At 44.9% G+C, this 72,089-nt stretch overlaps 2 protein-coding genes across 2 annotated transcripts; both read right to left on the bottom strand.

Moving 5' to 3' along the window:
- Positions 1–17,141: 17,141 nt before the first annotated feature.
- NDUFS6 (NADH:ubiquinone oxidoreductase subunit S6) lies at positions 17,142–64,837 on the bottom strand. The gene is made up of 4 exons (XM_069730506.1): positions 64,647–64,837; positions 62,628–62,681; positions 28,306–28,428; positions 17,142–17,283 (listed from the first exon to the last, which is right to left on the bottom strand). The coding sequence occupies exons 1-4, from the start codon at positions 64,779–64,781 to the stop codon at positions 17,215–17,217; spliced, it is 381 nt and encodes a 126-aa protein (XP_069586607.1). The 5' UTR covers positions 64,782–64,837; the 3' UTR covers positions 17,142–17,214.
- Positions 54,013–56,044, bottom strand: LOC138641356 (uncharacterized). The gene is made up of 2 exons (XM_069728910.1): positions 55,721–56,044; positions 54,013–55,519 (listed from the first exon to the last, which is right to left on the bottom strand). Exons 1-2 carry the CDS (start codon positions 55,862–55,864, stop codon positions 54,326–54,328), a joined length of 1,338 nt encoding a protein of 445 aa, XP_069585011.1. The 5' UTR covers positions 55,865–56,044; the 3' UTR covers positions 54,013–54,325.
- Positions 64,838–72,089: the final 7,252 nt, after the last annotated feature.

Raw genomic sequence — 72,089 nt, 5'->3', positions numbered from 1 at the left:
ATGTGTATCAACAGGAGCTGGAAAGTAGTAATTAGGGAACAGAGTGAATTGGATTGTGGCGTTTCTTGTGTCGGAGAAGGATCTCAGCATGTGAAGTGTCTCCTACTTATCAGAGGAGTGTTTTACATGATGTCCTGCATTACAAGACAGTGCTACAAAGATACAGTAAAAGTAAAACAGCAATATCTGGTCCTCGATTGGCATCTAGGTTTAGAGTATCAGAAGATATGCAGTTAAGGAGAAAAGATTTAATGAAATGTAAATAATCCTATACATTGAATGACTGTCATTCCTAATACTCGTGAAAACAAATATTTCACAAGTGACCTGCTGCCAGGGCATATTACAATTATTTTGTGATCACCTTTGTTAAGAAATCTCTCGATAAAAGAATAGAGCATTATGGATAAGCCATTAAGTCACGTCAACAAAGGGTCCGCGAGGAATATACGGCTTAAGTGTACTACATTTAAGCAATGCTCTACCTGCTGCTATGAATGATACATGAAACACTTTACTTGGTATCATGGGGTTTGTATTGATGAGCTGCCAGTATGACTTTCATTGGCTGTGCATGCACACCATCAAGTCACTGTGCACAGCCACTTCTTATCTCAAGACACATTTCCAGAAGTTCTCAGGAGCTTTTTTTTTTTTTTTTTTTTGGGGGGGGGGGGCAGTTGTAAAAACGAAACTTCAATAGACTGTATATTATTGAAGAGGGTGTATGAAGCATTTCATTGTTTCATATATACGAGGGGCGATCCAAATTTAATGATAATCGGTTATTTCTAATGCACACAGAAATTAAAATAAAATGTTTTCTTCTCTCTTAGGTACCCACTAGTCCAGTTAAAAAAAAAAAACACTTAAATAGACCCGGGAGCTACATTCATTTGAATATGAACTGCCGAGGAGTGAACATCAAAAAGGAAAAAAACCAAGCTCAGAGCTGTCATCAAATACCTCTGCTTGAAAAAAATGACTACCAAAGACATACACAGCGACTTGGTGGAAACATTGGGGGACTCTTCTCCATATTCCACAGTTGCACGCTGGGCCAAGGAATTTAAGCTGGGAAGAACATCGACGGAAGATGAACATCGTGAAGGACACCCATCCACGTCCCTCAATGAAGAAAACATGAAAAAAGTTGAAGAAGTTGTATTGGCAGATCGAAGAGTGACTATCAGGCATGTAGCTGAGGTCCCAGGGATCTCATATGGCAGTATTCAAAGAATCCTTGCAAAATAATTGCATATGAGAAAGGTCTCCGTGCGTTGGGTGCCAAAAATGTTAACTGATGAGTAAAAGAAGAAACGAGTTGACATTTTAATAGCAAATCTCGAAAAGTTCCAAGTAGACAAGGAAAATTTTTTGTCACGTTTTTTGACCATGGACGAGACCTGGATCCACCACTTTGATCCCAAAACTAAACAACAATCGATGACATGGAAACGAGCCGATGAACCGACGCCAAAGAAATTCAAAGTGTCAAGCAGGGAAGGTTATGGCGTCCGTTTTTTGGGACGCTGAAGGAATTATTATGGTGGACTATTTGGAGATGGGAGCCACTATTACGGGCTCCTACTACGCAGAACAAATATGAAGATTGTGGGAGGCTATCAAGGAGAAAAGGCGTGGCAAACTGCGGGCTGAAGTGCTGTTTCACCAAGATAACGCGCCGGCTCACAAAGCTGCAGTTGCCATGGCTACCATTCAAGAAGCGGGCTTTGAACTGGTGGAACACCCCCCCTATTCGCCAGATCTAGCCCCCAGTGACTTCTTTCTCTTTCCTCGACTCAAGGAACACCTCCGGGGCAAGAAATTTGACAATAGCGATGTGATAACCGCTGTTGGGAATTTTTTTGAGGGTCAAGATCAAGAATTTTTTTCAAAGGGAATTCTAAGTTTAGAAAAGAGATGGACTAAATGTATAGACTTGTTAGGAGACTATGTAGAAAAATAATTTTTTTTGACTATATTCATTGTGTTTAGTATCATTACTTTTGGATCGTCCCTCGTATACACAGTGAGGCAAAAAAGTATTTAGTCAGTCAGCAATAGTGCAAGTTCCACCACTTAAAAAGATGAGAGGCGTCTGTAATTTACATCATAGGTAGACCTCAACTATGGGAGACAAACTGAGAAAAAAAAAATCCAGAAAATCACATTGTCTGTTTTTTTAACATTTTATTTGCATATTATGGTGGAAAATAAGTATTTGGTCAGAAACAAAATTTCATCTCAATACTTTGTAATATATCCTTTGTTGGCAATGACAGAGGTCAAACGTTTTCTGTAAGTCTTCACAAGGTTGCCACACACTGTTGTTGGTATGTTGGCCCATTCCTCCATGCAGATCTCCTCTAGAGCAGTGATGTTTTTGGCTTTTCGCTTGGCAACATGGACTTTCAACTCCCTCCAAAGGTTGTCTATAGGGTTGAGATCTGGAGACTGGCTAGGCCACTCCAGGACCTTGAAATGCTTCTTACGAAGCCACTCCTTCGTTGCCCTGGCGGTGTGCTTTGGATCATTGTCATGTTGAAAGACCCAGCCACGTTTCATCTTCAATGCCCTTGCTGATGGAAGGAGGTTTGCACTCAAAATCTCACGATACATGGCCCCATTCATTCTTTCATGTACCCGGATCAGTCGTCCTGGTCCCTTTGCAGAGAAACAGCCCCAAAGCATGATGTTTCCACCACCATGCTTTACAGTAGGTATGGTGTTTGATGGATGCAACTCAGTATTCTTTTTCCTCCAAACACGACAAGTTGTGTTTCTACCAAACAGTTCCAGTTTGGTTTCATCAGACCATAGGACATTCTCCCAAAACTCCTCTGGATCATCCAAATGCTCTCTAGCAAACTTCAGACAGGCCCGGACATGTACTGGCTTAAGCAGTGGGACACGTCTGGCACTGCAGGATCTGAGTCCATGGTGGCGTAGTGTGTTACTTATGGTAGGCCTTGTTACATTGGTCCCAGCTCTCTGCAGTTCATTCACTAGGTCCCCCCGCGTGGTTCCGGGATTTTTGCTCACCGTTCTTGTGATCATTCTCACCCCATGGGGTGGGATTTTTGTGTGGAGCCCCAGATCGAGGGAGATTATCAGTGGTCTTGTATGTCTTCCATTTTCTAATTATTGCTCCCACTGTTGATTTCTTCACTCCAAGCTGGTTGGCTATTGCAGATTCAGTCTTCCCAGCCTGGTGCAGGGCTACAATTTTGTTTCTGGTGTCCTTTGACAGCTCTTTGGTCTTCACCATAGTGGAGTTTGGAATCAGACTGTTTGAGGGTGTGCACAGGTGTCTTTTTATACTGATAACAAGTTTAAACAGGTGCCATTACTACAGGTAATGAGTGGAGGAAAGAGGAGACTCTTAAAGGGAACCTGTCACCCCGTTTTTTCAGATTGAGCTATAAGTACTGTTAAATAGGGCCTGCGCTGTGCGTTACTATAGTGTATGTAGTGTACCCTGATTCCCCATGTATGCTGAGAAATACATTACCAAAGTCGCCATTTTCGCCTGTCAATCAGGCTGGTCTGGTCAGGTGGGCGTGTTCACAGCGCTCTTTTCTTCTTCAGCGCAGGCCCTATTTAACAGTATTTATAGCTCAATCTGAAAAAACGGGGTGACAGGTTCCCTTTAAAGAAGAAGTTACAGGTCTGTGAGAGCCAGAAATCTTGATTGTTTGTTTCTGACCAAATACTTATTTTCCACCATAATATGCAAAAAAAATGATAAAAAAACAGACAATGTGATTTTCTGGATTTTTTTTTCTCAGTTTGTCTCCCATAGTTGAGGTCTACCTATGATGTAAATTACAGACGCCTCTCATCTTTTTAAGTGGTGGAACTTGCACTATTGCTGACTGACTAAATACTTTTTTGCCCCACTGTATAAGTAACATATCACTCATGCACCTGCAGGTGAAAAAGGAAGCTAATTTCAGCAATGAAAAACAGCCATCCCACTACTGACATGTGATATCATTGAAACATTAACGTTATCCTATGAGTCATTAGCATTACAGAATATTTTTTTTTAGATTTTGCAAAAAGAAAAAAAATGGAATTTTTTACCAATCTCACAAGCTCCATTGTTGTTTTTTTTTGCCTGTTGCCAATGCTCTATATGAGCTTAGTTTCTTAGGACTAAGGGTATGGCACACGATGCGGATTTGCTGCGGAGCCGCAGCGGATTTTTCCGCGCAGAAACGCTGCAGATCCGCACTGTGGTGTACAGTACAATGTTATTAAATGGGGAAAAAAAACGCAGAAAATTCTGCCAGGAGCTGCGGATTTTGTGCAGAAAATTCTGCACCTCTTTTCTTACGTGTGCACATAGCCTAATAGTGTTTTTGGGGATCTCAGGGGTAACATTTCTTCTTGTGGAGATTGTAATGCCTGTCATGCCAATGTGATGAGGCTTATAGGACTTGCAATGCTCCTCTGTGAAATAAAATATGCAAATTGCCTCTTTAGAGAGGAAGATTACTTAAACTCTAGTGTCATCTATTGGAAGAAGCAATCCTAAAAGTCACCATCGACCCTTTATCGAGCCTTGTCATATTACCGTATATACTCGAGTATAAGCCGAGATTTTCAGCCCAGTTTTTGGGGCTGAAAGTAACCCTCTCGGCTTATACTCGAGTCATACCCAGGGGTCAGCAGGGGAGGGGGAGAGGAGCTGTGCAATAATACTCACCTGCTCCTGGCGCGGTCCGTGTACGTCTTTTCCCTGGCGCCGGCAGCTTCTTCCTGTAGTGAGCAGTCACATGGTACCGCTCATTACGGTAATGAATATGGACCTGACTCCCATAGTGGTGGAGCCACATATTCATTGCTGTAATGAGCGGTACCATGTGACCGCTCACTACAGGAAGAAGCTGCCGGCGCCAGGGAACAGACGTGCAGGGACTGCGCCAGGAGCAGGTGAGTATAACGGGGGCATATTCACCTGCTCCCCGCTCCACCGTCGGCACCGCTGTGTCTTCCGCATCCTTTGCAGTGACGCTCAGATCAGAAGGCGCGATGACGCGATTAGTGCAAGACTCGAGTATATACGGTACTTACAATAAAAGCCAAACCAGAATCTCAATTTGCAGACACTGTTTCGGCATATTGCGTATCATCAATGCAAAGTATGAGTTCTGATTTGGCTAGGTGAGAGGCTTCATAGTGGGAAGGAGAAACGATAACTCTTAGATTCCACTAAGAAGCCAAATCAGATCTCATACTTTGCACTGACGAGGGACAAAAAGCCAAAGCAGCGTGTCTACAAATTGAGATGCTGGTTTGGCTTTTTATGCCAAGACGTATGGCAAGGCTTGTTAAAGGGTCGAGATTGACTTTTAGAATTGCTACTTTCAATAGGTGGCTTTAGAGTTCAAGTCCTCTTCCTCTCTGAAGAGGCAATTTGGATATTACTTTTTTGCATCTTTTTAGGAGGGTCAATGAACAAACAGCCTTTGTTTTGGCTTTGACTGTGCGGAATAAATGTAATGAGCATTTTATTACACGGGTTGTTATGAGTGCAGACATACCAATTAAGTATTTTTCTTCTATTTTCTACAATAAGAGATTTTTTTTTTCCTCCTACAATGTTTGTATTTTTGGTTTTCCATTTTAATTCCTTAAGGACTCACCGGTTAACGGTGTTTCTCGGAGTCCATGACAGCAATACGGAGAGAGGGGATCCGCCCTTCAGGAACAGGAAAACCTACCGATACATAAGGGCGGCACCTCTCCCACGCATCAGTTGGTTTACAGAGCACAAGAGGACCACCAAGGTTAATAGCATACATAATAAACAATAATACAATAACTAACTATTCACTACCCGTGAATTGTATAAACAAAGGAAGAGGTGTACACCCAGAACTTAAGAAGATGGGAGGGTATGTGCAGGTGCTGTCATGGACTCCGAGAAACACCGTTAACCGGTGAGTAACTAAGACTTTATCGGTCGTCTATGACAGCACTACGGAGAGAATTACAGAGAGTAACTAACTAGGGAGGGACTACAGCTTGCAGCACCCTTACACCAAAAGAGAGGTCAGAAGAGGCACCCAGGTTCAATCTATAGTGGTTATAGAATGTGTTTGGGGAAGACCAAGTAGCAGCCTTACAAATCTGGTCGATCAATACCTCCAATCTTTCCGCCCACGAAGCCGCCATAGCTCTAGTGGAATGTGCTTTAAGACCTTCATGCGCCGGCTTGCCCTTTGAGATGTATGCCAGCGAGATAGCCTCCCCGATCCATCTAGCTAAAGTAGATTTCGAAGCTCTATGCCCTTTCCTACTACCCTGATAGGATACGAATAGGGCGTTATCTATCTTCCAGGGATCAGTTACTGCTAGATACTCCAGGATACATCTTTTTACATCTAAAGTGTGTAGCTTCCTTTCCTTATCGTTAGTAGGATTGGGTAGAAAAGATGGAAGAACTATTTCCTGTGTTCTGTGGAATCTGGACACTACTTTAGGAAGATATGCTGGATCAGGGGACAGTATTACTCTATCATCCCTAAGCTGCATGTAAGGGGGAACTCTGGATAATGCTTGGATGTCGCCTATCCTACGTGCCGATGTTAGGGCCACCAGGAAGGCTACTTTAAGGGATAGATCTTTAATGGAGGCTGAAGTAATCGGCTCAAATGGGGCCTCTGTCATGGCTGAGAGGACTAGGTTCAGGTCCCATGGCATGACCCTATTTTTTACCATTGGCCTAGACCGTTTTGTCGCCCTGATGAATCTGCTGACCCAGTGATTCTCAGCAATGTTGCAGCCAAAAAGGGCCCCTAAGGCTGATACCTGCACTTTAAGAGTATTTGGGGATAACCCCATATCTAACCCCTTCTGTAAGAATTCCAATATCTGGTTTATCGGTATTGACTGACTAGCTATTACCCCCGAGTTTTGAAGAAATCTCTTCCAGATCCTGACAAATTTTTGTGGTGATTATTTTTCTGCTCTTCAGCAGTATTAATGAGGGCCGGAGAAACCCCCTATCTTTTAACAGCGCCCGCTCAAAATCCACACCATCAGATGAAGGCCAACCGCCCGAGGATGGTAGACTGGGCCCTGGGATAGGAGATCCGGGATGTCTGGTAAGACCCATGGGTCAGATATCGACATAGCTCTTAGGCATGGAAATCACGTCCTTCTGGGCCAGAAGGGGGCAATTAATATCACTGTGGCTTTGTCCTTCCTGATTTTCCTCACCACCAGAGGAATTAGAGACAGGGGAGGAAAGGCGTAGGCTAGTCTGAAGTTCCAGTATATGAGGAGGGCGTCTACTGACAGAGGATTTTCTCTCGGGTTCAGAGAGCAGAATTGTGTCACTTTTCTGTTTTCTTTTGTGGCGAACAGGTCTACCTCCGGTTGACCCCACCTTTCCACGATGAGGTTGAAGATGGAGCCGTTCAGTGGTGACCCTGTAGATAGACAAGGAGTGATTTAACAGCCTGTTCCACTGCCGTTAACTCCTTCAGGTTTCAGGACATTTCCATCTGACACTGATCCCAACGCCCCTGTACCAATATATCCCCCATGTGAGCCCCCCACCCAGAAGGGCTAGCGTCTGAGGTGAATATACGGGTTACATTATATTTCCAGGGGACCCCTGTGGACAGGTTCTCTCGGTCTAGCCACCATTCGAGGGATACAATGGCGTCTTGGGATAGGGTCAGCAGGCTCTCCAGACATCCCCCCAACCTTTTTTGTTGTGACAGCACCTCGCCCTGAAGTATCCTCGTATGATACTGGGCCCATCGGACCGCTGGAATACAGGACGAGAGAGAGCCTAACAGAGACATGGCTCTTCTAAGGGACATGGTGGGGTTTTTAGAGGCATTCAGCACCTGAAGGTGCAGGCGATCAATTTTCTCGAGAGGCAGACGGCATTCCTGAACCTGAGAATCCAGGGTCCGGCCTAAAAATCGCTGCACCGTCATGGGCTGTAACCGAGATTTTTTAACATTTAGCATCCACCCCAGACGCTCCAGAGCAGACATTACTTTATGTAATTGTTCCCGACAGTGATCCGCCGTTTTACCCACAATAAGGAGATCGTCCAGGTAGGGGATTATTAGAATGTCAGACTCATGTAGGTGTGCCATAACCTCAGCCATTACCTTGGTAAACAACCGAGGGGCGACTGATATACCAAAAGGGAGGGCCCTATACTGGAAATGTCTGACTACCCCCTCCAACCGCACCGCCACCCTCAGGAATCGTTGGTGTCCTGCATAAATGGGGATATGGTAATAGGCGTCCTTTAAATCCAATACTACCACAAAGCAGTTTTTAAACAGTAGCTTTATTGCGGTGTTAATAGTCTCCATTTTAAATGATTGTACGGTCAGGAAATTGTTAAGAGCCCTAAGGTTAATAATTGTTCTGAAGGAGCCATCAGGTTTACGTATCAGGAATAGAGGAGAGTAGAACCCTCTACCCTGTTCTCCTTCCGGAACCTCTGATAGGACATTCTTAACGAGCAGGTCGCTAACTTCCATTTCCAGGGCCGCCTGTTCTGCTGGAGAGGACCTGAGTGGCGTAATTCTGAAGCAATTCTGAGGGATAGAGAACTCTAGCCGCAGACCCGTAGCTACTATTCCCAAAATCTAATAGCTACTGGAGATTTTGGACCAGGCCGAGTAGAAGGCAGAAAGTCTACCTCCCACCGGGGCGACTAGTCATTGGGGTGGTTTTTTGACTTCCCGGGATGGTTCCTGACGTCCCCCACCTCCAAACATAAATCCAGTACCTTTCTTCCCTTTATCGTCCCATCTGCTCTGGTCTCTAGCTGGTCTCCTTCGGAATAACCTATTCCCTGCGAAGGGACGCTAGTAAGAAGTGGTCGGTAGACTGGGAAATTTTTTCTCCTCGTCTCCGGCTTTCTCCAGCAGTTCGTCCAGGACTGGACCGAACAGGTATTCCCCTTCGCATGGGATAGAGCACAGATCTGGACTGAAGGTCACCCGGCCAACATTTCAGCCACAGGGCCCTGCGTGCCGCATTTGATAATCCAGCCGCTCTGGCTGCCATCCTTGCCGAATCTGCAGATGCGTCCGCGAGAAAGGCAGCGGCGTTCTGAATTGTTGGCAGGAATTTTAACATAGAATCCTTGGAGACTCCCTCTTCCAATTTGGACCCTAGCTGATTCAGCCAGACCATCATTGATCTGGCTGCACATGTCGCCGCTACTGCAGGTCTTAGGGCACCCGCCGACATCTCCCATGTCCCTTTAAGAAATGAGTCAGCCTTCTTATCGAGGGGATCCCTTAGGGAAGCCATGTTGTCAAAGGGGATAGATGATCTTTTAGACGCCTTACCCACTGCTGCGTCCAATTTTGGTGCTTTATCCCACGTATTCACCAGGGGGTCCTCAAAGGGATATCTGCGTTTAAAGGCCGGTGGAAAGGAGCCTTTTTTCTCTGGCTTTTTCCATTCCCTTTTGATAAGGTTCTGAACCTTGTCATTAAGCGGAAAAGACCTACGCTTTTTCGGGTCTAGACCGCCAAACATTAGATCCTGCGCTGAAAGTTCTGACCTTTCGTCAGCCACCCCCATGGTGGAGCTAACTGATTTGATCAGCTTGTCCATCTGGTCCAGCGGGAAACAGAAACGATTAGAATCCTCTTCTGAAGAGGACGCTGAGGAAACAGAGTGTCTGAATCATTCTCCTTTCTAGGGCCAGCGGACGAATCCGAATCTGAATTTTACCCCGGTGCTACCGCTAAACCGTGTTCCCATCAATTTATTTCCTACCGTCTGCCGCACACACGACTGACAAAGTCTTTTAGGGTAGGCGTCTGGCAAAGGGCAAGCGCATAGTGCGCACTCCTTGTTTTTTACTTTACCAGGGCATCTTTTCCCCTAAGGAAATAAACATAGGAAAAGACTGCATCAGGGTACGTTCACAAAGATCTTACCCAGGCAGTAGCGGTAGGTACCGGATCACTGGGGGGGGGGGGGGGTGTCGGTCCAGATCCTGTTGTCTAGATCTGCGACTGGGCTGATTACTGCGTCCGCGGGTCTTCGGCTGGGGGTTCGCATGGGACTTCTCCGAGGATCTGTTCTGCTCCTGCTCCAGCAGACCGACGGCAGCTTCCGGCTCATCCAAAGCTGCAGAAGGGCACACAAGCAGCCCTGCAGCGTTCTGTTTGGCTATAAATAGCCCTTCCCCCGGATCCGGAACATGTGCAGCTGTGTGGCCGAATCAAAGCCCCCACGTGCAGGACACTCCTCCACCCCCCCCACCCATGCAGGACAGCGAAGCTGTAAGCAAAAAAAACCGGCCAGCGTTTGACTTCCGGTCCCGGCCCCGCCCCCTGCGCGTCACTTCCGGTTTCGGGCAGTGCACTCAGGGATGCTCCCGGAAGCCGGGGACGGCTCCGCCGGACCCCCCAGCCGCCCGTCGCTACACTACTGCCGCAGCACAGCGGCAATCGCGGCAGAAGCCAGCGCCCGACCCCCGGCTCCGGTCCCGCCCCCAAACCGAAAGGAGAGCACAGGGCGCTCCCGAAAAGCATGCACCGCACTGCACTGATGGGGGACCAGAGGTGGGGAAGACCGAGGCCCAGGAGGGTGAACGGACCCTGGGGGGGACATACTCACCTCGCTGCCACTGGGGATGGACCTCCTCCGGACGTCGCTCCAGCCTGCACCGCTCACTGTCGTGGAGTCCTACCCGGACCCACCGTGGCGCTTCCAGGGACCCGCACTGCCTGAGGTAGGAGACCCCTTCGCTACCTGGGTCGGACAGCCGGCCTGGGTGTTGATAGGTGAACGAAGTCGAAGTATCTAAAGGGAATCCTGTCCTCCAGGAACAGGAAACCAACTCATGCGTGGGAGAGGTGCCGCCCTTATGTATCTGTAGGTTTTCCTGTTCCTGAAGGGCGGATCCCCTCTCTCCGTAGTGCTGTCATGGATGACCGATAAAAATAACATTTCCCACATTTCTTGTTTACATAAACACAATTTTTGATATATATTTTTTGTTAGGAAGTTAAGGGTTAAAAGTTGTTCAGCGATTTCTCATTATTCCAGCAAAAACACTTTCTTTTTTTTAGGGACCACATCACATTTCAAGTGACTTTGGGGGGCCTAAGTGACAAATACCCAAAAGTGACACCATTCTAAAAACTTTAACCCTCAAGGTGCTCAAAACCATTAAAGACGTTTATTAACCCTTCAGACATTTCACAGGAATTAATGCAACAAAGGAGAAAAAAAAATAACATTTTCCTTTTTTTCACAAAAATTTTACATTAGCCTCACATTTTTTATTTTCACAAGGGTAACAGGAGAAATTGAACCTCAAAATTGGTTGTGCAATTTTTCCCTGAGCATGCCAATACTCCATATGTGGGGGAAACTACTATTTTGGTGCATGGCAGGGCTTGGAAAGGAAGGAGCATGGTTTGACTTTTTAAACGCAAAAAAAATTGGTTTTAATCGAGAACAAATCTTGCGTTTGGAAAGCCCTTGATGTACCGAAGCAATGGAAACCCCCACAGGTGACCCCATTTGGGAACTAGATCCTTCAAGGAATGCATATAGATGTGTGGTGAGCAACTTGAACTTCCAGGTGCTTCACAGAAGCTTATAGCGTAGAGCAGGGGAGGGGGAAATCACATTTTTCCCACAAAAATGTTCTATTAGCCCCAAATTTAATTTTCACAAGGGTAACTGGAGAGAATGCACCGTTCAAGCTTTTGTGTAATTTCACCTCAGTGCACCATTACCCCATAGGTGGACGAAAACTACTTTTGAGGCAGTGCAAAGCTCAGAAGGGAAGAAGCACTATATTAGAGTCCAGATTTTGCTGTAATGGTTTAATGGTGCCATGTCACATTGGCAGGTCCCGAGGTGCCAGAACAGCAGAAACCCCCCATGTGATAAACTACACTTCTCAATGAATTCATAAAGGGGTGCAGTGAGCATATTGACAGCACAGGTGTGTCACAGAAATGTGTAACATTGGGGGTTAAGAAAAACTAATTACATTTTTACAGCCAAAATGTTAAGCCCCGGATTGTACATTTTTATATGGGTATATGGGAAAATAGGTAAAAATTGCACCAAAATTTGTCACAAAATTTCTGTTGAATGTAGAAATACCCAATATGTGGCTGTACAGTACTGCAAAGCCATACGGCGAGACTCAGGAGGGACAGAACACTATTTGTGTCTGGAGTGCAAGTCTTCCTAGACTAGATTGCAGACTCTATACAAAACCCGTAAGTGCTGGAAGAGCAGAATCCCTCAAGTGACATCATTGTGGAAATTATACCACTGCCAAACATGTGGATACTAAATGTGGTTCAGGCACACTAGGGCTCAGAAGGGTGGGAGGCATCTGGATTTGGGAGTGCAGAATTCACTGGATTATTTTTTTTTTTTTGGGGGGGCATAGCACTTTTCCAGAGCCAATGTACTACCAGTAATGTGAAAGCATCCCATATTGATATTTCAGCACCTCCTGCGCGATCATGCTGTGATCGATCAGTCAGACTGACTTGACTACAGGGACCCAAGTTTTGAGACCGTTGACATGAGTCCCTGCACCTCTTCCAGGGCCACTCAGCTGTCACTGAACCATCACTGCGCGTTTACACGCAGTGACAGTTTAAAGTTATGACAGACATAGCACGTAATGGTGCAGGAACTGACACCCGCTAATAACGTGCTATGTCCGTCATTAGGCGTTAAGGGGCATAGCAGCCTATCAGGGGTGCCAATATACTTATAGGGGAAGCCCACATTGTAAAACCAGTTACGGGTCATGAGCACTACTAAACGGCTGTGATCATGGTATTAGGATAGCTATTCAGATCAAGGCCATCTATGTAGTACATAGATCCTGATCATGTGCACTGATGCTCCATTTATTCTTAATGGGATCGCCGAATCAGCGGCTCTTCAGCGTTCCCATAAGAATGAAAGAACGAATGAGTGAATGAATGAAGCAGCAGTGCACATGGTCAGGTTCTGTGTGAGTATCAGCAGTAAGACTACCCATCAATTGGGAAGTTCTCATCTATACTGTGGACAGAGGATCATTTCCAAACTTGAGAATACCCTTTAACCCCTTCATGACCCAGCCTATTTTGACCTTAATGACCTGGCCGTCTTTTGCAATTCTGACCAGTGTCCCTTTATGAGGTAATAACTCGGGAACGCTTCAACGGATCGTAACGGTTCTGAGTTTGTTTTTTCGTGACATATTGGGCTTCATGTTAGTGGTAAATTTAGGTCAATAATTTTTGCGATTATTTGTGAAAAAAATTGAATTTTGGCTAAAATTTTGAAAATTTAGCAATTTTCAAATTTTGAATTTTTATTCTGTTAATCCAGAGAGTCATGTGAGACAAAATAGTTAATAAATGACATTACCCACATGTCTACTTTACATCAGCACAATTTTGGAAACAAAATTTTTTTTTGCTAGGAAGTTATAAGGGTTTAAATTTGACCAGCGATTTCCCATATTTACAACGAAATTTACAAAACCATTTTTTTAGGGACCAGCTCACATTTGAAGTCAGTTTGAGGGGTCTGTATGGCTGAAAATACCAAAAAGTGACACCATTCTAAAACTGCACCCCTCAAGGTACTCAAAACCACATTCAAGAAGTTTATTAACCCTTCAGGTACTTCACAGCAGCAGAAGCAACATGGAAGGTAAAAATGAACATTTAACTTTTTAGTCACAAAAATGATGTTTTAGCAACAATTTTTTTTATTTTCCCAAGGGTAAAAAGAGAAACTGGACCCCAAACGTTATTGTACAATTTGTCCTGAGTACGCAGATACCTCATATGTGGGGGGGAACCACTGTCTGGGCGCACAACAGGGCTCTGAAGGGAAGGAGCGCCATTTGACTTTTTCAATGAAAAATTGGCTCCAATCTTTAGCGGACACCATGTCGCGTTTGGAGAGCCCCTGTGTGCCTAAACATTTGAGCTTCCCCACAAGTGACCCCATTTTGGAAACTAGACCCCCCAAGGAGCTTATCTAGATGCATAGTGAGCACTTTGAACCCCCAGGTGCTTCACAAATTGATCCGTAAAAATGAAAAAGTACTTTTTTTTCACAAAAAATTTATTTTAGCCTCAATTTTTTCATTTTCACATGGGCAACAGGATAAAATGGATCGTAAAATGTGTTGGACAATTTCTCCTGAGTACACCGATACCTCATATGTGGTCACAAACCACTGTTTGTGCACACGGCAAGGCTCGGAAGGGAAGGAGCGCCATTTGACTTTTGAATGAAAAATTAGCTCCAATCTTTAGCGGACACCATGTCGCGTTTGGAGAGCCCTTGTGTGCCTAAACATTTGAGCTTCCCCACAAGTGACCCCATTTTGGAAACTAGACCCCCCAAGGAGCTTATCTAGATGCACAGTGAGCACTTTGAACCCCCAAGTGCTTCACAAATTGATCCGCAAAAAAATGAAAAAGTACTTTTTTTCACAAAAAATTTCATTTAGCCTCAATTTGTTCATTTCCACATGGGCAACAGGATAAAATGGATCCTAAAATTTATTGGGCAATTTCTCCTGAGTACACTGATACCATGTGGGGGTAAACCACTGTTTGGGCACGCGGCAGGTCTCGGAAGGGAAGGAGTGTCATTTGACTTTTTGAATGAAAAATTAGATGCAATGGTTAGCGGACACCATGTCGCGTTTGGAGAGCCCCTGTGTGCTTAAACATTGGAGCTCCCCACATGTGACCCCATTTTGGAAACTAGACCTCCCATGGAACTAATCTAGATGTGCGGTGACCACTTTAAACCCCCAAGTGCTTCATAGAAGTTTATAACGCAGAGCCATGAAAATAAAAAATCATTTTTCATTCCTCAAAAATTATTTTTTAGCCTGCAATTTTTTATTTTCACAAAAGTAACAGGAGAAATTGGACCCCAAAAGTTGTTGTCCAGTTTGTCCTGAGTAAGCTGATGCCCCATATGTGGGGGGGGGGGGGGGGACCACTGTTTGGGCACACGTCGGGGCTCAGAAGGGAAGTAGTGACTTTTGAAATGCATACTTTGATGGAATGGTCTGAGGGCGTCACGTTGCGTTTGCAGAGCCCCTGACGTGCCTAAACAGTAGAAAGCCCCCACAAGTGACCACATTTTGGAAACTAGACCCCCCAAGGAACTTATCTAGATATGTGGTGAGCACTTAGAACCCCCAAGTGCTTCACAGAAGTTTACAACGCAGAGCCGTGAAAATAAAAAATCATTTTTCTTTCCTCACAAATGATGTTTTAGCAAGCAATTTTTTATTTTCACAAGGGTAACAGGAGAAATTGGACCCCAATATTTGTTGCCCAGTTTGTCCTGAGTACACAGATACCCCATATGTGGGGGTAAACCACTGTTTGGTCACACATCGGGGCTCGGAAGGGAGGGAGCACCTTTTGACTTTTTGAACGCAAGATTGGCTGGAATCAATGGTGGCGCCATGTTGCGTTTGGAGACCCCTGATGTGCCTAAACAGTGGAAACCCCTCAATTCTAACTCCAACACTAACCCCAACACACCCCTAACCCTTATCCCAACTGTAGGCATAACCTAATCACAACCCTAACCCCGACACACCCCTAACCCCAACACACCCGTAACCCTAATCCCAACCCCAACCCTAACCCTAACCCCAACCCTAATCCTAATCCCAACCCTAACTACAACTTTAACCCCAACACACCCCTAACCCTATCCATAACCCTAACCACAAGCCTAATCTTAACCCTATTTCCAACCCTAGCCCTAAGGCTATCTGCCCACGTTGCGGATTCGTGTGAGATTTTTCCGCACGATTTTTGAAAAATCCGCAGGTAAAAGGCACTGCGTTTTACCTGCAGATTTACAGCGGATTTCCAGTGTTTTTTTGTGAGGATTTCACCTGCGGATTCCTATTGAGGAACAGGTGTAAAACGCTGCGGAATCTGCACAAAATTGACATGCTGCGGAAAATACAACGCAGCGTTTTCGCAAGGTATTTTCCACACCATGGGCACAGCGGATTTGGTTTTCCATAGGTTTACATGGTACTGTAAACCTGATGGAAAACTGCTACGAATTTGCAGCGGCCAATCCGCACCGTGTGCACATACCCTAACCCTAACCCTAGTGGAAAAAGAAAAAGAAAATGTTTTCTTTATTTTATTATTGTGGCTACCTATGGGGGTGATAAAAGGGGGGGGGGGTCATTTACTATTTTTTTTTTATTTTGATCACTGTGATATAACCTATCACAGTGATCAAAATATACCTGGAACGAATCTGCCGGCCGATTCGGCGAGCGCACTGCGCATGCGCCCGCCATTTTGGAAGATGGTGGCGCCCAGGGAGAAGACGGACGGACAGCGGGAGGCCCGGTAAGTATGAGGGGGGGGAGATCTTAGCATGGGAGGTGGATCGGAGGACGGGGTGGCATCGGAGCACGGGGGGGAGCGGGCAGGACGGGGGAGCAGACAGAACGACGGAAGGGAGCTGAGCACCGGACGGATGACCAGGGAGGAGATCGGTGGTGGTGGGGGGGTACATCAGTGTTTCCAGCCATGGCCGATGATATTGCAGCATCGGCCATGGCTGGATTGTAATATTTCACCAGTTTTTTAGGTGAAATATTACAAATCGCTCTGATTGGCTGTTTAAAGTGAAACTGCCAATCAGAGCGATCGTAGCCACGGGGGGTGAAGCCACCCTGGGCTAAAGTACCACTCCCCCTGTCCCTGCAGATCGGGTGAAATTGGAGTTAACCCTTTCACCCGATCTGCAGGGACGCGATCTTTCCATGACGTCACATAGGCGTCACAGGTCGGATTGGCACCGACTTTCATGACGCCTACGTGGCGTCAAAGGTCGGGAAGGGGTTAAAGTACTCTCTTCTTTCAAGACTGCAAAATTAACACTAGAGCTGATTGTATACAAAAATAAACTCCTGGCACTGAATGCCACGCATTTGGCTTGCGGCATTACAACAAACTATTTTATTGATATGGGAAAATTTCATTCTCAAATTTCTTTGTGCAACATCTACCATGTGATACAATTGTAATTTTAAGAAGGCTGAAATAAAAACCGAAGTGGAATTAAAAAAAGAATATGCAAAGTCTGGTTAAACAGATAGATTTAATAGTTAAAGATCTGACAAATGCGATATACAATTAAACTAATGTTTGACGACTAATGATGATGCTTCTGTTTAAACTGAAGTCCACAGTATCCACATGTTCCAGTTTTTGTTTCTTTGTCCTGTTGGGAGGAAAAAGAAAGAACCCATCGTTAATTTGGTCTTCATTAGCACAAGCACTACTATGAATAAGGCCGAAGAGTTATATTCAACGTGTAATATGTTTATAAAGCAAGAACTCAACAGTGTAAACTTAATAAACTTCTCCGGTTATTAAAGGGAAGGTACGGCGTTTGTAGATCATTAATAAATCAATGTAATGTAGCATAACATGCTGTTTTAAACAAGTTTTAAATGAATTTGAAACATATTTCGTATGTTATAGGAGTTTAAAGAAGGCACCGGGGGCTGACATCTTGCATTCACAGTAGCAGCACGACACTATCAGTGTCACCCCATGGTCAAAGAAGATAACAGACTGACTCCGACCCTATCGGTTGTAATGGAACTGTGACTGCTGTGAAATGGGCACGCCTCTGTGGGCTGCACAGTTCACAGTAGTGGGAGTATTCTGCTGCCATATTCATGGAGCCCTCGGATCTGCTAACATAAGCAGTACTGCTTCCAGCAGAACAGATCCTAGATTGACAGATGGGAGTAAAATGCAGCAGAAAAGTAAGGGCAGAATAGCAGAGAGGAACAGTGTACCATTATTGTAGCAGTGCAGGAGCTGTGATTAATCCCTTCCTAAGGTAAGATAAGGAGCTGCAAGGGGGGGGGGGGGGGTCTGCAGTGAATGGCCAGACATTGTGGAGGGCCCAGGAAGGTGGTGAGAGAATCATGTTATCTGGGTGAGATAGACTGATGGGGGAGAGAGAAATAATAACTGCTGGTGATATATTACAGGGTAGTCACCCGCAAAATGATGCTACTCTTCATTCTGCTCAAGGGATACTAGACCACCCAAAAGGGGAGGGAAATGGTTTACTGCCCCACTTTTGCTGCTAACAGTACAGCTGGTGAGTCTAAAACGGAAAACGCTCCCCTGTTGTGAATTCTGTGGCAGAGCTCCCTCCTGTGGTCACAAGTGGTACTTCGGCTGATTCTCTCTGTGAGCTTCCGTTGGTGGAGGAAAGTGGTACTGCGGCTTCTGAGTTTCCTTCCTCAGGTGATGTGGTGAAGTCGTTAGGTGCTGCTCTATTTAACTCCACCTTGTGCTTTGATCCTGGCCTCCAGTCAATGTTCTAGTATTGGACCTGTTTCCTCCTGGATCGTTCCTGTGGCCTGCTGCTCTGCATAGCTAAGTTCTGCTTTGCTATTTTGTTTGCTGTTTTTTTCTGTCAAGCTTGTCTATTTGTTTTTTCCTGCTTGCTGGGAGCTCTGGGACGCAGAGGGTGTACCTCCGTGCCGTTAGTTCGGTACGGAGGGTGTCATGATCCCAATGGCAGGGGATCACAAAAGGACAAGCACAAAAAACAAAACAAGCTCTAGGGTGATGGAAACTGAGCTGACCGCGATCCTGAACCTAACACACAACTAGCTGTAGCCGGGGAACGTGCCTACGATGATTCCTAGACGTCTCGCGCCAGCCGAAGGACTAACTTGCCCTATTAGAAGAAACACAGACCTCTCTTGCTTCCAGAGAAACACCCCACAGAAATAGCAGCCCCCCACATGTAATGACGGTGAAATGAGAGGAAAGCACATACGTAGTTATGAAAACAGATTCAGCAAAATGAGGCCCGCTAAAGCTAGATAGCAGAAGATACAAAAGTGAACTGCGCGGTCAGCGAAAAACCCTACAAAAAAACCATCCTGAAATTACTTGAACTCATGTGCCAACTCATGGAACATGAGGAGTAATATCAGCCCACTAGAGCAACCAGCAAAAAGGAATCACATATCTGCAAGCTGGACTAAGACAAAAATTAAGCAAAACGTGGAACAGGAAAATCAAAAACTTAGCTTGTCCTGAAGATTACAGAAGCGGGAAGCAGAGGTAACAAGACACACTGATTACATTGATAGCCGGCGAGGAAATGACAAGAAAGCCAGGTTAAATAGGAAACTCCCATATCCTGATAGAACAGGTGGACACCAGAGACCGCAGAAAACACAAGTCACCCAGTACCATCTGTAACCACCAGAGGGAGCCCAAAAACAGAATCCACAACAGTGCCCCCCCTTGAGGAGGGGTCACCGAACCCTCACGAGAACCACCAGGGCGACCAGGATGAGCCCTATGAAATGCACGGACCAAATCAGCAGCATGAACATCAGAGGCAACCACCCAAGAATTATCCTCCTGACCATAACCCTTCCACTTGACCAAATATTGGAGTTTCCGTCTGGAAACACGAGAATCCAAGATCTTCTCCACAACATACTCCAATTCTCCCTCCACCAGCACCGGAGCAGGAGGTTCAAGTGAAGGAACAACAGGTACCTCATACCTCCGCAACAACGACCGATGGAACACATTATGAATAGCAAACGATGCCGGGAGATCCAAACGAAACGACACAGGGTTAAGAATTTCCAAGATCCTATAGGGACCGATGAACCGAGGCTTGAACTTAGGAGAAGAGACCTTCATAGGAACAAAACGAGAAGACAACCACACCAAGTCCCCAACATGAAGTCGAGGACCCACGCGGCGACGGCGATTAGCAAACTGCTGAGCTAACTCCTGGGACAACTTCAAATTGTCCACCACATGACTCCAAATCTGATGCAACCTATCCACCACCATGTCCACTCCAGGACAATCAGAAGGCTCCACCTGACCAGAGGAAAAACGAGGATGAAACCCCGAATTACAAAAGAAAGGAGAAACCAAGGTAGCAGAACTAGCCCGATTATTAAGGGCAAATTCGGCAAGCGGCAAAAAGGTAACCCAGTCATCTTGATCAGCAGAAACAAAACACCTTAAATAAGTTTCCAAGGTCTGATTAGTTCGTTCCGTCTGGCCATTCGTCTGAGGATGGAATGCAGACGAAAAGGACAAATCAATGCCCATCTTAGCACAGAACGTCCGCCAAAATCTAGACACAAACTGGGATCCCCTGTCAGAAACGATGTTCTCCGGAATCCCATGCAAACGAACCACGTTCTGAAAAAACAGAGGGACCAACTCAGAGGAGGAAGGTAACTTAGGCAAGGGTACCAGATGAACCATCTTAGAAAAGCGGTCACACACAACCCAGATGACGGACATTTTTTGAGAGACAGGGAGATCCGAAATAAAGTCCATGGAAATGTGCGTCCAAGGCCTCTTCGGGATAGGCAAAGGTGACAACAATCCACTGGCCCGAGAACAGCAAGGCTTAGCCCGAGCGCAAACTTCACAAGACTGCACAAAAGAACGCACATCCCTCGACAAGGAAGGCCACCAAAAAGACCTGGCCACCAAGTCTCTAGTACCAAATATTCTAGGATGACCTGCCAACGCAGAAGAATGAACCTCGGAGATGACTCTACTGGTCCAATTATCCGGAACAAACAGTCTTTCAGGCGGACAACGATCAGGTTTATCCGCCTGAAACTCCTGCAAAGCACGTCGCAAGTCTGGGGAGACAGCCGACAAAATCACCCCATCCCTAAGGATACCAGTGGGCTCAGAATTTCCAGGGGAGTCAGGCACAAAACTCCTAGAAAGAGCATCCGCCTTCACATTCTTTGAACCTGGCAGGTATGAAACCACAAAATCGAAACGGGAGAAAAACAGTGACCAACGAGCCTGTCTAGGATTCAGACGCTTGGCAGACTCAAGGTAAATCAGATTTTTGTGATCAGTCAAGACCACCACACGATGTCTAGCACCCTCAAGCCAATGACGCCACTCCTCAAATGCCCACTTCATGGCCAAAAGCTCCCGATTACCAACATCATAATTCCGCTCAGTGGGCGAAAACTTTCTAGAAAAGAACGCACATGGCTTCATCACCGAGCAATCGGAGCTTCTCTGCGACAAAACCGCCCCCGCTCCAATCTCGGAAGCATCAACCTCAACCTGAAAAGGAAGCGAAACATCTGGCTGACGCAACACAGGAGCAGAAGAAAACCGGCGCTTCAGTTCCTGAAAGGCCTCCACAGCCGCAGGAGACCAATCAGCAACATCAGCACCCTTCTTAGTCAAATCCGTCAAAGGCTTAACAACACTAGAAAAATTAGTTATGAAACGACGATAAAAATTAGCAAAGCCCAAGAACTTCTGTAGACTCTTAAGAGATGTAGGCTGCGTCCAGTCACAAATAGCCTGAACCTTGACGGGATCCATCTCAATAGTAGAAGGGGAAAAAAATATACCCCAAAAAAGAAATCTTCTGGACTCCAAAGAGACACTTTGAACCTTTTACAAACAAAGAATTGGCCTGCAGGACCTGAAACACCTTCCTGACCTGCTGAACATGGGACTCCCAGTCATCAGAAAAAACCAAATCATCATCCAAATACACAATCATAAATTTATCCAGATATTCACGGAAAATATCGTGCATAAAGGACTGGAAGACAGAAGGAGCATTAGAAAGTCCAAAAGGCATCACCAAATACTCAAAATGGCCCTCAGGCGTATTAAATGCGGTTTTCCACTCATCACCCTGCTTTATCTGCACAAGATTATACGCACCCCGAAGATCAATCTTAGTGAACCATTTAGCCCCCTTAATGCGAGCGAACAAATTAGTCAACAATGGCAAAGGATACTGATATTTGACTGTAATCTTATTCAAAAGACGGTAATCTATGCAAGGCCTCAAGGAACCATCTTTTTTGGCCACAAAAAAAAAAACCTGCTCCCAAAGGGGACGAAGATGGACGGATATGTCCCTTTTCCAAGGACTCCTTAACATAATCCCGCATAGCAGTATGCTCTGGCACTGACAGATTGAACAAACGTCCTTTAGGAAATTTACTGCCAGGAATCAAATCTATAGCACAATCGCAATCCCTGTGAGGAGGAAGCGAATTGAGCTTAGGCTCCTCAAAAACATCCCGATAATCAGACAAAAATACAGGAACCTCAGAAGGAGTAGATGAAGCGATAGAAATCGGAGGTGCATCATCATGAACCCCCTGACATCCCCAGCTTAACACAGACATCGTTTTCCAGTCCAAGACTGGGTTATGAGTTTGTAACCATGGCAGACCAAGCACTAAGACATCATGTAAATTATACAGTACCAGGAAGCGAATCACCTCCTGATGAACGGGAGTCATACGCATGGTCACTTGTGTCCAGTACTGAGGTTTGTTCATAGCCAAAGGTGTAGAGTCAATTCCTTTCAAAGGAATAGGGACTTCCAGAGGCTCCAGACTAAACCCACAGCGGTTGGCAAATGACCAATCCATAAGACTCAGGGCAGCGCCTGAATCCACATAGGCATCGACGGAAATGGCTGATAATGAACAAATCAGAGTCACAGACAGAATGAACTTAGACTGTAAAGTACTAATGACAACAGACTTATCAACCTTTTTTGTGCGTTTAGAGCATGCTGATATAACATGAGCTGAATCACCACAATAAAAACACAACCCATTTTTCCGCCTATAGTTTTGCCGTTCACTTCTGGACTGAATTCTATCACATTGCATTGTCTCAGGTGCCTGTTCAGAAGACACCGCCAAATGGTGCACAGGTTTGCGCTCCCGTAAACGCCGATCAATCTGAATAGCCATAGTCATAGACTCATTCAGACCTGTAGGCGCAGGGAACCCCACCATAACATCTTTAATGGCCTCAGAAAGGCCATCTCTGAATCTTGCAGCCAGGGCGCACTCATTCCACTGAGTAAGCACCGACCATTTCCGAAATTTCTGACAATATATTTCTGCTTCATCTTGCCCCTGAGAGAGAGCCAATAAAGCTTTTTCAGCCTGAATCTCTAGGTTAGGTTCCTCATAGAGCAAACCCAATGCCAGGATCCCCTGGTGCCAATGCAAATGCCCAATTCTGAGGGTTACCCCGCAGGAAAGATATAACAATTTTAACTTGCTGAGCAGGGTCTCCAGAGGAGCGAGATTTTAAAGAAAGAAACAACTTGCAATTGTTCCTAAAATTCAGAAAACTAGATCTATCTCCAGAAAAAAACTCTGGGATAGGAATTCTAGGTTCAGACACAGGAGCATGTACAACAAAATCTTGTATATTTTGAACCTTAGCAGCAAGATTATTCAGGCTGGAAGCCAAACTCTGGACGTCCATGATAAACAGCTGAGGTCAGAGCCATTCAGGGATTAAGAGGAGGTAAGACGCAGCCAGGCTGCAATTAAGGCTAGGCAGCAAACTCTGAGGGGAAAAAAAAAAAAAAAACTTCCTCAGACTACTTTTCCTCCTACTTCGGCCAATACGATTACCACTTTTTGGCCGGCTATACTGTCATGATCCCAATGGCAGGGGATCACAAAAGGACAAGCACAAAAAACAAAACAAGCTCTAGGGTGATGGAAACTGAGCTGACCGCGATCCTGAACCTAACACACAACTAGCTGTAGCCGGGGAACGTGCCTACGATGATTCCTAGACGTCTCGCGCCAGCCGAAGGACTAACTTCCCCTATTAGAAGAAACACAGACCTCTCTTGCCTCCAGAGAAACACCCCACAGAAATAGCAGCCCCCCACATGTAATGACGGTGAAATGAGAGGAAAGCACATACGTAGTTATGAAAACAGATTCAGCAAAATGAGGCCCGCTAAAGCTAGATAGCAGAAGATACAAAATTGAACTGCACGGTCAGCGAAAAACCCTACAAAAAAACCATCCTGAAATTACTTGAACTCATGTGCCAACTCATGGAACATGAGGAGTAATATCAGCCCACTAGAGCAACCAGCAAAAAGGAATCACATATCTGCAAGCTGGACTAAGACAAAAATTAAGCAAAACGTGGAACAGGAAAATCAAAAACTTAGCTTGTCCTGAAGATTACAGAAGCGGGAAGCAGAGGTAACAAGACACACTGATTACATTGATAGCCGGCGAGGAAATGACAAGAAAGCCAGGTTAAATAGGAAACTCCCATATCCTGATAGAACAGGTGGACACCAGAGACCGCAGAAAACACAAGTCACCCAGTACCATCTGTAACCACCAGAGGGAGCCCAAAAACAGAATCCACAACAGGAGGGTCTTTTTGCCCCCTTTGCGTGGTTTTAGTAGGGTTTTGTGTTGACCGCAAAGTTACCTTTCCTATCCTCGCTCTGTTCAGAAAGTCGGGCCTCACTTTGCTAAATCTATTTCATCTCTACGTTTGTCTTTTCATCTTTACTCACAGTCATTATATGTGGGGGCTGCCTTTTCCTTTGGGGTATTTCTCTGAGGCAAGGTAGGCTTATTTTCTATCTTCAGGCTAGCTAGTTTCTCAGGCTGTGCCGAGTTGCATAGGGAGCGTTAGGCGCAATCCACGGCTGCCTTTAGTGTGTTGGAGAGGATTAGGGGTTGCGGTCAGCAGAGTTTCCACGTCTCAGAGCTCGTTCTATGTTTTTGGGTTATTGTCAGGTCACTGTATGTGCTCTGACCTCAATGTCCATTGTGGTACTGAATTACCTTATCATGACACTCCCCCTAGTGGTTATATATATTAATATATATTTCTTAGGCTAGTTTCACATTTGCGTTTAAAAACGCAGCGTTTAAAACGCAAACGGAGGTGGTGAAAAGAACGCATGTAAACGCGTACAAACGCTGCATTTTTTAGACGCATGCGTTTTTGCATGCGGTAAAAAAATGCGGCGTTTTTACGCGTTTACATGCGTTTTTCCTGCGTTTGCGTTTTTGGTACACATGATGCGAAATTTCACAAGAGAAAAATCAAGATCCAGACACCGCCAATGGGACTACAGAGGGCGTGTGACATGACTCTGTGGACCAAAATATGGAAAAATTGTAGCTCTCAAAATGTGGTAACGCAAAAAATATTTTTTTGAATAAAAAGCGTTTTTAGTGTGTGACAGCTGCCAATCATAAAAATCAACTAGAAAACCCACTATAAATAGAAATGGCTAGGGTTAGGGTTTGGATCCCTAGGGTTAGGGTTTGGATCCCTAGGGTTAGGGTTTGGATCCCTAGGGTTAGGATCACTAGGGTTAGGGTTAAGATTAGGGTTTGGATCCCTAGGGTTAGGGTTTGGATCCCTAGGGTTAGGGTTTGGATCCCTAGGGTTAGGGTTAGAGTTTGGATCCCTAGGGTTAGGGTTTGGATCCCTAGGGTTAGGGTTTGGATCCCTTTATCACCTTGATGGTGGGGGGTGGCTTATCAGTGTGTAGACTTGTTTTTCTCTATGGAAACGCATGCGTTAAAAAACGCAACCAAACGCATGTGCTTAAAAACGCATGCGTTTACATAGACAGCAATACGTTTTTTTGCGGCAAGAAAACGCCTCTAGAAATTACTACATGTTGCATTTCCGCAACAAAACGCAAGCATAGAAACGACGTATGCGTCGTCAAATGCGGCAAAACGCATACAAAAAAACGCATGCGTTTTTAATGTTAAATATAGGAAAAAAACAGCATGCGTTTTTTTGCGTTAAAACGCAGCGGCAAAAAACGCAAATGTGAAACTAGCCTTATATAGAAATGTTTGCAAACAGTGCAAACATTGCATTAATACATTTTAATTACTATTTTAAGCTTAATTTAAAAAGAAAAAAAAAAAAACCTGTAAGTAAACTGGTGGCACATTCCCTTAAAATATTTAATTCCTCTGTTAGCTCATGGAAAGGATAATTTACCATTAGAATAATAAAAAAAAATGCTCACATATACTCATTATCATGCCCCCTTGTGTTAACACCACCCAAAAAATGCAATGGATAGCAAATCAAAAGCAATGTATGTGAAAGTAGTAACAATAAAAATGAGAGCTCGCCACCTTTAAAAAAAAACAAAAAAACAAAAAAAAAACCCTTACACAGCTCCATCAACAGGAAAAAAAATATGCTTGCTTTGCACCATAATCTGATCTCGAAGAATCATATTGCCAAGTCATTTTTACAAACCAATACTATATTTTTTTACCATTTCATCACACTTACAAGTTTTTCTCCATTTTTCAGTAAATCATATAGTAAAATGAATTATGCTATTTAAAACTATAACTTGGTCCACGAAGTTACGTCTCTTGGAAGAAGAGTACTACAAATCGTACCTTATTTTTCGGACTATAAGACGCACCTAGGTTTTAGAGGAAGAAATTAGGAAAAAAAACTGAAGCAAAAAATGTGGTCAATTCTGTACTTAATATCCCCTATCCTGGTAAATATGGTCCCCTCATCCCCATCTTGATACACATGGGCCCCTCATCTCTATCCTGGTATGCATGGCCCCCATCCTTAACGTGGAATGGTTGGCCCACACCCTGGTATGCATGGCTCCATCAGAAAAGATAAAAAAAAACAACAAACCATTACACTTACCTTCCCAGTGCCCCCTCGCAGCATCTTGTTCCAATACCAGCATCTGCTTAACGCTTGTAAGCAGTGCATGGCAGGGACATCATGCGCTACTTGCAAGTCAAAGGGCAGCTGCTGGAATACTCACTGCTCTGCACAGTGCACACCCCTGCCATGCGCCACTTACAAGCATTAAGCAGCAGCTGGCAACGGAGCAGGAAACTGCGAGGGAGCGCCAAGAAGGTACGTCCTCCATTTTGATACAGGAAAGAAATATATCTTGGTACCGTGTTAGCCAGTAGATAGAAAAATATTTAGAATTGAGAATCCTCAGTGGTTGATACCTTTTAATGGCCAACTGAAAAGATGGTAATAAATTGCAAGCTTTCGAGACTACATACGTCTCTTCATCAGGCATCAGGTGTCTTTGCCTGATGAAGAGACGTATGTAGTCTCGAAAGCTTGCAATTTATTACCATCTTTTCAGGTGGCCATTAAAAGGTATCAACCACTGAGGACTCTCAATTCTAAATATTTTTCAGGAAGGTAAGTGTAATTTTTTAAAAATGTTTGCTGATGGGGCCATGCATACCAGGATGGGGGTGGGTGCCAATCATACCAGAATAAGGATGGGGCCAATCATACCAGGATGCAAAAGAGAAATAAAAATTAATTGCTCTCCATGCCCATGGGCATGGAATGCAGTAAATATTCATTTCTCTTTAGCAGCAGGCACAGGAGTTAGAAGCAACAGCCGGTTCCTGCCTGTGACTCGCTGCTCTGCCGATGCCGCTTCCCCACCACAGCCGGTACAGCCAGACTATAAGACGCACCCTCATTTTCCTCCACATTTTTGAAAAGTGCGTCTTAGAATCCGAAAAATACGGTAAGTGCAAAAATGAAAACTTGCCATGTGTAAAAGGGGTTAATATTGGGAGATGTTAATTTAAATTAAAGGTAATGGAGGGCACATTTGTAGTTTGACACTGTCTGATCTCTCCAAAACATTTAGCATAAAGCATGGGACGTACCGGTGTATCACACCCCACATTCCATCTCTCTACTGTTTCTCGGTCAACCTGAATACCTAACAGAAGTTTCCAACCATCTTGTCTTGATTAAAGCCGCCTTGTAGTTGTATCAGTCTGGACATGGTAAACTACATGGGGTACAATAATGCTGTCAAGAGTTTTTGATTAGCGATGTCTTATGAGAGTAGTAGTCAATCACACAACCAAATGACAGCACCCATTACTATTTCAAATACCAAACTAAACACTGTATGGAGCAGTCATGTGGTGATTTGCTGGAAGACTGACCAACATGAAAAACATAAATGTACTTGTACAAACCGCAATCTAAGAACTGAAGCAATTAATAGTAAAACTGCAGGAGAAGCTGGCATGTGGCACTTTATTGCTACATGTATGATGGTACCCTAACCAGGAAAATTCATTTATTTTACTCACTTATATACTGCCATTAATGCCACAACGCTGTACAGACATTATCGATACTGTCCGCACTGGGACAATTCTTTATCAGTATGTCTTTGGAGTGTGATAGGAAACCCAAACAAACACAGGGAGAACAAACAAATCCCTTGTAGATGTTGCCCCTGGAGGTAATTGAGCTCAGTACCCCCAGCGCTGCAAAGCAACAGTGCTAACAACTGAGCCACCCTGCTGCCCACTACATCTGCATTAACCCATTTATCGCAGTGTCCATTGGGTAGGTGTGAACTCACCAAGTTGATATACACTTTGGGATGGCCTAAAGCTCCACCTCCACCATCACAGGATACTATTCGGTTTTCTGCTTCATTTACGGGTTGCTCAGCAATCAAGTTAATCGCAAACTTCTCATTTACCTGCAAAAACAATCGGTGCTGTCAATAATAAAATAAAAACACAAAAGTTTTTCTACTAAGCACCGACACTAATGCATTGTCTAAACACTACTGACTACCTGCTCATTCCTGCACCCTGTAAACATGCTCTGCTTTTAGTACACATTTCTTAGACGCAAAATATCCCAATAATTAAGTTGGATAATGAAAAATAAACTCGTTAAAAACCACAATCTTTTTTTCCTATTTCATTGCATTGCTCTGCAGTCCTAAGTACTTGTGTCTGCTGAGCATAAGTCTGTGTGTCTCCTTACAGGGGGATTCTTAATAGGTGCATTAAAATGATGTACTGTTTCCATCTGCTCGTGCTGATGGATAAGACGGCTAACCGCACATAGGCTGTGTTACAGTTTAAAGTAATGTGATGTCTCAGTGACTGACAACACAAATACCTTCCAGGTTACTCTGGCAGACATCAAGGCACCGACTGTGGCAGCTGAAAGACCCCATCTACCTACTTTGTGGGACGGCCATGCGATGCCTTGACACTTCTGAATGACAAAAGGGCCATACTACTGTCACTTAATGCACGGCTCTCAAGGCATGGATGACCTTATTATTAATGCTTGGTCTCTGAAAATCAATCCTACTGGAGAAATCCGCACGCATCCTTTCTAGCAGATAAATGAGCAGGGATGGAAAATAAAATATTTGCTGCGCTCGAAGAAAAGAACAAAGTGGTCAACAAATAGTACAGAACATGCTCCGCATTGTCAATCACCTTCATCTGATAAAACAGCGAGAATTCGGTTATCAGTTCCTGTCTGCTCACTTCAATCTAGGTTTAAGGCTGGTAATGGGTAACATACTTCACACTATTACCTGAGGGCTACAGAGTGAATTAATGGCAAGTACTTAACACGTCTCTGCTAAACATGCTCTAGAGAACACCATGGTAAATGGAAGCTGACCATTTCACTGGCACCACCTTCTGTTTATGCATCACATTTGTTTTCTACCAAATTGTCTATTGCACCCACATGGCCTGCCATACATATTACCAAGATCCCCCAGACTGTTTGCTGATGAGAGCCGAAAGGTCCAGTGGCCATACCACGACCAACACCCGATGTCTGCAAGATAACACTGTCCCTCTGACTTTACCAGAAGTGGATGACACCCCCAATTCACGCCTCGCAAACCTAGCAGTAGTGACAATCAGCAAATGATCAGAGTATTATTATTAGACATTTTTATAGGGCCATTTATTCCATGGAGCTTTACATGGGAAAGGGGCAGACATAGACGAGCACAATAAGCAAGAGCAAAACAAGGCATACCCAAGTACAGAAGGGGAGAGGACCCTGCCCGCGAGGGTCACAGTCTACAGGTAATTTCTGATGCAATTTTATGTTCTTCACTAATAAATGAAAAACCAACCAATTTGTCATCAAACTTTTTAAGAATTTGATCTTAATTAAGATACCATATGTTCTCAATTTTTAACTTTTTTTTTATTCCTTCTCATTCATGTAGGAAATGCTAGGAGAGATGTTGAAACACTTGAAGCCCCAAACAGAGGTTTCTTCGAAGGCTTGTTTGGAGGAGGTGCACAGTCATTGGACAGAGAAGACCTCTGGGAGTTTTAGTTAGCTGAGAATTATCAGGAAAGTGAGATGCACGTGCACCAATCTTCTGATTATATTTGCAAGGCTGTCTGGGTCCATCCATATTAATGAAAGGCAGCATGGCAATGTTAGGAGCCACATATCGGGAGCTGGACATTGCCTGGAGATGCCTAGTGGACTGCTCAGTGCTCAATAGCATAACACCCAGATCTTTTTAGAAGGTATGCCCAACTGACGGATGCAGCAGTAGGGATGGTAAAAACAAAATTGTTCATAAAAACAAGGCGATATCAGTTCTACATAGGGAAATCTCGAGGGTTCCTTTAACAGGACAATGAGTTTATTTAATTCATTTATAAAAAGAGGCAACCTACACATCTCCTCTGGGACCTGCCCCCATGACGCCGGCTTCCATCACCAGGTCCTGCTGTATTCATTCTGTGGGAGTCACTGGTGATGGAGTAAAAGTCAGGATCAGAAGCTCTGGTCGGTGCAGGCTCTGTTCAGCCACTGATACTAGGGTGGCTGGTACCTGTAGTGCAGTCTAGTCTGACAGTATAGGTGTGTGCGCTGTCTAGATGGCACAATAAACTCACTGCTTTGATCAATTGGAGAACAACACACCCTACAAATTCTCCAAGCTTACTGCTGGGAGCTGAGAGCTCTGGTTTTACTAGCCCTGGTTCACGTTAATTTTGATTCTTATGTCTTTTGATTTTGTGCCTTGTCTGTCCTCCTGGATCTGACCCAGATCCTTGAGGACTCATTTCAGCTTACACTAGACAGCAGCTATTCTGTGGCCCCAACCCAGGTGTCCTTGTATAAGCCCAGATCTCTGTACAGTGGTTAAAGGCCAGGGCAACCCCTGGTGTGTGATCCATGGAATGGTAAGCACCAACACTGTCGATGGTAGCCATTTGTAGAACTGCCAGCCGAACATTAACTGTATTCCCATTATGCATACACATTCAGCTCTAGTATACATGAGCTGAATATGTATGTATAATGGGAAATATATGACACATACACAGCAATGATGCCTAAAGTAGTTCTATTACAGATGTTATGTGCAGGTGACTTTACAGAGGCACTATCTCCGTGCTGCTCTGTACTATGGTATCTTCGGTGTGTTGTACATCGCTGTTGTAGAGCTTACTCACCAAAGTAGAAATGTTCATAGGAGAACAGCTAAACAATCCATATAAGAAGTAGGCAGAGCAGCACAGTATCTCATCTCCCGAGATCTTGGTGCCGAGATCTCCATCTGCGCCACCACCGACAGCCATTTTCCTCGAGTCCACTGCACAATAAACCGTGTAAGTGCAGGGGCACTGGGCTTTCACAAAATGTCGGCAGAGCTCCCGAAACAACCGAATACCAGCAGCGGCTCACATTAGAACACCCCCTCATCCCAGCCTGCGGCAACCCTCCACACTTGACTCCTCCAGCAGCGACCCTGGGACCCTGCTCCACCGCAGCCACCACCGCCAGTAAGCAATAAGGCTGTGTGCACACATTGCGGATTTTTCGCGTCTTTTCACTATAAAAATGCAATAAAAACGCATAAAATACGCATACATATGCATCCCATCATTTAGAATGCATTCCGCAATTTTTGTGCACATGTTGCGTTTTTTGCCACGAAAAAAATGCATCGCGGTAAAAAATGCAGCATGTTCATTAATTTTGCGGATTTCCCACTATATTATTGCATTGGGAACTTCCGGAAAAAAAAAAATGCAAAAAATCTGCAAAAAACGCGCAAAAACGCAATATAAACGCATGCGGATTTCTTGCTGAAAATGTCCAGTTTTGTTCAGGAAATTTCTGCAAGGAATCCTAACGTGTGCACATAGCCTTAGACGCATGGATTATAACAAGCACCACCATTATATTAAAACGTTTTTTTTTCCTAATTTTCTCCTCAAAATTTGGGGTGCGTTTTACAATCCGATGCGTCTTATGATCCGCAAAATACGGTAATTGCTGTGCAAAAAGGCAAATATTTTCTGTTGCTTGTTTGCTGCCAACAAATTCCTAGAGATGCAGAAATTTCTGCAATCAAATACACTGTGTGCACACACCCTTTGTTCACAGATTTGTCAGTATCTGTGTAACTTGCTAATTATGTAATCGATACAACTTGATATTTTACAGATTTAAATCCGTTCCTCAGATCAAACGTGCATCAGATTTTTCTTCCACAGCATAAAACCTCATCCATTTTGGTACTAGTTTAATCTGCAGAAAATTTTCTGATCACAAATCAGGGTGTAACAGTCACTAAGCTTTCGTCACATCTGAACATAGCCTAAAGGTTAAATGAATCTCACGGCGTTATTTACCAAATCACGGAAAAATCAGTTTTAGCAGCAGCTTGCATATGCGAGGTTAAATGTCAGTGCATCTGTTAAAGCTCAAAGATGACAATAACAAGCCAACCTGGTGGCATGGCCACTTTGCTCAAGGACATCACCGCTTAGAGGTCAACTGTGGGAGCAGCAGCACTGGAGAGCAGATTCCTCTGGCAGGCTTGCCTTCCTTTATGGTGGCTTTCCAGTGCAATCCTTTATATTGTAAAAGTAGGAAGGAATAGTTTCACAAGCATTTGATGTGCTCACCTACTGATGACATCCAGTCTAGTGGTGTATACAAAATATCTTTTACAGTGTCAAAAAAATGCGTCATTGAATTAGTGACAGAAAGAGGTTCAGAAACCAGCTCACCTCACCTAATAATAATCTTTATTTTTATATAGCGCTAACATACTCCGCAGCGCTTTGCAGTTTGCACACATTATCGTTGCTGTCCCCAATGAGGCTCACTATCTAAATTCCCTAGCAGTATGTCTTTGGAATGTGGCAGGAAACCAGAGTTCCTGGAGAAAACCCACGGAAATACTGGGAGAAACATACAAACTCATTGCAGATGTTGTCCTTGGTGGGATTTGAACCCAGGACCCCAGCGCTGCAGGGCTGCAGTGTTAACCACTGAGCCACCGTGCTGCCCCTACTCTGTCCTAGTTGTGCAGCAGGGAAACGTGTGACCACACTTGTGCAAACAGGAGAGAAAAAAAAAAACAAAGGGAAAATTAAAATTCAAGTGTTAATTTAAAAAAAAAATTGTTAAAACATGAATCCACAGCGCAGAGAGTTTCTAATGCATGCAGACGTTCTTTGTAAAAGTTTTCCTTTTTTTCATCCTTCAGTTAGAACTGGATTGGTCATCAGTGCTAGCACAGTGATAAATATATGACAAATTTAAAGGAAATCTGGCACTATAAACAGCTCAGCTGAGTCTGCGCATGACTGCTAGGTAGTAGATCACTGAACACATGAGAACCCAATACCAATAGGCCAAACTTCATTATAGCCAATATTAATTTTATTACATTTTTAAAAATGATTTGATTTCTGATAAGCTGCTACTAGTATACATGCTACAATAAGATTGATGAAGTATTAGCAGTTAAAGGGGTTGTCTGGGCAGAAATTATTGATGCCCCATCAATAGGATAGGTCAACAATGTAAGCCCGCAAGGGCAGGGTCCTCGCCCCTCTGTATCAGTCCGTCATTGTTAGTTTGTTTACTGTATGTGATATTTGTAACTTGTATGTAACCCCTTCTCATGTACAGCACCATGGAATCAATGGTGCTATATAAATAAATAATAATAATAATAATAATAATAATATCTGCCCCTTACCGTAAGTCCGCTGCCTTGGAGTAACCCTTGACTCTGCCCTGTTCTTCAAACCGCACATCTAAGCTCTCTCCACCTCATGTCGCCTCCAGCTCAAAAATATTTCCAGAATCCATACTTTCATCAACCGTCAATCTACTTAAATGCTCGTGCATGCTCTATTCATCTCCCGCCTCGACTACTGCAACATCCTTTTCTGTGGCCTCCCTGCTAACACCCTTGCACCTCTCCAGTCCATCCTTAACTCTGCTGCCCGAATAATTCATATCTCTCCTCGCTACTCCTCCGCTTCCCCCCTCTGCAAATCTCTTCACTGGCTCCCATTCCCTCAGCGTATCCAGTTCAAATTACTAATACTGACCTACAAAGCCATCCACAACCTGTCTCCTCCATATATCTCTGAACTAATCTCCCGATATCTTCCCTCATGTAATCTCCGGTCCTCCCAAGACCTCCTTCTCTCCTCCACACTCCGCTCCTCACCTAACCACCTCCAAGACTCCTCCCGAATATCCCTCATCCTCTGGAATTCTTTGCCTCAACACATACGACTATCAACCGCATTCGGATCCTTCAGACGGAACCTGAAAACCCACCTCTTCAGGAAAGCCTACAGCCTGCACTGACCCCGCTGCCTCCTCACCACTACCGAAGCTACCGCCTCACCAACATCAGAGCTGCTGCAACCCTCAACCTATTGTCTCCTTCCCCACCATCCTCTAGAACGTAAGCCCGCAAGGGCAGGGGCCTCTTCCCTCTGTATCAGTCTGTAATTGTTAGTTTGTTTACTGTAAGTGATATCTGTAATTTGTATGTAACCCCTTCTCATGTACAGCACCATGGAATCAATGGTGCTATATACATAAATAATAACAACAATATGAGATCAGTGGGGTCTAACACCATGCACCCCCACTGTCAGAGGAAAATAAAATGTAAACCCCTAACATATCTCTAGAGAGGTGACATATCCCCCCTCACATTAAACATATGGGAACGATAGAAAACTAATTGTAACTGGAAAAGAGCTAACACTTCAACCTCTTTGAAGTAAGAACAGAGCGACTAAATAAAACAAGGAAGATGAGCAAGGGAGCAAACACATCATCTCCTTTAAAGCAGCGGGATCCTGCAGTGGCCAGGTAATTAAGACAGGAAAATTTACTCTGGGAACCAGATAAAAAAATGGACAGTTGTTTACACAAAGGAGAAAACTGCATCCCCAGGCAGAAACATCTCATGAAAGGATCTGTGGCACACCAGCCAATGCCAGTGTCCAGATATGAATATTGGGGTTTGCATCAATCTGATATTTTTGGGATATACATGGTTGGTGTCAAGCGAAGAAACACATGACGCATTCACTCACAATCACCACGGGGCCACTAAAACCCTCCAACTTATCGGTCCTATAGATGATGTGAACCAGGCCATGTTTGATCTTTATGTAACAGTAAAATCATGATAGGAAATATGACGTCAATATCTATCAGTAAGTTGGGGATCCCATAAAATGCTAACAGACCCAATACATTCCACAATCCGCACCCACATGAGCTCATCAAGGGAAGGTATGTAGGTGTAACTGAGCTAATAAAATCATAGAAGCAGTATTTGGTCTAGGTCATTTGTTAGTCCTTGGAACACATAATTCACACAGGGTCCTGTCAATTTTCCCAATCGGAGTGCTTCCCTCCACTAAGCTCAGAGCCATTTTCATGACCAGGTTTAGTAGTTTTCTAAAGTTATTTGTTTTATTTCATGCAACTGTATACAGTTAGGGCCAGAAATATTTGGACAGTGACACAATTTTCGCGAGTTGGGCTCTGCATGCCACCACATTGGATTTGAAATGAAACCTCTACAACAGAATTCAAGTGCAGATTGTAACGTTTAATTTGAAGGGTTGAACAAAAATATCTGATAGAAAATGTAGGAATTGTACACATTTCTTTACAAACACTCCACATTTTAGGAGGTCAAAAGTAATTGGACAAATAAACATAACCCAAACAAAATATTTTTATTTTCAATATTTTGTTGCAAATCCTTTGGAGGCAATCACTGCCTTAAGTCTGGAACCCATGGACATCACCAAACGCTGGGTTTCCTCCTTCTTAATGCTTTGCCAGGCCTTTACAGCCGCAGCCTTCAGGTCTTGCTTGTTTGTGGGTCTTTCCGTCTTAAGTCTGGATTTGAGCAAGTGAAATGCATGCTCAATTGGGTTTAGATCTGGAGATTGACTTGGCCATTGCAGAATGTTCCACTTTTTGGCACTCATGAACTCCTGGGTAGCTTTGGCTGTATGCTTGGGGTCATTGTCCATCTGTACAATGAAGCGCCGTCCAATCAACTTTGCAGCATTTGGCTGAATCTGGGCTGAAAGTATATCCCGGTACACTTCAGAATTCATCCGGCTACTCTTGTCTGCTCTTATGTCATCAATAAACACAAGTGACCCAGTGCCATTGAAAGCCATGCATGCCCATGCCATCACGTTGCCTCCACCATGTTTTACAGAGGATGTGGTGTGCCTTGGATAATGTGCCGTTCCCTTTCTTCTCCAAACTTTTTTCTTCCCATCATTCTGGTACAGGTTGATCTTTGTCTCATCTGTCCATAGAATACTTTTCCAGAACTGAGCTGGCTTCTTGAGGTGTTTTTCTGCAAATTTAACTCTGGCCTGTCTATTTTTGGTATTGATGAATGGTTTGCATCTAGATGTGAACCCTTTGTATTTACTGTCATGGAGTCTTCTCTTTACTGTTGACTTAGAGACAGATACACCTACTTCACTGAGAGTGTTCTGGACTTCAGTTGATGTTGTGAACGGGTTCTTCTTCACCAAATTAAGTATGCGGCGATCATCCACCACTGTTGTCATCCGTGGACGCCCAGGCCTTTTTGAGTTCCCAAGCTCACCAGTCAATTCCTTTTTTCTCAGAATGTACCCAACTGTTGATTTTGCTACTCCAAGCATGTCTGCTATCTCTCTGATGGATTTTTTCTTTTTTTTCAGCCTCAGGATGTTCTGTTTCACCTCAATTGAGAGTTCCTTTGATCGCATGTTGTCTGCTCACAGCAACAGCTTCCAAATGCAAAACCACACACCTGGAATCCACCCCTGACCTTTTAACTACTTCATTGATTACAGGTTAACGAGGGAGACGCCTTCAGAGTTAATTGCAGCCCTTAGAGTCCATTGTCCAATTACTTTTGGTCCCTTGAAAAAGAGGACGCTATGCATTACAGAGCTATGATTCCTAAACCCTTTCTCCGATTTGGATGTGGAAACACCAGGGTTACTTACTGGCAACAGGTTTTTCCGGAACCCATGACGGCACACCTGAGAGAGGGGATCTGCCCAGCCAGGACAGGAAACCCTACTGAAAATAAAAGGGCGGTACCTCTCCCTCGCTTCAGTTGGTTTTCAGAGCATGAGAGGCCCCCCTGGTTAGTACACATGGCAATCCAACACCACATCATATTAACTAAAAAAGCACCCAAAACAATAGTGCACACCGAAAAGGTGATAAAGGGGGGGAATATACAGGTGCCGTCATGGGTTCCGGAAAAACCTGTTACCAGTAAGTAACCCTGGTGTTTTCCCTTCCCCCATGACGGCACACCTGAGAGACTTTTGTAGAATGAAACCTTAGGGAGGGACCACCGCTTGGAGTACCCTTCTACCAAAGGTTAGGTCAGCAGAGGAGGAAAGGTCTAGCCGGTAGTGCTTGAAAAAAGTTGAGGGTGAGGACCAGGTAGCAGCCTTGCAAATTTGATCAATTGATACCTCAGCCTTTTCCGCCCAGGAGGTAGCCATGGCTCTGGTAGAGTGAGCCTTGATGCCTTCAGGAACCGGAGTGCCACCCGCAGAGTAGGATAAACCAATGGCCTCCCTAATCCATCTAGCAATAGTACTTTTAGCTACCCCACACCCTCTTTTGCTACCCTGAAAGGCTATGAATAGGGTTTGGTCTTTCCTCCACTGACTAGTCATAGATATGTATTGTAACATAGATCTTCTCACATCTAGCATGTGGAACTTTTGTTCCCCTGGATTTCTAGGATTACTACAGAAAGATGGTAAGGTAATCTCTTGACTCCTATGGAACTTTTGAACCACCTTGGGGAGATAGGCCGGGTCTAGTCTTAGAACGATCCTGTCATCAAAAACCTGAGTATAAGGAGGGGATATTGACAGGGCTTGCAAATCACTTACCCTACGTGCCGATGTTAAGGCTACTAGAAGAACTGTTTTAAGGGTAAGTAACTTAGGTGATAACTCCTGTAAGGGCTCGAAATGGTGTTTAGTTAGAGCTTCTAAGACCAAATTTAGATCCCAAGGAGGGATTTTTGGGATAACGGCCGGCCGAGATCTACTGCAAGATTTTATGAATCGTGAAACCCATCTATTTGAGGCAAGATTACAGTTATACAGGGCCCCCAAGGCTGAAACCTGAACTTTAAGGGTGCTGGTTGCTAACCCAAGATGTAATCCTGCTTGCAGAAATTCTAGGATAGGACCCACCTCCCCCAATGGTTCACCCAGGAAGTCAAGAAATTTTTTCCATGTCCTACCATAGATTCTAGAAGTTATGGGTTTTCTGCTTTTCAACAGGGTGGAGATTAATCCTGGTGAGAATCCATGGCGACTTAGTAACGCAATCTCAAATTCCAGGCTGCCAGATGGAAGCCCTTCACCTGAGAGTGGGTTACTGGGCCCTGGGTTAGTAGGTCCGGAATTTCTGGCAAAATCCATGGATCTGTTACCGACATCTGCCTTAGAAGGGAGAACCATGGTCTCCTTGGCCAAAATGGAGCTATGAGGATAATTTTCGCCTGATCCTCTCTGATCTTCCGGATCACAGCTGGGATCATCACTATCGGGGGGAATGCGTAGGCTAGAGAAAACTTCCAAGGTATTAGTAGGGCATCTACTGCGAAGGGATGTTCTTTTGGATTTAAAGGAGCAGAACTTTCTGACTTTTTTGTTGTGTGAGTTGGCAAACAAGTCTATTTCTGGTGAGCCCCAGGCTTGGACTATTTGCTGAAATATCTGGGGGTTTAAGGACCATTCCCCCTGTCTTAAGCCTCTGCGACTCAGGAAGTCTGCTTGAGTGTTTTCTATGCCCCTGATGTGTAGTGCCGACAGAGATAACAGGTGTTGTTCCGCCAGTTGGAAGAGGAGTTTTGACGCATTCATGAGGCCTTTGGACCTCGTTCCCCCCTGATGATTGACATACGCCACCACTGCTCGATTGTCTGTTAGGATTCGAGTATGGCGACCCTGGAGTAAAGGGAGAAAATGTCTTAGGGCTTTCTCCACTGCCCATAGCTCTTTTTCGTTTGATCCATAGTTTTTTTCTCGTATGGACCAGGTACCTTGTACAGAGTGAGATCTCAGATGAGCTCCCCAACCTGTACCGCTTGCGTCGGTCGTGATGATGTCTATGACCGGATTTTTCCACCGGACCCCCTTTGTCAGGTGGTGTTCTACAGTCCACCAAGCTAGGGAATCCCTTACGCTCAGGGAGAGACAGATTTCCTTCTAAATGCCCTCTTAACAGTCTTTGAGCTGAGAGAACTTCCCACTGTAGATGTCTTAGGTGGAATTGTGCCCATTCTACTGCCGGTATACACGATGTTAACGAGCATAGAAGGGACATCGCCTTTCTGAGAGTCATTGCGGGTTGACGTATTGCTGTACTGGTCAGGTTTATTATCTTGTCCACTTTGTTTTGTGGAAGGAGGCAGAGCTGACGCTCGGAGTCCAGTATTAACCCCAGGAAGGACTGTATTTTTACTGGCAGTAGTCTGGATTTGGGGATGTTTATTATCCAACCCAGCTCCATTAGAGTTGATGTTACCACTGATACTTGATGAGTGCAGTGGGACTCTGACCTCCCTATTACCAGGAAATCGTCCAGATATGGGACAATTACTACATCCCGGGACCGGAGGTATGACATTACTTCCACCATCACTTTGGTGAAAACTCTGGGGGCTGTAGACAGGCCGAATGGAAGAGCTGTATATTGATAATGCTTTACCTGATTTTGAATATAGAGAGCTACTCTCAAGTATTTCCGATATTCCTGATGTATTGGTATATGGTAGTAAGCATCCTTTAAGTCTATTACTGCCATGAAGCAGTGCTGGAAGAGAAGTTTTATGGTCGTGTTTATAGACTCCATCTTGAAAGTGTAGTTCTCTATGGATTGGTTGAGCTTCCTTAGATTTATAATAGTTCTCCAAGAACCATCCGGTTTTTGGATCAAGAAGAGGGGGGAGTAAAACCCGTCTCCCTCTTCCTGAACCGGGACTTCCTGAAGAACCTTTTTGTGGACAAGTCCCAAGATCTCGGTTTCTAGGGCAGATTGTTCCTGCTGAGACTTCCGACGAGGAGTTATTATGAAGTTTCGTCTGGGAGGACAGACGAATTTTATTTTTAGGCCGTCTCTGATGATGTTCGTGACCCAGATACTGGGGGAGATATTTACCCAGGCCGGAAAGAAGAGGGAGAGTCTTCCTCCCACTTCTGGCGTAATGTCATTGGGGGGATTTTTTTGCCGATGTGGAGGGGCCTTTAAACATTTAGCCCGATCCTCTTTTATCTCTAAAGTCCCAATTTTTCCTCTCCCCTGGGGGGCGACCTCTATTATATCTTCTCCTCCGAAAAAAAGGTTTTTTAGGATCTTTAAGGATGTTGGGAAAACCTTTCTTCTTAACTCCTGCATGTTCCAGGATGTCTTCAAGTTTTTTCCCGAAGAGAAGTTGGCCGTCACATGGAATAGAACACAGTTTGTGTTTAGATGGCAAATCCCCCGGGCAGCCTTTGAGCCAAAGGGCTCTTCTTGCCGCGTTGGACAAACCCGCGGCTCTTGCGGTTAGTCTTGCGGAATCCGCAGAAGAGTCTGCCAAAAAAGCTGCTGCTCCTTGTAGCAAAGAAATGTTTGCAAGGATGTCAGTTCTGGGTACTTTGTTTTTCAGCTGATCTTCTATCTGTTGTAGCCAGACCATTAGGGCATGGGCCGTACATGTTCCCGCAATCGCCGGCTTAAGGCCCCCCGCTGAGGCTTCCCAGATGTGTCTCAGGAAACTATCTGCTTTTTAATCGAGCGGGTCTTTGAGAACACCAGAGTCCTCTAACGGAAGGGATGATCTTTTTAAACATTTGGCTACTGCCCCGTCAATCTTAGGGATTTTCTCCCAGGACTCGGAGTCTTTATCCTCAAAAGGATATCTCCTTTTGGATGAAGAGGGTAAGGAACCCATTTTTTCGGGCTTTTTCCACTCTTTGTCAATTAATGCTTTTATTTTTGCATTAACCGGAAACGTGCGTTTCCTTTTCTCTTCTAGGCCACCAAACATGACATCTTCTAGAGACCTAGGTGTCTTGTCCTCTTTAAGCCCCATTGCAGATCTAACTGCTTTAACCAATTTATCTACGTCCTCAGTTGGGAAACATGGACGACCTCCTGAATCACTGTCCGAGGAGGAATCTGAAGACTGGACAGAGGCCGAGGAGGTAGAGGGAGACCGGGATGTTTTATGACTCCCCTGTCTCTGAGAGGCATCTGAGTCTGTGGACGCCTTACGGCTTCTCCTTCTTGGTTCGCTAAGGGCCAATTTCAAGGAGTCTTTTATTTCAGCCTGTATTATGGCTTTTAGGCTAGTGGCAAAATTAGGGGTCTCTTCTTGTATGGTTTTAGTAATGCAGTCAGCACAGAGATCCTTCTGCCACTGAACTGCAAGCGGGTTTCTACAAAGGGCACACTCTCGGTTCTTTGTTTTACCAACCGCTTTCCTGGACCCCTAGTGATCAAAACAGACAAAAATGGACCCTGTTACCATAAGGGTGACATTCACGTAGATCACTCACCACTACCGACAATCAAGGGTACCGATTTTGGAGGCTGGACAGATGCACGTGAAGCGTCCCTCCTGGACGCCGACGAATCCTGCCGGACAGAATGACTGCTGTTTCTACCACTTGAGCGGCTGCTCTTGGTATGCTGGTGGCTCGGCAAGGCATCTGGTGAGAGCTCCATTTGCTGCTGCTGCAAAGGCGGCTGCTGCTGCTGCTGCTCCTGTTGTCCTACTTCCATGGTGAAGTTTATGGACATGAGCGCGTCTTCTGTGGTCTAACCCCCTTTTATGGGGGGGACCACTGCACTCCCCGCCTCCTTCGGTGCCCAAATTAACCCCCTCCCACTCTCTGCCGTGCCGCCGGAGTTCCATTTCACCGGCCGGCGTTCTCATCATGGGCGCCGCCATCTTGGATCCGGCGCCCGCCCCGACGTCACGCGGGCACGCCCATTCCCAGCATGCCTTGCGCGTGACGTCAGACGAGCGACCCGGAAGCGGCCACCGCACCTGGACGCCGGCAAAGAGGGGAGGGCGGCGTGGCAGCCATGGAAGGGAACCCAGCCCTCTGACCACGCTGCTCAACGCCCGCTCGGACGCAGAGACCCGGAGGACCTGCGGATGGCGCTTCCAGACCCCCGAACCCGACGCACAGGCGCTGCCTGTTCTTCCACGCCGGGACGGGACCTGGGTAAGTGAACCGCCGTGTTCAGTAAGAGGGTCCCTGTCAGGACAGGAAACCCAACTGAAGCGAGGGAGAGGTACCGCCCTTTTATTTTCAGTAGGGTTTCCTGTCCTGGCTGGGCGGATCCCCTCTCTCAGGTGTGCCGTCATGGGGGAAGGGAAAACCATCATATTGCAGCTGGGACTGTGCACTTTCAGCCCATATTATATATATAATTGTATTTCTGAACATGTTTTTGTAAACAGCTAAAATAACAAAACTTGTGTCACTGTCCAAATATTTCTGGCCCTAACTGTATATACCTTTTCAGATTAAATATATAAAATTTAATAGCGCTGTTCCTCTTGCTATGTAAACTGCACTTTGAAGCCATGTTACTTCTAACAGGTGTCCAATTGGCCTGTATAAACAATTGGTGGTGGCAGCTAGTAGTTCCTTTGATATTATGGAGCTGGCAATGACAGTATGGGGTGTATGTACTTATATTTCATACGTTGGAATCGGAGGTGTATATGCCATAGGCTCACTGTTAGTTCCCCAATTGCCAGCCTAGCAGTGGAAGCAGCAGCGGACTCGTTAATCACTTGTCTGCCAAATGTGTAATTGTCCTGATGATTGGAGGCAGCCGAGTTGCGTTTCATTGACAACTGGTGGCAGCAGTGGGATCTCTGACAAAGTGGTAACAGTGGTGGATTCTGCATGCCCGCCCACCCCGCCGGCTGTGTATCCGTGACATTACAAGCAGGGAGCTACTTTGAACAGACTTACGGTAACTTTAAATTAGATCTAATTTTTTTTTAATTTCACAAGGGTAACAGGAGAAAATGGACCATACAGTTTGTTGTACAATATCTCCTGAGTATGCCAATGCCCCATATGTGGGGGGAATATTACTGTTTGGGCACACGGCAGGGCTCGGAAGGGAAGGAGCACCGATTGACTTTTTATAATTGAATATATGCTGGAATTATTAGCGGTTGTCATGTCATGTTTGGAGAGCCCATGATGTACCCAACAGTGCAAATCCCCAACAAGTGACACCATTTTGGAAACTAGACCCCTTAGGGAACTTATCTACACTGTGTGCAGAATTATTAGGCAAGTTGTATTTTGATCACATGATACTTTTTATACATGTTGTCCTACTCCAAGCTGTTCAGGCTTGAGAGCCAACTACCAATTAAGTAAATCAGGCGATGTGCATCTCTGTAATGAGGAGGGGTGTTGTCTAATGACATCAAAACCCTATATAAAGGTGTGCTTAATTATTAGGCAACTTCCTTTCCTTTGGCAAAATGGGTCAGAAGAGAGATTTGACGGGCTCTGAAAAGTCCAAAACTGTGAGATGTCTTGCAGAGGGATGTAGCAGTCTTGAAATTGCCAAACTTTTGAAGCGCGATCACCGAACAATCAAGTGTTTCATGGCAAATAGTCAACAGGGTCGTAAGAAGCGTGTGGGGAAAAAAAAGGCGCAAAAATAATTGCCCATGAATTGAGGAAAATCAAGTGTGAAGCTGCCAAGATGCCATTTGCCACCAGTTTTGCCATATTTCCGAGCTGCAATGTTACTGGAGTAACAAAAAGCACAAGGTGTGCGATACTCAGGGAGATGGCCAAGGTAAGGAAGGCTGAAAAACGACCACCTTTGAACAAGAAACATAAGATAAAACGTCAAGAAATATCTTAAGACTGACTTTTAAAAGGTTTTATGGACTGATGAAATGAGAGTGACTCTTGATCGGCCAGATGGATGGGCCAGAGGCTGGATCAGTAAGGGGCAGAGAGCTCCACTCAGACACCAGCAAGGTGGAGGTGGGGTACTGGTATGGACTGGTATCATCAAAGATGAACTTGTGGCACCTTTTTGGGTTGAGGATGGAGTGAAGTTCAATTCCCAGACCCACTGCCAGTTTCTGGAAGACAACTTCTTCAAGCAGTGGTACAGGAAGAAGTCGGTATCGTTCAAGAAAAACATGATTTTTATGCAGGACAATGCTCCATCACATGTCTCCAACTACTCCACAGCGTGGCTGGCCAGTAAAGGTCTCAAAGAGGAAAAAATAATGACATGGCCCCCTTGTTCACCTGATCTGAACCCCTTAGAGAAACTGTGGTCCCTCATAAAATGTGGGATCTACAGGGAGGGAAAACAGTACACCTCTCGGAAGTGTCTGGGAGGCTGTGGTGGCTGCTGCACGCAATGCTGGTCGCAAACAGATCAAGCAACTGACAGAATCTAGGGATGGAAGACTGTTAGTGTCATCATAAAGAAAGGTGGCTATATTGGTCACTAATTTTTTGGGGTTTTGTTTTTGCATGTCAGAAATGTTAATATCTAAATTTTGTGCAGTTATATTGGTTTACCTGGTGAAAATAAACAAATGAGATGGGAATATATTTGGTTTTTATTAAGTTGCCTAATAATTCTGCACAGTAATAGTTACCTGCACAAACAGATATCCTCCTAAGATAGCCAAATCTAAAAAAAAAAACCACTCCAACTTCCAAAAATATTAAGCTTTGATATTTATGAGTGTTTTGGGTTGATTGAGAACATAGTTGTTGATCAATAATAAAAATAATCCTCTAAAATGAAACTTGCCTAATTATTCTGCACACAGTGAAAATGTGTATTGAGCACCTTGAACCCACAGGTGCTTCACAGAAGTTTATAAAGTAGAGCCATGGGGGGAAAAAAAAAAAAAAAAAAAAAAAAATCACTTTTTTCCAAAATAAATCTTTTTAGCTCCAAATTTTTCATTTACATAAGGGTAAAAGGAGAAATTGCTCCAATTTGTTGTGCAATTTCTCTTAAGTATGCCGATACTAATATGTGGAGGAAAACAACTGTTTTGGCGCACAGTAGGGCATGGAATGGAAGGAGTGCCGTTTGACTTTTTGCATGCAAAATTTGATGGATTAGCAAACACCATGCTGCATTTGGAGAGCCCCTGATGTGCTTAAACAGTGGAAACTACCCACATGTGACCCCCATTTTGGAAAATAGACCCCTTTGGGACTTTAACTAGATGTGTATTGAACATCTTGAACCCCCAGGTGCTTCACAGAAGTGTGTAACATTAAGACAGGAAAACAAAAAAAAACAAAAAAAAATTCCCACAAAAATCTTTTTAGCTATGAATTTTGTATTTTCACAAGGGCAAAAAAAGAAAATGGACCCCAAAGTTGATTGTGCAATTTCTCCTGAGTTCACCGATACCCCATGTGTGGTTGAAAATGACTTTTGAGGCACAGTGCAAAGCTCAGACGGGAAGTAGCGCCATATTACAGTGCAGAGTTTGCTGCATTTGTTTGAGGGTGCCATGTTACACTGGCAGAGCCCCTGAGGTGCCAGAACAGCAGAACCCCCCATAAGTGACCTCATTTTACTAATTAAACCTCTCAATGAATTCATCTAGGAGTGCGGTGATCATATTGACACCAAATGTGTCACCAACTTTTATACCATTGGGCAGTGAAGAAAAAATAATTTACATTTTTACCACCAAGATTGTGGGTTAGCCCCAAGTATTACATTGTCACTCTGGGAAATGGGTAAAAATGGCACCAGAATTTGTCCCACAATTTCTGCTGAATGTAGAAATACTCCATATGTGGCTGTATAGTACTACTTTGCCATACGGAGTGCTATTTGCCTCCTGGAGCGCAGATTTTCAAAGACTAGTTAGGGGCTCTTTATATGAAATCCACAAAGTGCTAGAAAAGCAGAATCCTCCCTCAAGTGACCACATTTTAAAAATTATAACCCTCTGGGAATTTATCTACAGATGCAGTAATGATTTTGACTCCATGGGTGTTTTCCAGAAACTGGGATCACATTTTTCCAGCGTCCTACATTGAGCACGTATTTTATGGTTTCCATGTAAATCTCTAAGTGACGTGATTCAGATGAAACCAATGGATCCATTTTTTTTTTTTTTTTTTTTTTTTTTACGGTGTTCACTAAAGCGGTTAAGGCTACTTTCACACTGGCGTTTTTTGCCAGACGTCGCAATGCGTCGTTTATGGCAAAAAACGCATCCTGCAAAGTTGTTTGCAGGATGCGTTTTTGCCCCATAGATTAACATTAGCGACGCATTACGACGCGTTGCCACACGTCGCAACCGTCATGCGACGGTTGCGCCGTGTTGTGGCGGACCGCCGGGAGCAAAAAACGTTACATGTAACGTTTTTTGCTCCTGACGGACCGCTTTTTCCGACCGCGCATGCGCGGCCGGAACTCCGCCCCCAACTCCCCGCACCTTACAATGGGGCAGCGGATGCGCCGGAGAAATGCATCCGCTGCACCCGTTGTGCAGTGCGTCAAACGCTAGCATCGGAATCTCTGCCCAACGCATTGCGACGGGGAGATTCCGACGCTAGTGTGAAAGTAGCCTTACTAGAGGGATAGTTTTATAGAGCAGGTCGTTACGGATGCAGCAATACCAAATGTGTACTTTTATTGTTTTTTAATTTACATAAATGTATTTATTGGAAAAAAATGTTTTCTTTATTTAGAGATTTTAAAAAATATATTTTAACACTTTATAATTTTTTTTCACATTGTCCTAGTATGGGACCATCACTATGTCAGATTGCTGATCTGACACCGCACTGCAGAATATCAGATCAGCGATCTGACAGGCAGGGAAGGAGGCATGCCGCTGCCTGCTCTCAGCTGGCGCTCACAAGCCACCTTACCTGCAGGACCCCACGACCATCTTAGCACTTTGGGTCTCCATAGAGACCATCAGGACATCGCGATCGTATCGCGATGTGCTGATGGAAGGGCGCAGGGAGCCCCCTCCCTGCGCAATGCTTCTGTGTCGCTGTCACTACTGACAGCGGCATCAGTGGGGTTAAATGCCCACGATCAGTTAAAGCACTAATCGTGGGTGTCGCTGCGGGGTCTCAGCTGTTACATATAGCTGACACCCGCATGCGATCGCCGTGGCGCTCAGCGTGAGGCCGCACGATGTGCCGCCGAACTAGTACAGCTCTGGGCAAAAGCGCCCCTCCTGCAGAGCAGTACTAGTACAGCGGAGGTCGTGATGGGGTTAAGGAGCCGGCCTGTTGAATTTCAATGGCCAATCCTCTTGTTTTCTGGGAGATAAACCGATGAGTGTGGAAGAGGCTCAGAGAACGGAGAAACCCTCGGCTGAGCTGAGCCATTCTGTGTAAAGAGATGACAGTCCAACGATGGTTGAGCGGACTGCTAACTAATGTGTATGGCCAGCTTTATGTCGTCAGGGACAAAGACTTGAACGGAACAGCACAAGTAGGGACCATGATGCTGTGCCACAAAGCCTCACCCACCTACTCCTCCTTGATTAACTTCTGTGCTTGTTTTATTTTCCGACAATACAGCCACATAAGGGCATGTTTTCTGTGGGACGAGTTGCAGCCTTGAATGATCCCATACATTACATTTTGATTGCTGATTATTTTGTTTCTTTGAGCGATCAAAAAATTGCACTTCGAATGGTTCAATTTTTATTCCTCTTTACTGATCAAGTAAATTAATTATACTTTTACCATGTGCTTAATTTTTTTTTGTTGTTTATATTTTCCCAAACTATCTTTTTACTGCATGTTTTAGTCCTCTTAGGGGACTTGTAACTGTAATAATCAGTTCCATATACTGCAATATAATTATTGCAGTATATGGCCAAAATGTTGTTATACTATGAAGTTCACCCACGGGCTAGGCTTTTCTGGAATACAGAGATGGCCACCACTTAGATCACAAGAGCGCACTAATTAAACGCCAGTTTATAAAATTGACAGCGGCATTTATGGTAAGTAAAATGCTGGGAGAGCAGTGGTTTCCAGCCACTGCTGTTATCTCATCACAGCCGACATCAGCTCCTGAACCCCTCCATGCACAAAGACGCCAACATATGATGAACTAGCGAATGGGTTCAATAAGTTTGTGCATGCATTTCAAACATCCCTGTCTGTTTTTGTATTGATGAAGAATCAAGTCCGGATTTGAACACACATTCTTTGGACACAATAAAACAGATCTTGTGTAAACTACTAGCTTCAGCGTCATCAGTGGGCAAGTGATCCTTTATCCAGAATAGAGCAACTGGCATCTACCCCCTAAACTATGCCACCAAGTGTTGTGCCTCTACGTCTATCCTAAACTATGCAAAGTGCTCTCTTTTCTCTCCTTACAGATAAACCTTTAAAGTAAAATATGGTTAAAGTACATTAGAAAAATTATGTAAAAAGTATAGCTGTTGTGGATGATATGAGTCGCCCCTCACTGCACACAATTCAGATGTGACTGTGAAGGGTTGCTCTAATTCTCACACGCACTCATCCAATCAGAAAAATACAAAAAATTAGCTATGAACACCCCAAAACTTCTTGCTGCCACCACTTCCCATTTTGTTATGACAGCGAGGCGCCTGCACTGGCCAACAGACCAGTACATGCCAGTATACATACATAGTGAGATCTCAAGCATCAAACAGGCACACTTTCAGATTTGGGGAGGTCACATGGTAACACATCCAGCCTATACTTTCCCTCTTCGAGGTCATAGGTATGTATAGAGCAAGGAGTAACAAACTTACCAAATTTTAGGTTTACTATACCGAGGTACAGAACTTACAGAATATAAGATGATGAAATAAAAAGGACACACAAAAACAAAACAGTTCAAAACAAAAAGGGGATAAAATAAAGAGGCCGCTTACTTATTAGATGTGTGAGACTTGTAAGCAGAGGAAGCCACTGCAATAATCAGATATAATCCTGACTGTACCTCCTGGGTCTGACCCTTGGGTCTCTTTAGTAGACATTTTGAAGAGGTCCCACTCAGAACCCTCACACCTCCGCCTGGTCAGGAGGATGCTAAATGTATGCAAGGAAAGGTGGTTGGAGGACAGAATTCTAATTAATGTTAGAGATTTTCCTATAGGAACCTCCTAATAGAGTAATATGACCACAATGTTTCTGAGCATATAACCATGCTAGACATACCAAAAATGATTATTCCATCCCCAGAATTTGGGTCAATATTATATTTATGGGGTTTCCTCGGGGGTGAAAATCCTGGCACTTGAAACTGGAGACGCGATTAAGTTCCCTGATCACAGATATATTCATGGATTGTTTTCACATGAATTACATTGTAAGCCATTTTCATCATCCCATTCTCACATACATGGTGTGGGCTGGTGATGGCCAATTACCATCTCGAGGCTAAAAAGGAAGAACGCAGAGAAAATATGGTCTTGCTGGAGAATGTGGACTCCAGATTAAAGTGGATCTCCCCATACTGACAAAGGTGCAGCGAAGTTTCTTTTAGACATAACTCATGTCACTGTCCGTGTAAAAGCAGCCTAAACTAACATTTCCATTACATCGGACACGTTTATAAAGCACTAGACCCCACTGGCTGCTGGGAACGACCACTCCAATTATAGTAAGAGTCCTGTGCCCGGACTATGCTAATATCTCCCACAGCGGGTGTTTGGAGAAAATCAAGACCCCTTCATACAGTACTAGGTTCTAGGAACTTGGCACCATTCTTTATATAATAAATACGGTAAGTGCATATTTTGCAAATGATCAGTCTATTTGGATTTTAATTATCAGTTTCAACCACAAAGCATTAGAAAAAAAAGACACCGAGACAGATATATACAAAGCTCAATGCTCCAGAATTCTGGTTCAATAAAAAAAAAAAACAAAAAAAAAAAAACACAGATCAAGCTTTGAACTAGGCCAAGTAAAAAGTGCCATAACGTTGGAAAAAAGTACCTAGAAATGCACCATGCAGTGATAACACCGGCACAACTAGTCTAGTTCTAAGCAGGTTTGTCCATTTCTTTAAAGGGAGCCTGAAAGGTGCCCCAATGCTATCAGCCTGCAGATACGAGTTTACCCTGCGGAGCCGGCCATCAGCCGCCATACCTCTAGGACTGAAAGCCCGGGTCTGCTGGGAGGAATAAAGTTAGTTTCCTCCTGACAGCAAGGCCTTCGGATTCAGCAGCATCATGGCTTTAGAACGCTATCAATCTGACGAGGCTGAAGTTGGTTTCTTATTCGTTCAGTTTCTTATTCGGAGCTGAAGTTGGTTTCTTATTCGTCAGTTTCTTATTCAGCAATTTTTTCTTTTCTGTTTTTTTATAGGTTTAACAACTAAAAATAATCATCACAATAATAAAAGACAATGCAGTGAGGAGCCCTGATGTGAATACGCTTAAAAACGGCTACAAAAATAATAAAACTGGCACAAAAATGGGCATCAAAGTGGGTACCAAAGAGCGCTGAAGAAAGGGTTAAATGCCTTTGGGTCTAACACTGCAGACATATAGAACAGGGCGCCCCACATCCATACCAGTTATTTCCAGCCTGGCCCAAATGGGTTCTGGGTACCAGAACTGGCATCAAAGTGGGCAAACAGCCCATTTTCTCAGATTTGAATAAGTAACTGATGTTTTTAAAGGGTTAAATGCCTTTGGGCCACTGATCTGACACATAAAATTCACAGACAGTGATGCCCTGCATCAAACCCAGGTCCCTTCAGCCTGGCCCAAATGGGTTCTGGGCACCAGAACTGGCATCAAAGTGGGCAAACAGCCCATTTTCTCAGATTTGAATAAGTAACTGATGTTTTTAAGGGGTTAAATGCCTTTGGGCCACTAATACAACACTTAAAATTTCACAGACAGTGATGCCCTGCATCAAACCCAGGTCCCTTCAGCCTGGCCAAAATCGGTTCTGGGCACCAGAACCGGCATCAAAGTGGGCAAACAACCCATTTTCGGTGTCGCACCCTCCGCGCTGTTTTCGCTTCAAAACCGGCGCCTGTGCTGTCTACTACTGTGTGGGGCAGGCGCAGTAAGCTCTGGCCGTCTGACGTCCCAGCCAGGCTTACAGACCGCGCGTTTGCGGCCGCCCTGCCTATGAATCCCTACCCCGCACTGTGCATAATGCATAACACAGTGCGGGGCAGGGATTCCCAAGGTGGGTGGCCGCAATGCCTGCACAGGCGCAGTCTGCAAGCCTGGCTGGGACGTCAAACGGCCAGAGCTTACTGCGCCTGCAAACACAGTAGTAGACAGCGCAGGCTCCGGTTTTGAAGCAAAAACAGCGCAGAGGGGGCGGCGCCGAAAGCCCCTGAAGATTTGAGTGACGGCAGAGTAGCGGTTCAAGCTGGGGAGTGAGGATCCGCCTCCATGGACAAAGATAGGTATTTTGCATAACTTTCAAAACGCTTTATTTTCGGAATACGTGAACCAAAAACTAAAAGATTGACCACCAACCAAATTCCTCTATAACAACTAAATTCGATCCTCTTCACATAGCACAATATGTAACCAACTGAGGTAGTGAAGTCACAACACGATCCAAATATATAAAAAAAGTATAACTCTTTATTAACATATAACACAAAAATATTCCATATATCATATAGCATAAGTAATAATCATACAAAATTGCAAATATCTGTGAATATATTGAGCAGCAGTGACAAACCTGCTACTACACATGGACTCAGCAATAAAATGAGTAACAAAGAACAGAAAAACAGAGAGTGACCTATCCAAATATCACAGATCCACATTAATAAAAGGAAGATATATTAACATATTAGTCTGTACTTGGTGGATCTGTATAGCTGCTAATACTACAATGGCCCCATGGAACATGCTTGATAAGGTGAATAAATGGATTCTTGGCTCATATAAATCATAATCCATCTAAATAGAAAGAGCTAAGTAACAAATATATAAAAGGTCCAATACCACACTACAGGTCAGTAGCGACCAGATCGGCATGTTACAGTAAACTAAGCCCAGTACCTGCAGCCATGTCAGCAGAGGATAGCGGTCACACTAGAGGTATCAGTGTGACCGCTATCCTCTGCTGACATGGCTGCAGGTACTGGGCTTAGTTTACTGTAACATGCCGATCTGGTCGCTACTGACCTGTAGTGTGGTATTGGACCTTTTATATATTTGTTACTTAGCTCTTTCTATTTAGATGGATTATGATTTATATGAGCCAAGAATCCATTTATTCACCTTATCAAGCATGTTCCATAGGGCCATTGTAGTATTAGCAGCTATACAGATCCACCAAGTACAGACTAATATGTTAATATATCTTCCTTTTATTAATGTGGATCTGTGATATTTGGATAGGTCACTCTCTGTTTTTCTGTTCTTTGTTACTCATTTTATTGCTGAGTCCATGTGTAGTAGCAGGTTTGTCACTGCTGCTCAATATATTCACAGATATTTGCAATTTTGTATGATTATTACTTATGCTATATGATATATGGAATATTTTTGTGTTATATGTTAATAAAGAGTTATACTTTTTTTATATATTTGGATCGTGTTGTGACTTCACTACCTCAGTTGGTTACACAAAAACTAAAAGAGCCACCTTGTTAGAATGCAGCATTACTGCTGCACAAGGTGGCTCTTTTAGTTTATAACGGCTGGAGGGGGGTGACAGTGGCCCTTTAAGAGGAAGCGATAGTTCGTTTATAGAGCATAGGAGACAAGCTAGTAAATTAGATATTTTACTCCATAAAAAAGGAAGGCAGTGTTTACAAAGTATAAAAGATGTTCTACAGAAGACAAACTCATATGTACATTGAAGATTACAAAAAAAAAAAGCCGGATTACGTACCGGTAATGCTCTTTTAATGAGTCCACGACAGCACCCCACATGAGAGAGAGGGATCCGCCCATAGGAACAGGAAACCTACAGAATAAAAGGAGGCGGTCCCCTCTCCTCCTCAGTTTAGTTACAGAGTATAAAAAGGGGAACCGCAAAAGTGTTAGTATTCATTCTTATTCAGTCACATAAATTTCTTAACTCTATACAACCATTATTTGTGACCTTAAAGGAAAGAGCTGTGCATAATTTAGGGAGGGTAATACATGGGTGCTGTCGTGGACTCATTAAAAGAGCATTACCGGTACGTAATCCGGCTTTTTACCCTTCGCCACGACAGCACCCCACATGAGAGATTTTCAGAGAGTCATTATTTGGGTGGGATTACTGTATTAAGAACAGCTCTACCAAAGGTCAGATCAGAAGACGTGGACAGATCAAGTCTATAATGGTTGTAGAAGGTAGAAGGTGTAGACCAAGTTGCAGCCTTACATATTAAATGGATCGGTACATCCGCTTGTTCCGCCCAGGAGGAAGCCATGGCTCGTGTTGAGTGCGCTTTTATACCCACTGGAGGAATCTCGCCTTTTGACGTATAGGCCAAGCAGATAGCCTCTCTGATCCACCGAGATATGGTAGCTCTCGTGACCCCATGTCCTTTCTTGTGGCCCTGAAAGGAGATAAACAGAGCCCTACTCTCCCTCCATGTCTGACACCTTTCTATATAAGTCAGGATGGCTCTTCTGACATCTAAGGTGTGGAACTTATGATGTTCTGGAGTTACAGGTGAATCAAAAAAGGAAGGGAGAAATATTTCTTGTGACCTGTGGTAGGTGGACGCTACCTTAGGGAGGTATGAGGGGTCTGGTTTCAGGACTATCCGATCATGAAATATCAGTAAGAAAGGTGGGTCTACTGATAGGGCCTGGATGTCACTAACCCGTCTAGCTGAGGTTAGGGCTACTAGTAAGGCTACTTTATATGTTAGGATTTTTAAAGGTATTGAATCTAATGGTTCAAATGGAGAGCTTGTTAAGGCCTCTAATACTAGATTTAAATCCCACGGAGGTAGACGGGGAATATGGACCGGTTTACTACGTTCACAAGATTTTATGAATCTGGAGATCCACCTATTAGCTGCTATATTGCATCCATATAGGGCTCCTAATGCCGAGACCTGAACTCTTAAGGTATTTACAGATAGTCCTAACTCTCGGCCTTTTTGCAAGAACTCTAGGATAGGTGTGAGTGGAACTTGCTTAGTGAACGGTACCGTGTAGAAGTCTAAAAATTTATTCCATACCCTACTATATATTAGGGTGGTAGATCTTTTCCTGCTCAATAAGAGGGTGTTTACTAGTTCTGTTGAGAACCCTCTGGAACTTAATAGTTGCCTCTCAAATTCCACGCCGTCAAGTGAAGACCTTTCACTTGCGGGTGGAAAAAGGGGCCTTGGTACAGCAGCTCCTTGTCTGATGGGAGGATCCAAGGATCGCATAGGCACATGGTCTGGAGACAAGAGAACCATGGTCTTTTCGGCCAGAATGGTGCAATGAGGATTACTCTTGCCTGTTCCCTCCTGATCTTTCTGATCACTAGAGGAATCAGAGACATTGGAGGAAAGGCATATGCCAGTCTGAACCGCCAAGGATGGTGGAGAGAGTCCAACATATCTGGGTGATCCCTGGTGTTCAGGGAAGCGAACCTTTGTACTTGCCGGTTGTCTCTTGTGGCAAATAGGTCGATTTGTGGTATCCCCCATGCTTCTGTTATCCTTCTGAATATGGATTTGTTTAAGGTCCATTCTCCTTGACGCAACTCGTTTCTGCTGAGGTAGTCTGCCCTGATGTTCTCTACACCTTTGATGTGCAGGGCTGTTAAGGATGTTAGATGAGCCTCTGCCAGCTGAAAGATGTTTGCAGCTATGGTCATCAGACTTCCTGACTTTGTACCACCCTGACGGTTCAAGTATGCCACTGCGGTGGAATTGTCTGAGTAAATTCTTACATTTGTTCCATGAATCTGCGGAAGAAAATGATATAAGGCACATTCTATTGCTTTTAACTCCTTCCAGTTGGAGGAACATATTAATTCTGTCTGATCCCAAGTATTTTGGGCCAGATTGTCTTCCATATGTGCTCCCCACCCAATAGGGCTGGCGTCGGTGGTAATTATTTTAGACGGGTCTATTATCCATGGCACACCCCGTGATAGGTGGTCCATGTCTAGCCACCAGGATAGCGATTCTAAGACATTACTGGAAAGAGTTATTCTACTTTCTAGATAACCGTCTTTCCCCTGAGCCGACAATACTTCGTACTGCAATTGACGGGTATGGAATTGTGCCCAAGGTACAGCAGGGATACATGATGATAATGACCCCAGTAAGGACATGGCCTTCCTTAGTGTCATGTAGGGTTTGCGTATTGCGTCTGATACCTTTGATTGTATAGTCAACCTCTTTGACTGAGGAAGAAAGCATTTCTGACTTACGGAGTCTAGCTGGATTCCTAGAAATGTCTGAACGGTTTCTGGATTCAGCCGAGATTTTTCGAAGTTGACGATCCAACCTAACTCCTGTAGGGACGAGATCGTATTAGATAAACGAGTTTTACATTGAAGTGCAGAGCTTCCTACCACTAGAAAGTCATCTAGGTAGGGTATTATCAAGGTATCTCGTTGGCGTAGATGAGCCATCACTTCTAGTATCACCTTAGTGAAGACGCGGGGAGCCATAGAAAGCCCAAATGGCATTGCAACATATTGAAAGTGACGAACCTTCCCCTCCAGGGTGACTGCTACCCTTAGGTACTGCTGATGTTCGGCATGTATGGGAAGATGGTAATAGGCGTCCTTTAAGTCTATTCCGGCCATGACACACCTAGGGAATAAGAGTTTTATGGTAGAACTAATGGATTCCATTTTGAAGGTATGATTACGCAGGAAAGAATTTAATTTTTTAAGATTTATGATGGTTCTAAATGAACCATCTGGTTTATTAATCAGGAATAAAGGGGAGTAGAACCCTTTCCCTTTTTGATCCTGGGGAACTTCAATCAGGACTTTCTTAGATAGAAGAGATAGGATCTCTATTTCTAGAGCCCTCTGTTGGTCCTGACCTTTTGGAGATGTTATTATGAAGGAATCCCAAGGGATTCGATCAAATTCTAATTTAAGGCCGTATTGCACAATGTCCAGAATCCACTGGCTGGATGTTATCTGTTCCCATTGGGGAAGAAAAAATTTTAATCTGCCGCCTACTTCCTGGTTAGCGGTATTTACGTCTCGGATTATGGGACCCGCTAAAAAAGGCACCTTTTTGCTTTGGGTCCTTCGACTCCCATCGCTCTCTTTGTTCAAGCGGCTTGTTCCTAGTAAAGGGGCGTCTCCTGAAGGCTCTCCTGTAGGATGGAAGATACTGGTTAGGGAAGCCTTTCTTCCTTTCACCTGCTTTATTCAGGAGTTCATCCAGCGTCTTCCCAAAAAGGAACTCACCCTGACAGGGAATCGCACAAAGTTTCGCTTTAGCTTGTGCGTCCCCCTTCCAATTCTTTAGCCAGAGTGCACGCCGGGCTGTGTTGACTAGGCCGGCTGACCTGGCTGCAAGACGTAGCGAGTCCACTGAGGCATCAGCTAGGAATGCTACTGCTTCTTTAATTTGAGGCAATTTCAGCAGGATAGATTCCCTCGAAGTTTTGCCTCTAATCTGTTCCTCCAATTGCTCCGTCCATACTAGTAGAGATCTTGCAGTACAGGTACTAGATATGGCGGGCCTGAACGCCCCCGTATTGACTTCCCATGACCTCTTTAGTAAAGCTTCTGCTTTACGGTCCAGCGGGTCTGTCAGGACCCCTGAATCCTCCACTGGTAGGACCGACTGTTTGGTTGTGGAGGCTACCGCAGCATCAACTTTTGGCACCTTTGACCAGGTGTTTAGGTCTTCATCGCTGAAGGGATAGCGCCTTTTAGAGGATGATGGTAAAAACCCTCTATTCTGCTTGTCCCACTCCTTTTTAACAATATCTTTGATGGTTTGTATGACGGGGAAGGACCTACGTTTCCTCTGTCCTAACCCCGCAAACATTATGTCCTGTGCTGATTTCTTTTCTTTCCCATCTGGGCACCCCATCGTGCTCCTGACAGATTTTATTAAATTGTCCACATTACTGTTGGGAAGACAAAGTCCCCCTTCATTCTCGGATGAGCTCGGCTGAGATCCCTCTTCGTCTGAAGAAATACATACACCCTCTGACTCCGAACTAACCGGAGACCGGGACCTGCTAGGCTGACGGGTACTGGCGCTACTTGTCTGCGCCAAACCCTGCATCTCTTCTCGGATAATAGCTCTGACATCTGAGGGAGTCATGATATTTTCCTGCCGTAGAGTTTGCATGATACACTCTGCACACAGTTTTTTGGCATAATCATCCGGGAGGGGCTGCGTACATAAAGCACAATCTTTATGCTTAGATTTGTGTGTCCTTTTCTTAGTCTAGAGGAAGGATACAGGAGGAACATATATCAGCATATAGGAAGAGACTCTTTCAAAAACTCACCCAGTGAAGCTGACAGGTACCGGTTCTGGAGGCGGAATTCGTTTGGTGGTAGAACTCTTCTCTGGAGGTCGGCCACCACTCTTTGTGCTGCTCCTCGTGCTTCTCTCCCTGCTGGGAGAGCGCTGTTGCACTGCGGGCAGGTGCGCTTCGTCGGCCGGTGAAGCCATTTCACACACACCGGCCCGACGCTAGCGCTGCATTTTTAAACTTGCCGCCCATTCTCCTGCCTCCCCGGACCAACCCGGAAGTGCTCCCGCGACTTCCGGGTTAGACGCGCCGCTCTCACTCACCATGCGGCCGCCAGAGGCTATTAAGCCGGCCGCTGCAGCGCGCGCGTCCTCACAGTGCCGGCCGGACCTACGGTGACCGGATCCGGACCGTGGATGTTTGGCCAGACGAGGGGGGAGGCTGCAAGCAGGGGCTCCCCCGCCGCTGCTTCTGGTACCGCAGCCCCTGCCGTTCCCACAGAAACCGGCGCAGGCGGGTGCATGGCCCAGGGATCCTCTTCATCTGTAGGTAAGCCGGGTCCCTGTAGGAACAGGAAACCTAAACTGAGGAGGAGAGGGGACCGCCTCCTTTTATTCTGTAGGTTTCCTGTTCCTATGGGCGGATCCCTCTCTCTCATGTGGGGTGCTGTCGTGGCGAAGGGTAAAAGGATTAACATTGAATAGAGAACAATTACAGGTCATTTCATATCAATATGGCGGCCTAGTGCTCAGGAGGAGAAAGGGCTTCCATATATCCAGATGCATGAGCACAGCTTTACCGAGCTGTTGTTAGTTTGCTTCCTGCACCAAGACTGCTGGAATGCTGAAACACAAAAATATTCTTAGCCCAAAAACCCAGGCACTCCCCCTGTAGTGACATCACTCTGGGGCTGAAACCTCCCCTTTACTGAAAATATTAAAACCATTTTTATGCATATCTCACTGTATGAACCTCGTATATGAAATACGCCAGGATCAAGCGGTGCACTACGTCGGGGCGATTCTTTTAATTGTAAATACGGATTGATTCCCTGAACCGCTTACGGAAAAATCTGCACTTTGCCCTCGTTGGGTTTAGCTGCTAGCGCTTTCAGTGTGTGATGATAGATCTATCGATGGATGTCCGGAATATATAATTCTTATCTTTGTAGCTGAAATCAGTGGCACTATAACTTTCATAGTACAAAGAAACTCAGGGCTTTACACCAGTTCAAACTAGTCTTTGGTGGGAGGGGGGGAAAATGAGCAGCCTTCACAGAGACTGCTAACGGCAGCTACAGCCATAACTTCTAGTGAGGGTTTTGAATTACACTCATAGCAGCAAGCAGAAGAGGGGGGTCGGAATGACCCACAGTGTTATGATCTGGTGGCCTAGGAGCAGCATGAGATGCACTCTGGAGAAGGTGGTACCTGTACTGACCGCATACCCTGAACTTAGCACCGCAACTAGAAGTAGCCGTGGGATGTACCTAACACTCCCTAGACACCTCGACACAGCCTAAGGACTAACTTCCCCTAAAGATAGAAACGGGAAAACTATCTTGCCTCAGAGAAAATCACCAAAGGACAGACAGCCCCCCACAAATATTGACTGTGAGAGGAGAGGGAAATGACATACGCAGACTGAAATCAGGATTTAGCAAAGGAGGCCTTTCTAGCTAAAAAGAAAGAATAGGACAGAGTACTATGCGGTCAGTATTAAAACACTAGAAAATATCCACCACAGAAAATATAAATCTCCACATCTGACTAAAGACATGGAGGGTATATCTGCATCTCCAGAGATACAGCTTGGCTGCAAAAAATCCTTACACAGACAAAGCTAAACAAGACAAAACATGAAAATGCACAGAACTATAAGGCTCACAGCATGTGGACAGCAAAAACAAAGCCAGATCTTATCTTTGTTGAAAAGAACAGCAAAACAGGAGAGACCAGTCAGGGATGTGAATCCTCCAAAAACAATGGACAACTGGCACTGACTAAAGGATCAAGCAAGACTAAATAGCCCAGTCCAAATTGCAATAAGTGGAGACACCTGATAACCACCGGAGGGAGCCCAAGAGCAGAATTCACAACACCACAGCGTCTGTTCTCTGCTCTTGGTTGTAGCAGAGCTCGGTGTGTGCGATAATACACAATCAAATACCTCATGTTCCTGACAGGGTGGATAACTTTATGATCCCCGCCACAAACACCAATAGGACATGAACCGGGGTTGTTAGGTTGCTCACTTCTTTCTGAAGGGGAATTATTTCTGTCCCACTTCAAAGTTCCGGTTTTGAACTTGCAGCTCTATGGCACCCCCCCTTACCCTCAGGTCAGAAAGGGTACTGCACCTAGGATAATTAGTAGCCAGAAAGTCTGCCTTCTTTGTACTGGCTAATTGTCACGCTGCAGCGAGGGCGATATAACTACTCCCACTCATGCGGGAACAATAACTATCAACGCCGTCCATTGCAACAAGGTCTCCCAAATGCAGAGGACATATCCGCTGCCACGAGCTCCGATTTTTTTAATTCATAATGTGTCAGGAGGCAACCCAAATTAGTAGAGTAATTCTCTTCAGAGGACAGGACAGTACGTTGTAGAGCAAGGAGGAACAAATCTAGTAATTTTATATATTTTACTACAAAAAGGTAGGCTGTGTTAACAGAATTATAAAAAGATATTCGAAAAATAGACAAGTATCGTATGTAAAGTACAATTACAACTAAAATGGGATTAAATTTGAAAAAACACTAACAGTTTGTTACGTAATTTCATCTCATAGCAGACCATGTGCTGTGGGGGATGGGCATACATCAAGATGCATTACAGATGGGTCTCGCAGTTGGACCCTAGACAAAAGACTAGTGAAGATTGATGTCTAACTCACTGATCTCCGTGCCCAAAACCAAGGCACTGCCCCTGTGGTGATCTCACTCAGAGGCTGAATACTCCCCTTTCTTCGAGTTATGACATTTCTATACATAACTCGCTGTATGAACCTCGGAGATGAAGGACACAATGATCATGATGCTCACCATGTCATGGGGGTTCTTTTAAGTATAAACACGGCGTAGATATATAACCCGCTTAAGGAGAAATCCTTGCCTTGCATTTTTTTGGGTGTAGATACTAGCCATTTCAGTGAGTTATAGATTTCTCGGTGGACATTCGGAATATGTAACCCTTATATCCCAATCCCTGATCTGTGTCATTGTACATAAATTTTGAAAAACAAAAAAGTCCCATGCGGTTTGAAAGTGGCTGTACCAGTTATAGCTAGTATCAGGCGGGAGGGGGATGAGGGGTTTAGGGAGAGGACGGCTTTCACAGCACAAAGCCATAAAAATTTCTCAGTGGAGCTTGCACGCTGGTCTTCAATTACAGCCATATAGCAGGGGGAAGGGAGGAAGAGAGGCTTTGAATTCCACCCTTGTGCTGGCAGGCAGAGGAAACTGCAGCTGAGAGCCCTGTATGTGTAATTGAAGTAATCAGAATTTCTTCCTGTTTCCTGACAGGTGCAGTTGAAAAGGTATCATTCTACAGGTTTCAAAATATATCAAGCCTTCAAAGACCGTTAAAAATGGTATAAGTCTGTAAAAAGAAGGATTTGCAAATTTCATTAAATATAATGAAAAATTGCTGCAACATTTTAACACTAATAAAAGTGACATAATGACAATGGTGATGGACCACAAAACCATTATGGTGGATGTAAGCGTGGAGTGACATCAGTGGCCCAAAGTCATTTAACCCCTTAAAAACATCAGTTACTAATTCAAATCTGCGAAAATAGGCTGTTTGCCCACTTTAATGCCAGTTCTGGTGCCCAGAACCCATTTGGGCCAGGCTGGAGGGACCTGGGTTTGATCCAGGGCATCACTATCTGTGTATTTTAAGTGTCAGGTCAGTGGTCCAAAGGCATTTAACCCCTTAAAAACATCAGTTACTTATTCAAATCTGTGAAAATGGGCTGTTTGCCCACTCTGATGCCAGTTCTGGTGCCCAGAACCCATTTGGGCCAGGCTGGATGGACGTGGATTTGATGCATGGCATCACTATCTGTGTATTTTAAGTGTCAGATCAGTGGCCCAAAGGCATTTAACCCCTTAAAAACATCAGTTACTTATTCAAATCGGTGAAAATGGGCTGTTTGCCCACTTTGATGCCAGTTCTGGTGCCCAGAACCCATTTGGGCCAGGCTGGAGGGACCTGGATTTGATGCAGGGCATAAATATCTGTGAATTTTAAGTGTCGTATCAGTGGCCCAAAGGCATTTAACCCCTTAAAAACATCAGTTACTTATTCAAATCTGTGAAAATGGGCTGTTTGCCCACTTTGATGCCAGTTCTGGTACCCAGAACCCATTTGGGCCAGGCTGGAAATAACGGTTTTGGATGTGGGGCGCCCTGTTCTATATGTCTGCAGTGTTAGATCAGTGGCCCAAAGGCATTTGACCCTTTCTTCAGCGCTCTTTGGTGCCCACTTTGATGCCCATTTTTGTGCCAGTTTTATTATTTTTGTAACCGTTTTTAAGCGTATTCACATCAGGGCTCCTCACTGCATTGTATGTTATTATTGTGATGCTTATTTTTAGTTGTTAAACCTATAAATAACAGAAAAGAAAAAAATTGTCGAATAAGAAACTGACGAATAAGAAACCAACTTCAGCTCCGAATAAGAAAATGAACGAATAAGAAACCAACTTCAGCCTCGTATCAATCTGCAGGTTCGCTCCACATATGCAAGTTAATAGCGTTTGCTGATGGGATAGGTTCCCTTTAACAAATCTGCTCCATTGTGTGAACACACCCATGAAGCTTTGGGTCCATGTCAAATATACTGTTTCTGGGGAGCACAAGTGGGAGAAGAAAAAGGGTGCTCTGTTCTGTGGGGTGGAACATAAGCGGTCACTGAATACCTTGCAGAACAGTAATGAAGCGACCCTCGTTCATCCAATATGTTGGGTATCTGACGTACATTTTGTATTTCATGTTGAACACTTCTAATTAACTCTTACTGGTGAGGGTTATTTCACATCACATGCAGATAGGTCATCAATAGATCAGTCCTGGACAACCCCTCTAAATGAAGATAGCACAGCTCTACATGCATTGATGTTATATAAAAACAGACATTTTGCTCAGGCCTTACCTCTTTCTGCTTTCCGACAAATCTTACTCTTCTGTAGTCGCCTTCATCAAACACCTAAACAATAAAGACTAATGTCACTGTGAGTACTGGATAAAAACACACTTTACACATATGTGACCACAAAGACGTGACAGCAGAGTAACTAGGAATACACCAAGGCCACATCTCTGATACATCTAGTCTAGTTTTTGTAATAGAAAGTAAAGAAATATCCAGTGAAAATGCCAAGTGGTCAATTTAGCAAGTCTGGCATGTGGCACACCAGTCTTTATGCCCAAAACGCTGGAGTGAGCGCTTGTCCTGGTGATCTCTGCCCGTCCAGGTCTTAGGAATTAAATCCGACACCCGCTATGAGCAAGCACAGAGTGAGGCTGCCGTCACACTATCAGTATTTGGTCAGTATTTTACATCAGTATTTGTAAGCCAAAACCAGGAGTGGAACAATTAGAGGAAAAGTATAATAGAAACATATGCACCACTTCTGTATTTATCATCCGCTCCTGGTTTTGCCTTACAAATACTGATGTAAAATACTGACCAAATACTGCTAGTGTGATGCCAGCCTAACGATTACATCGGTTTCTGTCATAAATGAATTCTCATGTGGCTGTGCGTGGACATGTAAGAGTACAATAGTAGCTATGCAAAGCAAGAAATGGTAAAATGCCACCAGGTAAATTCCCAAAACTGCAGGAGCAAATGGGTATTATGATGTATTGTTAAAAAAAAAAAATACATCCGAGCTTCTACGCCTGGCTCAGATCACATTTCAACCTCCTTTTAGAGCATTTGCAGAGACATGCATTAAACGGATGCCTGCTTCTAATGCATTAGTGTTACCCCACCCTCAGGGTCCTAGCGTAGATGGCAATACAGTGGAGGACTTTCCACTAGGCATCACTGCATGGAGCGGCTTCACTACACTATTGCACATATACTGATGTACCAGCCAGCACACGGCGGGCGGACACGGCCTTTGCCATTTCATACCAAATTACAAGAGGCATATCACTTTGATGCTCATTCCTATACAGTGATTACTAGATATTTATACAGGTCTGTGCGGCTTCTTACATAAGTGCAGCATTTATTACAGACCTAAGCTAATACAGCGGTTAAGTGTAAGATTTGATAGCGGTCGGAGAATACCAGGAGTGGCTCCATCTCACAGGAGAGGTACAAATCGCTCCACGCCTGGTTTTGACTCATAAATATGGATGTAAGATACTGCATGGACAATGTGTGAGCCAAGGATTCTGCCACAATTTTCAGAATATGGCGCTCTATGAGGCACCCTAGTCCACCTCTGCCCCATCAGAGGCTGGGCACGTGACAGGATGCTATACTAGCATGGCTGCTACAATCCTCCCTTCAATGCGCAGTGCACAAGCCCTGATAATGGCAGCTGATTGGGTACAGACTACATGTGTACACCTGGTCCTGGTCTACAGCGATTAGAGGGGCGGTGGATTGCCTGGACACCCCCTTTATAAATAAAGTAACCCCCCTGTAAAACTAAAACAGCACTTGTCTTCCATGTCTGGTCTGCAGGGGTCGCGATGCCCATCAGTGCCCACTCGCTATTGGCAAACAAGCGATAAGGTGCCAGCGCAGCGGCTCAGTAGCATCTGCTGATTGGCTGCAGGGCACACATGGCACAATGTCGCTCTAACCCATGAAGAGCCAGCACCAGCACCACTGACAAGTGAGAAGTGTTAATTTGTAATTCGTGGGCGACTGCTTCATTTAATAAGGGGATACCCAGCTAGCGGACAACCCCAATATTGTGAGAGGGGGGCAGCCACCCACAGTGTAAGTGTCCTGTAATGACTGCGCAGGCTCGGCCACTACAGCAACAGTGGCTGGTCGCCTTGGCAACGAGGTAAACCATGAAGCTTAGAAAGAAAAAAAAAAAAGAAGATATAGCACAGAGCAAAGAAAGAGAAGCAGCACAATGGGCTCTGACCGGCACCGGGGTCAGTACATGGCAGGGACCTGCGGGCACAGAAAAGCAATGACCTGTCCAGTGTGGGTGACCTTCTCCCCGGACACTGCGCTGCCGAGCTGTCTCCCGGGACATTCGGCTCCACACACGCCCTTCCCCACTACACCACGGACACAGCTACGTCCGAGAGCCAGCCAGGAGGCCGCCATGTTGAATGTCACCTCGGGCTTTCCTCGTCGTCTCCGCCTCCGGAAGTAATATGAGTAACTACAAGTCTCTCCGAGCCGCCGTCTCTAGTGAGCCAATGAGAGAAGAGAATGGCCGTCACGTGTATCATTCACCCATCAGTCACTGGCAGCGGAGAATCTGCAGTGCGCATGCCCGTGCTGGTCCGGACGCCAGTGAGGTCGGTATTCAGCGTTCTCACGCCCTCACCCGCTGTTCTGAGCGCGGCCCGGGACCAGTGTTTATACTGACCGGAGCTGGAAGGGTTAAGCCAGGTCTAATCACGTGGGCTTGCTGCTGTTTGGGGAAATAATTTAATGTTGTGCCCCCTAGAACAATAAAGCTTTCTGACTAGTGAGCCCAGCTACAGTAATATTCTGTATTATTGTGACCGGCTGCAGCGGTGCGGTCTGTAGCTGCGGGACACCGCTCCCCGTTATTAGGCTCCTATTGCTAACCCCTTGTGTGCTGACAGGTGACCTCACATGAGGCTGTAACCCCTGACAGGAGACCCCATGGTCATACACTCGGGGGCTGGTAATTCAGTACTGCATGATGCCTAAAGGGATCTGTCACCAGGGTCTTGTGCTACCCCATCTGAGAGCAGTGCAATGTAGGGGCAGAGACCCTGATTCCAGCGATATGTCACTTACTGGGCTGCTTAATAAAGGTTTGGTAAAATCCGTTTTCTCTGCTGCAGGTCTACCAGTTCTCTGAATGCTGAGCTCTGTATAACCCCATACACACCACTGATTTTCTGCGTGCACTGTGCATAGGCAGAAAGCTACCAATCAGAGGTGGGGTTATAAAAAGCTTATCTATATAGAGGACTGCATGGTATCAGATTTATAGGCCTATAGTGATGATCTGCTAATAAAACAGTAATTTTATCAAACCTACAGCAAGCCGCCCAGTAAGTGACAAGTTGCTGGAATCAGGGACTCTGTCCCTACATTAGACTGCTCTCATATTAGGTGACAGATTCCCTAGAAAGTCTATCAGAGGTTACTGTGTTTTGACAGATCCTATTTATGTTTAGGCCCAACCTTGTCCTGTGGTTTTATGACTGTAGGTAGATATACAATTGCTTCTCACTAAGCTAGAATATCATCAGAAAGTTAATTTATTTCAATTCTTCAATACAAAAAGTGCAACTCATATATTATATAGAGACATTACAGAGTGATCTATTTCTAGTGTTTATTTCTGTTAATGTTGATGATTATGGCTTACAGCCAATGAAAACCCAAAAGTCATTATCTCAGTAAATTAGAATACTTGATAACACCAGCTTGACAAATGATTTTAAAATCTGAAATGTTAGCCTACTGAAATGTATGTTCAGTAAATGCACCTAATACTTGGCCGGGGCTCCTTTTGCTTCAATGCAGCGTGGCATGGAGGCGATCAGCCTGTGGCACTGCTGAGGTGTTATGGAAGCCCAGGTTGCTTTGACAGCAGTCTTCCTTCAGCTCGTCTGCATTGTTGGGTCTTGTGTCTCTCATCTTCCTTTTGACAAAACCCCATAGATTCTCTATGGGGTTAAGGTCAGGCGAGTTTGCTGGTCAATCAAGCATAGTATTACTGTTGTTTATAAACCAGGTATTGGTACTTTTGGCAGTGTGGACAGGTGCCAAGTCCTGCTGGAGAATTAAATTTCCATTTCCAAAAAGCTTGTCGGCAGAGGGAAGCATGAAGTGCTCTAAAATTTCCTGGTAGAAGGCTGCGCTGACTTTGGTTTTGATAAAACACAGTGGACCTACACCAGCAGATGACATGGCTCCTCAAACCATCACGGATTGTGGAAACTTCACACTAGACCTCAAGCAGCTTGAATTGTGGCCTCTCCACTCTTCCTCCAGACTCTGGGACCTTGATTTCCAAATGAAATGCAAAATTTACTTTCATCTGAAATCAACACCTTGGATCACTGAGCAACAGCCCAGTCCTTTTTCTCCTTGGCCCAGGTAAGACGCTTCTGGCATTGTCTATTGGTCATGACTGACTTGACACAAGGAATGTGACACTTATAGCCCATGTCCTGGATACATCTGTGTGCGGTGGCTCTTGAAGCAATGACTCCAGCATCAGTCAACTCCTTGTGAATCTCCCTCAATATTTTGAATGGCCTTTTCTGAACAATCTTTTCAATGCTGCGGTTATCCCGGTTGCTTGTGCTCCTCTTTTTACCACACTTTTACCTTCCACTCAACTTTCCATTAATATGCTTGGATACAGCTTCTGTGAACAGCCAGATTCTTTAACAATGACCTTTTGTGGCTTAACCTCCTTGTGGAGTGTGTCAGTGACTGCCTTCTGGACATCTGTCAAGTCAGCAGTCTTACCCATGATTGTGGAGCCTACTGAAACAGAATAAGGCCTCTTTCACACTTCCGTCTTTTGTCCTTCGTCGCAATCCGTCGGTTGGGGCAAAAAATGGATCCTGCAAATGTGCTTGCAGGATGTGTTTTTTGCCCATAGACTTGTATTCGCGATGGATGGCCACACGTCGCGTCCTTCTTGCGACGGATCCGTCTTGTTTTGGCATAAGCGACGCACAAAAAAAGTTCAATGTAACTTTTTTTGTGCGTCGCATCCGCCATTTTCGACCGCGCATGCGTGGCCGATACTCCACCCCCTCCTCCCTGAACTGCAGAATGGGCAGCAGATGCGTTGTAAAACTGCATCCGCTGCCCACGTCGTGCAGTAATTTCACAACGTCCGTCGATACGTCGGCTCGACGCATTGCGACGGGCCCGTACCGACGGAAATGTGAAAGAGGCCTAAGGGACCTTTTTAAATGCTTAGGAAGTCTATGCAGGTGTTTTTTTGTTAATTATTGTAATTTACTGAGATAATGACTTTTGGGTTTTCATTGGCTGTAAGCCATAATCATCAACATTAACAGAAATAAACACTTGAAATAGATCACTCTGTTTGTAATGACTCTATATAGTGCGCGTAGGACAGCGCTGCAGCGATCAGCACTGTGGCCTACAGGTAAAGGAGCCGATCTGGGGAGTGCGCGTAGGATAGCGCTGCAGCGATCAGCACTGTGGCCTACAGGTAAAGGAGCCGATCTGGGGAGTGCGCGTAGGACAGCGCTGCAGCGATCAGCACTGTGGCCTACAGGTAAAGGAGCCGATCTGGGGAGTGCGCGTAGGATAGCGCTGCAGCGATCAGCACTGTGGTCTACAGGTAAAGGAGCCGATCAGAGGAGTGCGCGTAGGACAGCGCTGCAGCGATCAGCACTGTGGCCTACAGGTAAAGGAGCCGATCGGGGGAGTGCGCGTAGGACAGCGCTGCAGCGATCAGCACTGTGGCCTACAGGTAAAGGAGCCGATCTGGGGAGTGCGCGTAGGATAGCGCTGCAGCGATCAGCACTGTGGTCTACAGGTAAAGGAGCCGATCAGAGGAGTGCGCGTAGGATAGCGCTGCAGCGATCAGCACTGTGGCCTACAGGTAAAGGAGCCGATCGGGGGAGTGCGCGTAGGATAGCGCTGCAGCGATCAGCACTGTGGCCTACAGCTAAAGGAGCCGATCGGAGGAGTGCGCGTAGGACAGCGCTGCAGCGATCAGCACTGTGGCCTACAGGTAAAGGAGCCGATCGGGGGAGTGCGCGTAGGATAGCGCTGCAGCGATCAGCACTGTGGGCTACAGGTAAAGGAGCTGATCGGGGGAGTGCGCGTAGGACAGCGCTGCAGCGATCCGCACTGTGGCCTACAGGTAAAGGAGCCGATCGGGGGAGTGCGCGTAGGATAGCGCTGCAGCGATCAGCACTGTGGCCTACAGCTAAAGGAGCCGATCGGAGGAGTGCGCGTAGGACAGCGCTGCAGCGATCCGCACTGTGGCCTACAGGTAAAGGAGCCGATCGGGGGAGTGCGCGTAGGATAGCGCTGCAGCGATCAGCACTGTGGCCTACAGCTAAAGGAGCCGATCGGAGGAGTGCGCGTAGGACAGCGCTGCAGCGATCCGCACTGTGGCCTACAGGTAAAGGAGCCGATCGGGGGAGTGCACGTAGGATAGCGCTGCAGCGATCAGCACTGTGGCCTACAGCTAAAGGAGCCGATCGGAGGAGTGCGCGTAGGACAGCGCTGCAGCGATCCGCACTGTGGCCTACAGGTAAAGGAGCCGATCGGGGGAGTGCACGTAGGATAGCGCTGCAGCGATCAGCACTGTGGCCTACAGGTAACGGAGCCGATCGGGGGAGTGCAGTCAGACGTCTGCTGATAGGGATGGCCGAGCTCAGAAATGGACCCTGGAATAGCCCTATAGCTGACCTCTATGTATCAGCCTGTATTTGTGATAAGCTTCCCTGATTTCCATTACAGGTCTGACTATGGCATCGCTTCTTCTACGAAGAGCTTTGTGCTCTCTGACAACCTCCCTGGCCGTTATGGGGAACGGCACCGTACATTACTCTTCCATGGCCGTAGCCTTCAGCACTTGCACTCGATACTGCAATCCAAAGAACATTCTACTCTTCAGAAATGCATTCCTTTCTCCCAGTAATTACTTGCTGCCGGTGCAACAGACATCTGGGCTGAAAACGAAAGGTGTCCTTAAGAAGCGCTGCAAAGACTGTTACATTGTGAAAAGGCGTGGAAGGATGTATGTGTACTGCAAGAGTAATGGCAAGCACAAGCAAAGATTGGGATAGTGTCTACCCGCGACCGCACAGATCCTTCCTCTGGACTCTCCGATTTACTACCTTTATCCTTGGACACAATCAAAAAATAAATTAGAAAACACTTGTTAACCTTTTGGGTAAAAAGTCTCTGTGCTGTTTCTTAACAATTCTTAAATAACCTTGTGGTTTTAGGCTATGTGCACACGTTCAGGATTTCTCGCAGAAAATTCCTGAGAATTCCGGACATTTTCTGCAAGAAATCCGCAAGAAAACCGCATGCGTTTTTGCCGCGGTTTTGACACGGTTTTTTCCGGACACTTCCCAATGCATTTTGGAGTGGGAAATCCGCAAAAAAAACGGAAAATTAATGAACATGCTGCGGTTTTTACCGCAATGTGTTTTTTTCGCGGAAAAAAACACATCATGTGCACAAAACATGCAGAATTCATTCTAAATGATGGGATGCTTATTGTATGCGGTTTTTTTGCGGTTTTATCGGGAAAAACCGCAAAAAAAACGCAACGTGTGCACACAGCCTTAGGCTAGGGTCACATTGCGTTAGTGCAATCTGTTTAGCGCTAGCGGATTGCACTAACGCAATGTTTTCTATGGGGCTGCGGTCGGGGTCGCGGTAACGTCCCCGCTCTCGCAGATCCCCGATCTGCGAGAGCGGGGAACGGACCGCGGGCGCGCCTCGGACGCTGCAAGCAGCGTCCGCGGCGCGCCAGGAATCACCGGCGCGTCGCTAGCGCGTGCCGAACATGGCACGCGCTAGTGAAGCGCGTTCCCATTGCCTTCAATGGGCGCGTTAACGGACGCGTTGCACGGCGTTAATTTCGCCGTGCAACGCTGTCCGTTAAACGCGGTCCCATAACGCAATGGGAACCCAGCCTTAATGTTGTGTGTGTGTGTATAGTAGAATCTAGAGGTACATGACTAAGTCAAAGGACGACATATTTCCATCTTCTGTTAACTTGTACTTGCTGATCTGATTACAGCATTTAGTCTCATTAAATTACAAAATGAAAAAAAAAACCCATATCGTCCAGTTACAATGATATTACTATATTAGTAAAATAAAGCCTTGCGCCTGACCGGTAAGCCACATTGTAGAATAATGCAGAATACTAGATGCAAGCTGCCTCACACTGCACATGTAGGGGTACAAGCCCTTCCGTTCTCTGAAGCCATTAGTAGCTTTCTGCCCTATCCTTTTGATGCATTTTTATCAGAATCTGTCAAACATGATGCAGAATAGAGTGACTTTTCAGCTAAAAGCTTTTTTTCTAGCATCTTGAAAAAAAAAAAAAACCTTTTGCAACAACCATGGAGTTCTGCTACCTTCTTTCAATATTTCTACTCTCCATGAGTATAGCCCCGATTCATCAAGACCAATGTCTTGTTTTTTTTTTATTTCCCCTCGCTTCACCCATTAACCCCTTCATGACCCAGCCTATTTTGACCTTAATGACCTGGCCATTTTTTGCAATTCGGACTAGTGTCCCTTTATGAGGTAATAACTCAGAAACACTTCAACGGATCCTAGCGGTTCTGAGATTTTTTCGTGACATATTGGACTTCATGTTAGTGGTAAATTTAGATCGATAATTTTTGCGTTTATTTGTGAAAAAAAATGGAAATTTGGCGAAAATTTTGAAAAAATTTTTGCTAGTAAGTTATAAGGGTTAAAATTTGACCAGCGATTTCTCATTTTTACAACAAAATTAACAAAACCATTTTTTTTAGGGACCACCTCACATTTGAAGTCAGTTTGAGGGGTCTATATGTCTGAAAATACCCAAAAGTGACACCATTCTAAAAACTGCACCCCTCAAGGTGCTCAAAACCACATTCAAAAAGTTTATTAACCCTTCAGGTGCTTCACAGCAGCAGAAGCAACAATGGAAGGAAAAAATGAACATTTAACTTTTTAGTCACAAAAATGATCTTTTAGCAACAATTTTTTTATTTTCCCAATGGTAAAAACAGAAACTGGACCCCAAAAGTTATTGTACAATTTGTCCTGAGTACGCCGATACCCTATATGTTTGGAGAGCCCCTATGTGCCTAAACATTGGAGATCCCCCACAAGTGACCCCATTTTGGAAACTAGAGCCCCCCAAGGAGCTTATCTAGATGCATAGTGGGCACTTTGAACCCCCAGGTGCTTCACAAATTGATTCGTAAAACTGAAAAAGTTCTTTTTTTTTCACACAAAATTTATTTTAGCCTCAATTTTTTCATTTTCACATGGGCAACAGGATAAAATGGATCTTAAAATGTGTTGGGTAATTTCTCCTGATTACACCGATACCTCATATGTGGTCACAAACCACTGTTTGGGCACACGGCAAGGCTCGGAAGGGAAGGAGCGCCATTTGACTTTTGAATTAAAAGTTAGCTCCAATCGTTAGCGGACACAATGTCGCGTTTGGAGAGCCCCTGTGTGCCTAAACATTGGAGCTCCCCAACATGTGACCCCATTTTGAAAACTAGACCTCCCATGGAACTAATATAGATGTGCGGTGACCACTTTAAACCCCCCAAGTGCTTCATAGAAGTTTATAACGCCCGCAGAACTGGGAAAATAAAAAATAATTTTTCTTTCCTCAAAATTTTTTTCTTAGCCTGCAATTTTTTATTTTCACAAGAGTAGCAGGAG

Source organism: Ranitomeya imitator, chromosome 6 (assembly GCF_032444005.1).
Source record: "Ranitomeya imitator isolate aRanImi1 chromosome 6, aRanImi1.pri, whole genome shotgun sequence".
In the NCBI taxonomy this organism is placed as follows: Eukaryota; Metazoa; Chordata; class Amphibia; order Anura; family Dendrobatidae; genus Ranitomeya; species Ranitomeya imitator.
Note: the sequence above shows the minus strand (reverse complement) of the source record. Positions and strands in the feature narration are given on the sequence as shown.

Excerpts from the sequence above, each read along its gene's own strand:
- NDUFS6 (XM_069730506.1), bottom strand. The coding sequence starts at position 64,781 with ATGGCGGCCTCCTGGCTGGCTCTCGGACGTAGCTGTGTCCGTGGTGTA. Across the intron at positions 62,682-64,646 it reads AGGTCACCCACACTGGACAG|GTGTTTGATGAAGGCGACTA; the intron begins GTCATTGCTTTT and ends TTTATTGTTTAG. Across the intron at positions 17,284-28,305 it reads CCAAAGTGTATATCAACTTG|GACAAAGAAACAAAAACTGG; the intron begins GTGAGTTCACAC and ends TCCTCCCAACAG.
- LOC138641356 (XM_069728910.1), bottom strand. The coding sequence starts at position 55,864 with ATGGAATCCATTAGTTCTACCATAAAACTCTTATTCCCTAGGTGTGTC. Across the intron at positions 55,520-55,720 it reads CAGTCACCCTGGAGGGGAAG|GAGTTAGGTTGGATCGTCAA; the intron begins GTTCGTCACTTT and ends TCGTCCCTACAG.